A 72,089-nucleotide genomic window follows, 5' to 3' on the forward strand; every position below is an offset into this window, starting at 1 on the left:
TTCATGACCTTAGCTTTGTCAATATAGGGAAATAAACATTTTAATTGATACTAAAATGTGTGGTTATTCGTGGTTAAATTGGTCATGGTGCATTCTTTACTGACCCTTTGGTGATTGTTATTATTTAATGATGTTGTGTTATGTGACACCTAACAATATTAATTTAAACGAGTCAAAAGGTTCAAATGGTTCATTTACCTTATAGCTGCGTCTGCTTACTATTATCATGACAAATTAGATAAACCAAGGAAGTGTTCACAACAGTGCTTAATGCAACACACGTAGGCGGTCACTTCTGTAACTATATTGGGTTACTGTGTGCTGGAGTTGATGCCTTTAAATATGTCCTAAGTGTTTTTGATTAGAGATCAAAACACTGGTCTCCATTCATGTTTCTCTCATCACCAGTGTCGCAATGATCATCCTCAATCTGGTGTATGAGGATAATCCTTTCCTCAACCCCAGCAGGTACAAATACAAGAGGTGGACGTTTAATCCCAACTCTACTTTTCCTTCTTTATCACCGATAACCGGCCACTCAACTTACAAGATAACATTCTCCCACTTAGTATTACATCCCGAACATTCCAGTGTAGAACATGAGCATCAAATGTTCTATATTCCATTACCACAGTTGACGCTGGAAGCCAAGCAGAGCAAGACAGCAACTCGGGAGCTATACACAAGAGGCTCTGCATCACTGATAAACTGGGTCTGGTTATTAGGAAAGCTAATTGCTGAATGGGAATAGAGATATATACTCGGTAACCTGAAGCCCATCTCCCCATCTCAGTTAAGGGATAAAGAGCGGATAATTTCACGGCTCTGGAAGAAGTCAGAAGACTCCTTCCACAAGCACCTCAAGTGTCAATTTTGCTGACAGGTGGAAGGACCACAATATTACATAGATTTAAGACGCAGGACGCTGTGTTACACCTGGAGCACATTATATCTAAGTCAATTTGAGGAAGTGAAATTATTACTGCCTCATGCTAATTGCCCTACACGAAGAGCTGATGTATGACTCCAGATTGCAATTATGTCGGTGGTCAAATTGTAGTTGATAGCTGCTATGTACAGATGTGCAACTAGTCAGGTGCCGTGCAAAGGACAGCCATCTATCTTGTTTTACAGGCTGTCCCTATGCCCTAAGCACTAGTGTCCTGCTGGTCAGTAGCTATAAGCGAATGTGGACACTTTCCGCTTTGTGCATATTCAGATGAGGACACTAGCACAGACCAACAGGTAATATTATTTGTAAAAAAATCTGAAGGTGCATATGCAGGCTCAAATTTGTAATAATAGTCAACTGTATATATAACTCTGTGGCAGCATTATTTATGATTCAACACTGGTTTGTGGTGATCTGTCGTGAGCACTCATTCCACAGTAGGTATGACCTAGTAATTGCACATTTAAGGAATTTTACATATGCCTATCAATTATTTTTTTCTGCTGGTAACTTGCATAACATTCAGCTTTTTTTTTATTTGTTCATCTCTTGTTCTGTGGCCACGATTGCAGAAGTTCTACTAGAGGGCGCTGATAAAATCTTTATCATTTTAGCTTTCTCTACCTCGCTCTGCTCTCCAACGTTTCACTCGAACTAATGCATGAATCAGCAGGTGTGGGACCCTGGCTTAGCCGACAATTCAAAAGTTCATTCTTTGCTATGGATGACCCTTGACCCTTCTGGTCGTGTTACACTGAAGCTAGTAGAACGACAAAAGGACTTCCCCATACCAAAACGTATTTGAAAAAAAAACCTATACGTTTTGCTTCATCAGCAGAAAATACTCTTTGTTGAACTTGCATCCCCCTCCCTCAGAAGAGTATATAACGTCTGTTATCTGTCTGTCCTGAATCATACCGGCTGAACGAAAGCAGTCACCATGGGAAAGGTAGGACCACGGCTTCTGTAACATTCTCTGTGTAACCACTTCTGAGCTTTCATTTTCTATATCTCTAAATGCCCACATAAAGAACCGTTGGAAACTACAGATTGATCAGGTGTGCTCAGCTTATTACGCACAACATTTTGATATATTTAATTGGACCACATTAAAAAACACGGCATCCATGCTGGTCAGCTTCGGGCTCCACAAGTATCTTCTTTTGGTGAGAAAAATCAGCAAGTGGAATTTACAATGTGTGAAGTTAAGCACGAGACATAGATGATTTTATTTTTATTACTTTTGATACAGATTACGATAGAGTGCCTTTCTAAGTATTCAAAACTCACCTGAATGAAAACTGCATAGGTATATTGAATGAGTGGTTTAACTGTACAGAGGAAGGGTCATAACATTCTGGTGTAAATTTTGGTGGTAATTCAGATTGTGGGGTTAGTCAAAGGAGACAACTGTTGACAGAACAGAAGGCTGAACCCTAACCCTATGAACGAAGGCTGTCTGGGTAGTGCCAACCCAAGCGGCCAAATGCTATGCCTGGAATAGTGCTTTCAGTACCAGAGTACCTGCTTGCTACTAAGAAGTGCTGATGCTCTTTCGTTCGAAGTATTGCACGAGTACAGAGAAGTGCTGGTATACTCCCTTTCAAGCTAACAATGTTCAGGTACTCAGTACCAGACAGTACCTGCCAGTTTTAAGCACTGGCCTGGAATAGGAAGAACTACGACAACTGTCTCTAAAGATAAGACAATGACATGACTTGCGCCCAGTTTCAGTGCCGAGTTAAAATGGAGCAGGAGTGGGAGCGACCAAGAAGGGGGGGTCCGTAGGCAGCAGTAAAGGGAATGGGGATCAAGGGATGCTGAGTGAACGCAAATATCCAAATGAAAACAAAACAGAGGGGCAACTGGAGTGAAACAGAATAATACAGGACACCAGCTGAGTGAGGCTAAAGGATGGAGTGTGTATGAAGTGGGCCGGCTGCACGTCCTACCGAGACCCTCATGTGCCCTCGGCTACGGCAGACTTGGAAGCATTGTTGTATTACATGTCTTATCCTTATGAGTCTCAGAAAATGACGCATCTATAGCAATCCTCTCTAAATCAGACAGGCCGGTGCTGCATGTTGGGTTTTATTGCTGGTTTGGGTGACGTCAGGAGTTTCCACCCAAGTTATGAGATCCACAGTAATACTGGATGTGTTAATATGACTTGTGATATTACTGCATTGGTTTCCATGGGCTGTTTTATTACGAGTACCCGTAATTACCTCAAGATACATAATTGAGGTCACTGAAAGGATGAGAGAAAGAAATATTGTTGCTGTGGCCATACCTCAAGAGTGCAAAGGGCCAGGCTCTGATGACAGAAACCAAACATGGATTTAGGAATCGTTTTTTACAATCAATGCACTCCACATGTTGCTGTTAACTCCAATAAATAACCAACATATTATACGTTATATGCTACACTGTTAATTGCTTAAAAAGCCCACTCATTCCGTGGGAGATTGGAAGCAAAGCACCTCATAACCTGAGATACTTAGCATCCAAAGGCATTGCACAGGAGTGTAGCCTGCACCCAAAAATCCTTTTCGTCAGTTCTGGCTCAGGAGTGAAAGGGGGTTGTCAGTAGGCCTTGGTCGGAATAGTTGAACTGTCAGCCAGAGGGAGTAAGTAGAGAACTGCTCTCTCAGACAAAGAGGTTTGGAGTTAAAAAGCATGTGAACCAGAAAAGACATTTAATTTTAATAGGTTCTACTCACAGAGGTATTTTTGGCTGTAAACAGAGGCTTATGGCAAAAGGACCTTTTCTATTTAAGCCAGGAATTGGCAAAGGTAGTTTCCCTGGTGTAAATTCATTTACTAAAGCAGATTTCTCCACCACGAGTGCAGATAAATTCACAGTAGTAAATTGCACTGGAGGGTTGTGAAGTGGGTTCCAAAGCGTGCAACGCTCACAGTCCTGTATTCTCAAAACTCCTATTCTACCTCTTTCTACCTTGGAAATGGCCAGAGATTTACTCTGGCCAAAAGTAGGATGGGAAGGAGAACTGATCACCCCCATATTGCCTGGGGTGTAGGGAAGTAATTTTCCCCGAAGAGAAAAAAGTGCATTTGCACAGAAGGATCCGTTCCCCGTTTGTAGTCTTCTGTCTTTAGCAGAAATTTGCACCGCAGGACTAGAAGGCCACTGGAATAGAAACATGACATTTCCACTTGTAAGCCTGGATATCTGTATCTGACACAGCCTTGCATGGAATGTTACTGATGGGAATATTTGTGAATACCAAAAGAACAATGTAAAAGTAATTTGCATCCATACATTTACTTTTTTTATGAATAAGGCCCAACGTGTTTCTGTGGAGTGGTTACATTTTGAGAACCAGCAGCATTCTTGCCACAGAATTATGAAAACATCACAGGGGGCAGGGTGTAACTGGGTATGTCAAGATAAATGCACCGGCTTCCAAATCCAGATGGGAAGAAACACCTCCATTAACTGCTGTGAATTGAGTTGAAAGAAAGAGGCCTCGACCATAGCGCCAAACTGCGTACTGAGGGAGAGGGTGGTGTCCATCATTTTATTAGACAGTATTAACATTTTTTGCAAGCGTGATGTTGCTTTTAGCTGTTTCTGAATAACAAATGCAAGACTAGAGGACAAAAAAGATGGTGAAGAAAAGAGGTTGTTAGAGGGCAATGGTAGAATGTGAGATAAAAAAGTTAAAGTCCAGCATTGGAGCCTCAGGACTTTAATGCCTTTGGAAGCAGCCCTGGTTTCAAAGCTGTCTTAACAGCAGATGTGCACCCTCTTTTTCATCAGAAACAGGAAAGTTCAATGAAGGTGGCTCAAAACTGACAATTTATTGCCCAAAACCTGAGTATTGTAAAAGCTCATTTTTCTGATGGATACAACTACCTGTGGATTCCTCACCTCATGAATACTCCCATGGCGCCAGCATTTGACGGAAATCTTCTTACTAGTCTCTGCACGTCGACGAGGACGTCACTCTAGCCCACGCGACGCCGTCTGACGTCATACAGGCAATAAGAAGTCCTCGCCGACGTGCCGATGACAGTTCCCTTTTTTCCGTGCATTCGAAACGGTTATCTTCGAGGGAGTTACTGTTACCTTCGTGGTTACAGTGTATTGTCTGCTGCGTAGTCTTCTCTGCGGTAACAATGTCTCAGAGGAAGTCGGGTTTTAAGCCCTGTCGAGAGTGTGGGGGCAAGATGTCAGTTACAGATCCTCACTCCGACTGTCTATGGTGTTTGAGCTCCGACCACGACGTCTCGACTTGCGATTCATGTCAACACATGAATCCGAAGGCCCTCAAAGAGCGCGAGGCCAAGTTATTCATGGCAAAGTCAAAGAAGAAGGAGAAACATCATAAGAAGTCTTCTTCGCCAAGGTCTCACCGGCGTCATCGAGACTCCCGGCGCCGTAGAGACTCACGACGTCACTACAGCAAGGAGTCTCATTCGAGGTCACCTTCGGCTCGGCGTCGGAGGACTTGGGAGGTCAGCCCCACGGTCACGCCGCATCCATCGACGCCGTTGCCCTCTCCGGCGTCACCGACTTCACCTGGTCAGGCGTCAGTGATTGAGGTGGTGCAGCCTCTTGTGTTTTCTCCGGCGTCGCAGACGTCGAGGCCGGCGTCGGGGTCGCCTTCGATCCAGGCACCCCAGTATCCGGCTTTTCCCACTCCTGGAGCCGATAGTACCGCGTTTCTTAATGCGATGTATACCATCTTTCAGCAGATGGCTCCAGGAGCTGCTCCGGCTGGTCCTTCGGGGCCCTTGGCCTTTTCGTTGGGTGATCCTGCGCCTCTTCGGCCGGCACCCTTTATGCCCTTTCTCCCTTTTGGGAATGTGGGCTCGGCGCCGGTGCCGGCGTCGGTGGCCGCTCCGGTGGCTTCGGATGTTTCGGCCCCGGAGGTTGCCCCTCCGTCGAAGTCAGGATTTTGCCCTGTGACTCCGGTTGGTCCATCGGCTCCAAGACCTCGTCCTCCGGCTCCTGCCTCGGCGCCGAAGCTGCCTGTGGCGCCGGACGCGGCGTCAGATGCTTCTGGAGATCGGCGCCGTTCTTCGACGTCGGCGGAGGCCATGTCGACTCCGCGTATCGAGGAGAGACTTCATTCGAGGAGGCGTGCTCTCCGTCTTTTAGAAGAGCAAGAGTACCAGCGAGTCCTAGAGGAGGGAGAGATTGAGGACTCTGGAGACGGACTGCATGGTCTGGATACAGCCAGTGGGCTGGACACTTCCCCTGAGTGGGACCTTTCATCTCCAGGGGAATATACGGAGGAGGCTGCTTCCTTTCATGCTGTGGTGAGGAAGGCAGCGAGCTTTTTGGACCTGCCTTTGCCGGTGGCAGAGGCAAAGCAGAATTTGCTGACAGAGGTATTGCATCCGGCCTCTGCTGCAGCTGAGCCTCTCTTGCCATTTAATGAGGCTTTGCTGGATCCGGTGTTGGAGGTGTGGAAGAAGCCGGTGTCTTCCTCGGCCGTTCATAGGGCTGTGGCCAGGAGGTATCGAGCTGCACCATCTGACCCTGGCTTTCTCTCTAGACACCCTACGCCGGAGAGCTTGGTGGTGCAAGCCTCCTGTTCCTCAAAGTCAGCGCCTGGTTCCTTCCCGACGGTGCCTGGAGACAGAGACTCCAAGAAACTGGATGCGCAGTCCAAGAAAATATTTTCGGCATGCAGTTTGGCGTTGAAGGCCACCAACGCCACGTGCATTCTGGGGAGGTACATCCATGCGCTGATGGATGATATTTCGTCTTCATTCACGGAGCTTCCCCAGGGTCTTTTGGATGTGGTCTCGGACGCCCAGGCTGCCGCGACCCAGATTATCCAGTCTGGGCTGGACACGACCGACTCGGTGGCCAGGGCGATGGGCACGGCTGTGGTGGCAAGAAGACAGGCCTGGCTCCGAAACTCAGGGTTCTCTGCGGATGTGCAGTCGACCCTGCTGGACCTCCCGTTTGATGGGGACAGACTGTTTGGAGCCAAGGCAGATTCGGCCTTGGAACGATTTAAGGAGAGCAGAGCCACAGCCAAATCGTTAGGACTGCAAGCTCCTTCTTCCTCTGCCTCTTCTAGAATTTTCAGGAGGTTTCGGGGATTTGGGCGTGGCTCTTATTCCTCTTCCTTTCGGGGGAGGTTCCAGCAACCCGCCTCTTCCCTCCCCTATAGGTCATTTAGAGGGAGGGGGAGGGGTGGGGTCCGTACCAGAGGAGCCTCTCAACAGCACTCTGCCTCTTCCTCGTCCTCTGGAGGGGTGCAGCAGGGGAAGCAGCCTTAGGCTTCCACCGTTTCCCACTCACTCCTCTCCTGTAGGGGGAAGATTACAGCGTTTTCTCCACAAGTGGAGGTCTATCACAACGGACACTTGGGTTCTCGGCATTGTGGGAAAAGGCTACGCCCTTCCCTTTCGGGAGTTCCCGCCCCTCATCCCGCCCCGCCCATCTTATTGTTCAGAAGAACACCTCCTGTTGCTAGAACAGGAGGTTCAAGTCCTCCTTTCAAAGGGCGCGGTAGAGTTGGTCCCAGAGCAGGAAAAGGGTCGAGGTTGTTACTCAAGATACTTCCTGATTCCCAAAAAGGATGGTCAGTTGAGACCAATCCTGGATCTGAGGATCTTGAATTGGTTCCTCAAACAGGAAAAGTTCAAGATGCTGACCCTAGCACAGGTGCTTTTGGCGTTGAACAAGGAAGATTGGATGGTGTCTGTCGACTTGCAGGATGCTTACTTTCATATCCCGATACTCAAGTCGCACAGGAAGTATCTCCGGTTTGTGGTAGGGTCGCAGCACTATCAGTTTGCGGTCCTCCCGTTTGGTCTTACTTCAGCACCTCGAGTCTTCACAAAGGTGATGTCAGTGGTTGCGGCGGAGCTCAGAAGGAAGGGGATAGCAGTATTCCCTTACTTGGACGACTGGTTGATCAAAGCCAAGTCCCCGGAGCTTGTGTCGCATCATCTGCAGTCAACAACCCAGTTGTTGTTCGACCTGGGCTTTTCGGTGAACGTGCCCAAATCTCACCTGGAGCCCTCTCAGCGCCTCCTGTTCATAGGGGCAGTACTGGATACAACATTGAGTCGAGCCTTTCCTCCGCCTCAGCGGATTCAAGATATTCAGGAATTGGTTCCAATGTTTCGAAATGGAGCGGTAGTTCCAGTCCTCAAGGTCCTTCGTCTGCTCGGTCTGTTCGCCTCCTGCATTCTGTTGGTCACGCATGCTCGCTGGCACATGAGGGCTCTTCAGTGGTGCCTCCGAAGGCAGTGGTCTCAACACAAGGGAGATTTAGAAGGTACTGTCAAGATCTCCAGAGATGCTGCTGTGGAATTGAAGTGGTGGATTGCGGGCAACAATCTTTCACAGGGGAAGCCGTTCGCGCAGTCGCCACCAGTGGCCACGGTAATAACGGATGCCTCCACCCTAGGATGGGGAGCTCATCTGGGGGATCTGGAGATCAAAGGGCTTTGGTCTCCAGAGGAACAGGTGTTTCATATCAATCTGTTGGAGTTACGGGCTGTACGTTTGGCTCTCAAGGCCTTCCTCCCATCCCTTCGTGGTCAGTCGGTACAGGTCCTGACGGACAATACTACCACGATGTGGTACATAAACAAACAGGGAGGAGTAGGGTCGTACCTTCTCTGCAGAGAAGCTCTTCGGCTATGGTCCTGGGCAAAGGACCATCAGATTTGCTTGGTGGCAAATCATCTGGCCGGGGTCTTGAATGTACGTGCGGACAGTCTCAGTCGCCAATTCTCGGCAGACCACGAGTGGCGTCTCCATCCAGATCAAGTCTGTTTAATCTTCCAGATGTGGGGGTTTCCTCGGATAGATCTGTTTGCCACTCGGGAGAACGCGCATTGCCCGTTATTCTGCAGCCTCCAGTATCCGATGCAGGGAGCGTTGGGGGACGCGTTTCAGATAACCTGGTGCGACCAGTTGCTTTACGCGTTTCCCCCCATACCCTTGATTCCTCGAGTGTTGAGGAAAATTCGCCAAGACCGGGCCCAAGTCATCTTAATAGCTCCGGATTGGCCAAGGAGGGTATGGTACTCCGACCTTCTCCAACTCTCACTGTGCCCTCCGCTCCGTCTCCCTCTCAGGGCAGACCTCCTCTCGCAGTCGCAGGGGCAGGTTTTACACCCCAACCTCCAGAGTCTGCACCTACATGCTTGGAGATTGAACGGGGCAACCTGAGTTCCTTCTCTCTCCCGCCTGATGTAGTGGATGTTATCTTAGCGGCCAGGCGACACTCCACTAAATCTATCTACGCTAATAGGTGGTCTAAATTTGTTATGTGGTGTGGAGAGAGACAGATTGATCCCTTACATGCTCATCTGTCACATGTTTTGTCTTTTGCACTGTCTCTAGCGCAGAAAGGTTGTGCAGTAGCTACCATTAAGGGTTATTTGTCGGCCTTGTCAGCCTTCATTTGTCTTCCAGACCAACCATCGTTATTTAAATCCCCTATTGTTCTCAGATTCTTGAAAGGTCTTCTGAATCAATATCCTCCAAAACCATTCGTTATGCCTCAATGGGATTTGTCCTTGGTCCTGACTTTCCTTATGGGGTCCCCTTTTGAGCCTATGCATTCTTGCCCCTTAAGGTATTTGGTTATTAAAACAGTATTCCTGGTAGCTATAACATCTGCAAGGAGAGTGAGCGAGTTGCAGGCCTTATCGGTTAAACCCCCTTATATAACGTTTTATGGGGATAAGGTGGTGTTGAGGACCAAGGCTGCTTTCCTTCCGAAGGTTGTTTCACCCTTCCATTTGGCTCAGACAATCACTTTGTCCACGTTTTATCCTCCGCCTCATCCTTCAAAGGAGGAAGAAAGACTACATCGCCTGGACCCAAAAAGGGCGTTGAGCTTCTATATCGACAGAATGAAGGATATCAGGCTGGAGGATCAGCTGTTTGTCGGATACGTGGGCAAGAGGAGAGGAAAGGCAGTCCACAAGAGAACACTCTCCAGGTGGGTTGTTCTTTGCATTAAAATCTGTTACTCTTTGGCAAAGAAGGATCCGCCTGAGGGCATTAGAGCTCACTCCACCAGAGCTAAGTCGGCCTCTTCGGCCTTGGCCAGGGGTGTTCCTGTGGTTGACATCTGCAAGGCCGCAACTTGGTCGTCCCTTCACACTTTTGTGAAACATTACTGTTTGGACTCTGAGGTCAGAAGGGACGGTCATTTTGCACGGTCAGTGCTGCAGGATTTCTTGGTTTGACCATTTAGGCACCCACCGCCGGGCGTGGTACTGCTTTGGGACTCTATTCATGAGGTGAGGAATCCACAGGTAGTTGTATCCATCAGAAGAACGAGTTACTTACCTTCGGTAACGACTTTTCTGGTGGATACATTAGCTACCTGTGGATTCCTCACGGTCCCACCCGCCTCCCCGTTGCCTTTTTGGTCTCTCCAAGCAATCCTTGAGTGTGCTCCTTTTGGTCTTCAAAGTTGCAATACATTTTGCATGTATGATATTTGTATATATGTGTATATGTATATATAAATCTATATATATATTGGGTATATACATGATTCGTATGTATAAATATATTTATTTGTTTAAAAAAAAAAAAAAAAAAAAAAGGTTATATTAAATCTACAGCTATTTTATTGCAATGTTGTGTGATTTACAATATTAAGAGATGTTGCTTTGCTCTTTCATTGCATTGGGTTATTATTATTATTCTCATGCACGTAAAAAATGTTGGTACTGTCATCGGCACGTCGGCGAGGACTTCTTATTGCCTGTATGACGTCAGACGGCGTCGCGTGGGCTAGAGTGACGTCCTCGTCGACGTGCAGAGACTAGTAAGAAGATTTCCGTCAAATGCTGGCGCCATGGGAGTATTCATGAGGTGAGGAATCCACAGGTAGCTAATGTATCCACCAGAAAAGTCGTTACCGAAGGTAAGTAACTCGTTCGTTGGGCTTACATTTTCTGCAAAGTTAAAACCACCATGGGCAAGATTTACATTTAGTGTCCTTTTACAAAAAAGGCTCAAAGATTTATGGAAACAACATTTAAGAATTAAAGGTGAATACAAGTAACAATTGGTAGGTTGTTTGTAGCCTTATCTTTTATAGATAACATTAAGCATGCCGCTTGGTTTTGGTGGAGTTGGTCAGGTTTTGGAAGAGTGTTTCGAAGAATAATGTAAAAAACACGATGCTCATCTATTATGGAAATATTTATGTTATGATATATTATTATTGAGAACGTGTTTTACTCCTTCCCTTTGCTGGAAAATAATAATGGCCCTGTTGACATAGTTGGTGTTTTCATGATCTAGTGGCCCTGGGCATATGTGAACTCTTACTTTTCCAAAGGGGCATACATACTATTGGGTACTGGTCTTACAAGCCTATCTAGTGTGTGTCTCCAGTAGCAATAGGACACATTGCTTTTCTTAAAACAGGGGTATCCACCGTGCAGGCAGGAGGTATGGATCTGTGAAATACAGAATAGCCTCGTAAAATAACTGTTTACACAATTTATGTAAGTCAAACTCTTTTACATTATTAGTGATTATTCTAAATCGCTGGAAAGAATCTGGGTCTACATATGATACTCAAGGCTAAAAGGACATTGATTTTTACCCCATTTACAGTCAGCCAAGTTCCCCTTCATCCATCTCAGGATGTGCAGAAATCTAAGTTTAGTAACAGGAAATTAATACAGGAACCTTGCGGGCTCTTCCTGTATATAGTCCATATGCATCATTCAGCCAAGACCATGACAATGGATGATCTGACGTTTTTCATGCCTTTCTATGTTTTCCTAATTCCTTAATAAATTGATTGACAAGACCCTGAAAACTCAGCCCTGAATACAGTCTCAATCTGTGGCCAAGGAGGAGCCCCTGTAAAAATGATTTTGATTTCTTGCTATTAGCGTTCATTGGTGGAGAAGTGGCTCAGATAGATTATTATTATTCACTAGTCTGGTGGGATTACTCTTGTGGAGTAGCAACTTTACCTTTCCTTTTTAAAATTAAAAATCTTTTCTTCTGGGAGAGTTTTCAGTTAACTGTACAGTTGGACTTTGTTTGGTACATATGCAGCCAAGGCACATGCCTTTTAGGGCATCACTTGTTAGCAAGTATCCCGATAACATGTACATGATTATGCTGTTGAATCTTGCTCTGGTTGTATATGTGAAATAGTTGGTGGCGATAGGGTGGTGTTTACCGCCCTAAACATAAGACCATGGTATGTTGTTGTAATTTTATGAAACAACGTCCTCTGTATTGAAATTTACAGAAAAAATACAATATGTCCATCAGTGACATTATAAAGAGAAATCCTTTGACTTTTTAAGCTAGTTGTGGTAAGAATGATGACTCCATATGTGAATGGGTTTGCTTGTTTCTTAAAGCATTTTGCTCCACACATTCCCCTTCAGAAACAGAGTCACCCATATGCAGTCACTGGCATAGATCTATGACAATTACTGCATTCTGTGAAAGAGTAAACATGTAAAAAAGGAGACCACCACACCGTGCTGAAAAAGTATGCGTACTGTTGACATTTATGTTATTCTCAGTGTGGTTAGTAGTATACGCCATGGGCTGAATGTTATGTCTTCACTGCAGATCACCTTCTACGAGGACAAGAACTATGGGGGGCGCTCATACGAGTGCAACTCTGACTGTTCCGACCTGAACTCTTACTTCAGCCGCTGCAGTTCTCTCCGAGTCCACAGTGGTTGTTGGATGCTCTATGAGCACCCAAATTACTTGGGACGCCAGTACTACCTGAGAAGGGGGGAGTACCCCGAGTACCAACGATGGATGGGATACAATGACTCCATTAGGTCCTGTAGGATGATCCCAGAGGTAAGCCCTGTTATATATTTCCATTTTGAAAATCCCAATCATTTAAAATATGCTTGAGGAATACTTGTTTTGTATTTAAAAAGTATTTAACACACAGATATGAAAAGGATGCAAATAAAGCTAAGAAAATACGTTTCGTCTATGGTCTTTCAATGAATAGGATAGCCCATTTATTCCCTCCAGTTTTCATTCAAGCATCACGTTGTATTGTGAAGTACACTGCCATGAGAATGAGTGGCTGGCCAGCACTCTCCCTATTTGTGAGGGTGTCACTGACAGGGTAGCACGGTGTAGTAGTGTAAGATGAATGTACATTACCTGAGCTTCCACATTCAATTATTCCCACAGCTGAGTTGGGCTAAGACTACTGGTTCTCTCGGTATCGCTAATGTAAGTGATCTCACACTGGGCCTTTAGTCTGCTAGAGGTGTTTTAGGATTCAGTGGGATTAACACTAATAAAATACATTTAAGAGATGAATAGGGTCTCGGGAAAGGTTACACATCATTTTTCTAAACTAAGTTTCACTAGAAGAGCGGGGCAGGTATGAAGATATAATAAATCACAAGAAAAAATTTGTACATTTTTTATCATTAATGAAAGCAAATTTAAAGTATATAAAATAGCTGTATTGAGAAGTGAATATAAATTACTAATAACTGTGAAAAAAACAAAAGTTAAAACTGGAAAATATACCAGAAAGACTAGTTTATAAAATGTCCGGGCCAACATGATGGCCCAGTCAAAAGCTTCCTAAAGACTTGAGACAGGAAAATAGCTAATACCAGAGGTTTTGATTGCTAATGCCTGTCTTACAGAAAAGCAGAGCAGGGCTCCAATGATGAGCATAAGGTTAATCGCTAATTCTCAATGTCAGTGTACTGGCATAACACTCCTAGAAGCTTTTACTCGGGAGTATCAATAGCGAAGCAGATGCAGTGGAACTGGGACCTACGGGCCAGTAACTGTGGCTGTATTTTGCTACTCACCCAGTAGACAGGACATGAGGGGCTATCTACCATGCTTGCACCAGGGCCTACGTCGTTCTAGGTATGCTACTGCCAGTGGCAGCTGGTGATCACTGACAGTGGTGGAGTGTAACACCTGCCAGGAGTTCACCCTATTTGCTTTAAAATTTGCGCCACTGATACTCACTGACTCTCAAATGTAATCTCATTCCCCTCACTCTCACATTCTCTCATGTACTCATTCTCACTCATACTTACTCTCACTCACTGTTACTCACTTACAAACATACTAACAAATACTCATGCTTCACACTCATTGGCCCTATGCCTGGTGCAACTGCACCTGCTGCACCATGGATGTCTCCACCCTTGGCTCACTTCCACTCCCTGTCACAATCTCCAGTCACTCACTTCTTCGAGCACACTCACAATCCTTCACTCACTTCTTCATCCTAATTTTCACTTATTTGCACACTCAAACTCAGATTCTCACTCATTTTCACTCACATTGACACTTGCAAACATACTCACACTAACTTTCACTCATTCCCATCCAGTTTCAATCACTTACAAGCACCCCGTGAAACACATAGATACATTAACAGAGAAACATGTTTTATTTACCTCGCTTCCTTTGCTGCAGAGCAGGAATCTGGTGTTGGACACTGGAACCTTCAAGCCATGATTCCTAACGAGGAGCCAACCAGCTCTTCTTGGTAGAACTGGAAGCAAAGCCCTATCAGAAGCTGGAACAGAGTTGAAGATCCTGCTTTTACTGCTCTGTGTTGCTCCTCGTTGGCCTCAGAGATGCACTCATGTGAGCCCTGACCGCCACATATTAGCTGATATACTGTGCTCCCTGAGGCGTGTGCACTATGTCTGCTAAATAAAATGGATTGTGCCTGTGTGAGTGGACCATAATTGAACTTCAGCCCTCAGACATGCACAATCCAGACATCCACCTGCACAGTGTTGTGTTTTAACAGCACTCTGTGGCTGGATCATAGTTCGGCACTCTCAACACCTCTCAGCCCCTCTCAGCCTCAGAGGGCTGGCCATACAAAGTTGTGTATTCATGAACACTGCTAATTTAAATAATGCACAGTGTCGGGATTCGAAGAGGCAAAGTGCAGGATGTGGGGCCTCACTGGAGGTAGGGGAGCTGAGCCCTGGAGCCCCTGCCAAGGAGCCACCAGCGCATTTCTGAAGCATGGCAGTCTCTCCGGTAGGCATAGTTTTATGCCATCTAAAATGTGGTCGAGTTTGAACAACTTGGAACGTTATTGCAAAATCCGTCAGGTTTGAAAACCCTTAAAAAAAGCGAATCATGGATTGTCCTGTGTGTAACTACCTCCCATCTTTTCAAACTAGGCACCAGACGCTTTCATGATATTTGCTTACCTATATGCCTAATCTCACATGACACACCTTCTGACTCCTTCAAATGGCTTTCCTTGCCAAACTGCTTTCCTTCCACTTTATCCTCCCAGTTGATGACTTATGGAAACACACACTGGGGTCCTATGGTAGTGCACAGAGTCTTTCCACATCATTCCTCATCTCGAAGTTTATGTCTTATTATTCAGATAACAAATGTTAGCAAAGGCTTGTAAAGTGACAAAAGAACGGGTAAACGTAATTTTAATCTGCAAAGAAGAAATTACAATTTACATAACTTTTACATTGTAAAGGTATTATACGACTGCCAATGAATGGTTACTTATGACACACTGAGTATTTCACAAAAAGCTTGTAATTGTTACTAGTTAGGTCTTCAGTGTTAAAACTTGGTGCGTTTGGGATTTTCTGAAAATAAGACTGCAGCTACTTCCTGAAATTTGGGAAGGAACGGGCCAGTCTCAGGGCTACTTACACAGTCTGCCACCTGGATGCTTATTTGCAAGTTGAAATATGGCTAATTAATACTAAGACAGGCTAGAAAAATCTTAAGGTTTCCAGGAAAAGTTACACTCTCTCCCCATTAAAAATGTAAAATAGCGTTTTACAATTATATGGGCAGCAGGTGGAAGCTCTATCTACACACAGACTTTAGTCAGCATTGTGGCTGCACTTGCATTGAGAATTTGTTTAAAAAACTAAATCACAGGATGTAGGATAAATCTCATAATTGTAAATGTTCTGGAGGAACAGCACAGAACCAATAGATCTCCTTTACACTGATCGGAAGGTCCCTCCAGCATTGTTTGTACATAACAGATTGAGTATGTTGATCTGGAACACTTCACAATTCTAATTTAAATGAAGAAATAGGTGGGTCCAGGCGATTGGTCGACCTTTTGCCTTTCTGAGGGATTTCACCGAGGTCTGCTGGTGCATGAGCATTGAACCCCTTTTTTCTGTATGATAAAGTTGTATCTCAAGGTTTAGGAAAACACCATCAGTACATAGGACAAGAAGCAAGTAGTTCAGTCTAGGGCACATCAAAAAGATGAAGGCAAAGAATGACACAAAGCAAATATCCAACAAAAGCATTGACAAGACCACTCAATAACTTTATTGTGTTTCATTTTTTATTACTTTGCTAATACAGCACCGAGGATCTTTCAGAATCAGGCTGTATGAGAGAAGCAACTTCGGAGGCCAGATGATGGATTTTACAGATGACTGCCCAAATGTTTATGATCGGTTCAACTTCAATGACATCCACTCCTGCCAAGTAAATGATGGGCATTGGATCTTCTATGAAGAGCCCAACTACATGGGACGTCAGTACTATATGAGACCCGGAGACTACAGGCAATATAGTGACTGGGGTGCCGCCAGCCCCAGGGTTGGCTCCTTCAGACGAGTAAATTATATGTAATGTCCTTACAAAATAATCGCCTATTTCAATTTAATATTGAAAAACACTTAATAAAATTCATTCTTATTTAAAAAAAGTTTGTCTATTAAAAAATAACCAACATTGAAAATATATTCACTTCTATTTGAAACACAAGCAACATTTGGCACACGCAATTATGGTCTTACTCTTTTTACAGAAAGGTTTCTTGTATGGGTCTGTGATGGTATGAGATCAGTGTGTTTAGTCTGTAATTTTCATAGAATTATGGCTGTAAGTTACATTTTAACAACCACAAAGAATCTGGCATTTCATTTACATTTTTCTAAGCTAGAGAGTTGTACCTTAAAGGCTGCAGATACACTTGGCATACTTACTAAAATGTGTCCGGAGCTTCATTCATTATTGTGTACATATTTGATGCCTATTGCACTACCATGATTATTCACCTTCTCTAGGGGATATTTCCTTTATGAATGGAAAAGCCTCACCCACTTAATCATGGCATGCTCAATCATCGGTTAGTCCGACCCACCGGGTTCAGATGATACTGACCTGGTGGTCTCAACCATAACTCCAGGGAAGAACTAGCTCTTCCGGGGGTAGGGAGGTCTAGATAAATTGTCTACAGGTAAGTAGGGCACCTGTGTGGTAAAAAAGATTAAAGTTAAAACTATTTCAATATCTATCTAAAGATTATCTTGATTCAGGATGATATTGGGTAGGATTAAAACCAGTTAGCTCCCTTCTATACAATGGGGCATCTGGGTGTCTATTGGATCTATGATGGATCAGTACCCCCTTCTCAAAATGCCAACATGTTTCAGCCATCATAGAGGTACTTGCAAGGGAACTTAGTTTGCAAAGCATAAGTCCTCAAGCCTTCTTCAGGGCAAAACGTCTTCTATTCCATACTGTCTATTACATGCCTGTTATATCCAGCATGCATAAGGTAAGACTAAATCCTACCTGTGTCCTCAAAATTCATTACCAAAGAGAGGGCACATGGTAGGTTTCTATGTCATACGGTTCATTAGTGTTAATTCAGCACCCAATGTGAATCACACGTAGTGAATGGAAACACTGCACACACAGTACATTCTGGGTGCAAGGCTATCCCTTTGTACCCTTTGTCCACCCGTAACACATGTGTACTCAAAGATCCATATTTCTTCATGCAACTAATTCCTTTCACCTACCCTGCAACTGTCAGAGGAGGGCCTCATCAGTCTTTAGGCGGGGGGTTTCCCTTATTGTTACACACTGGAAAGTCAAAACATATCACTTAGTATCCAGATCATAGTTGCAAACTCGGACCAGTTTATAGGCATGATTTGGCATTTATTATCACATTCTCTTTCATTAGCTCATTTTCTGGACAACCTTCTGTATCTTATGTTTCCTCATATTCTTGCCTTGTATGTGATGACTTTCTGATACAGTATTCAAGTTTGCTGTATCTGACCTGTGCTGCAGGGTCCACGGTCCTCAAAGGCAGCGTGATGTCTGAGTAATTATTTATTTATTTGTTTTCCCCCATGTCAGGTTACGCATACATCTTCATACTAATAGAGGCTCAACATGTGGTTCTTATCAATCCTTCACAAACCACCACATGTGCTCTCTCTGGGACCCGCACATGTTTGTCCCCACATTCATTCTAATCTCTTATGTGCCTTGTATCATCATCTTATCCTACTGTATGTAAATCGCGTATATATTTAACTAGCACCTGGTGGGCTTGTTATATCATCCTTGTTCCGTCCGCCCGCCTCTACCATGTTCCCGCATTTTTTGACCCCCCCCAACCCACTTACTTTGTCAAAGGAATCCTCATTTTCAGCACCTATGACGGGCCGCTTCTTAGGACCGGCTCTGCTCGATATCCCCATTGTTAGCTGAGGCTTTTATTTCCAATCGTCCAAAGGCCGGCCCCATGTTGCTCTTTCCGTTGAGTCATTGGGCTGTGCCTGCCACTCGGAGTGATGGGAGCTGTTGTAGCTCCTGCTCGTGTGGAGCTGCTACCTCCCCCAGATGCGCATTCTCTTTTATTGAAGAATCTAACATTGCCATGGCTTATTACCAAATTTTAGAAGTGCTTCGTGACAAAAATGTGTAAATATGCTTATGTGTAATTGAGTAAAAACTCCAAAAACATTTTTAACCTATCACTGGTATATTATACCATTAATTAAGGATACCTGTGCCGTAGGCACCGTACACTGGGGACCTCAATTTTCTATGCCTATTCAGTACCTGTATTGATGTTTGTGATCATAGTTGAGCCCCCATTTTTCTTTCATTTCTACTACTATTCCTTTTGCATATCTGGTGGCCTGATATCAAAATCCTTTGATCAATAGAGCCACGTAACTCAACATGGTGTGCATACTTCAATGTTCACTCTGATTTCAGTCCACAAATGTTATCATCCCTATTTTTGAATCTGCACCATATACTTATCTGTTATTTAGTTGGGCCCAGGGTATTTCATTGTTCAGACTCTGTACATCTATATGGAGTCTGAACACCCATCTCTGTTCTCTCAGAAACAAAGTTCAGGCAGGGCCCATTGTTGCGGTTGAGGCCTCCTCAAGGACAGACCATGTGAAGTCATCGACCCCATGCCACCTCTCAAGAAAGTGGCGGATTAACTTTGTTGTTGTCTTTTTGCACCTGAAAGTGCTATGATGCTCATTAATGAGTGTCTTGATTGCCACTGTGGTATACCTATATATCTAAGCCCACATCGGCTTGTTATTATATACACCACATCCTTGGTATTACAGTTGGAAACGCTCCCTAACTCCCAGGGTTCTGAAGAATCTAACATTGCCATGGCTTATTACCAAATTTTAGAAGTGCTTCGTGACAAAAATGTGTAAATATACTTATGTGTAATTGAGTAAAAACTCCAAAAACATTTTTAACCTATCACTGGTATATTATACCATTAATTAAGGATACTTGTGCCGTAGGCACTGTACACTGGGGACCTCCATTTTCTATGCCTATTCAGTACCTGTATTGATGTTTGTGATCGTAGTTGAGCCCCCATTTTTCTTTCATTTCTACTACTATTCCTTTTGCATATCTGGTGGCCTGATATCAAAATCCTTTGATCAATAGAGCCACGTAACTCAACATGGTGTGCATACTTCAATGTTCACTCTGATTTCAGTCCACAAATGTTATCATCCCTATTTCTGGATCTGCACCATATACTTATCTGTTATTTAGTTGGGCCCAGGGTATTTCATTGTTCAGACTCTGTACATCTATATTGAGTCTGAACACCCATCTCTGTTCTCTCAGAAACAAAGTTCAGGCAGGGCCCATTGTTGCGGTTGTGGCCTCCTCAAGGACAGACCATGTGAAGTCATCGACCCCATGCCACCTCTCAAGAAAGTGGCGGATTTACTTTGTTGTTGTCTTTTTGCACCTGAAAGTGCTATGATGCTCATTAATGAGTGTCTTGATTGCCACTGTGGTATACCTATATATCTAAGCCCACATCGGCTTGTTATTATATACACCACATCCTTGGTATTACAGTTGGAAACGCTCCCTAACTCCCAGGGTGTATGTAGCCCCAGGTCCAGAACCTGTTGTTTTCTTGTTAAATGGCATACTTACAATTTCCACAGGGATGGTGGCCTACTACTGGGGGAAGATTCCACACTGTCCTTCGTCTGTAAGTTTGTTGCACCATCCTTGGTCTAGTATGAACAATCTGGTCCCGTATACTTCCTGAGTGTTGAAAAGCAGCAAAGGGGCTTCCAAATCCAACTCACCTGTGTGTAAGAATCTCCAATGCTTTTTAACAAACTTTCTAAATGTGTTGGATAAAGGAGTGTAGGTTGTTACACATATGACATTTTCCTTTGTTTTTTTAGGGCGGTCTTCCAGTGAAGAATCTCTATTACAGTTATATGCCCTTTTGTCTGCTTTGTCTATAATCCTGTGTGGGTATCCTCATTCTCTGAGTTTCCTGGTAAGGACCTCTGCATGTTTTATGTAGTCTTGTGTGCAGTGTCTTCTGAGATGAAGAAATTGCCCTAATTCTACTGGGAGGTTATCTTGTAAACTCTCGGGGTGAAAGCTATTGTAGCGGAGTAAGTTGTTCCTGTCTGTTGCTTTATAGAAGACCTGTGTTAGCAAAAGTCCTGTCTCTGCAAAGATCCTAAGATCAAGGAAATTCAGTTCTTTATTTCTTTATTACTCATATTGCTGGTGAATTTTAAGAAGGGATCAATACTATTGAGCCATGTGCAGAAATCCACTGCCTCCATTACCGTCCCCCTCCATATGAGTAGTACATCATCAATATATCTCTTCCATACTCCAATGTTTTGTTGATATGGGTTCTCCTCCTTCAGAATCATAGATCTCTCAAGGTGATAGACATATAGACAGGCCAGACTTGGGGCGAATATGCTCCCCATAGAAGACCCATGAATCTGGAGGAAGACTTCGCCCTCATACTCAAAATAATTGTGCGTGAGTGCCATGGGCGCAGTCCATTACGAAGTCTTTCAGTGTGATAGAAACCCAAGCTGACTCTTGTAAAATGGTATCTACTACTCTAAAAGTCTCTTCCTGGAGGATGCTTGTGTACAGGGCTTCAACATCTAGCCTGATCAGAAGTTCCGATTCTGGACTAAAAGGCATCTCATTGAGTAGGTTTAACACCTCCTTTGTATTTTTTAAGTTGGTAAAAGGTTTTTCTACTATGTGTCTCAGGAAGTTATCGTAAAATTTTGGTAAGGGTTCTAGTACAGATCCAATCCCTGAGACAATTGGGCGTCCCGGGGGTGCGATAGTCCTTTTGTGGAGTTTAGGTAGAATATAGAAATGCAATATCTTACGGTCTGGATGCTCAAGGAATTGTGCTTCCTTCTTCGTGATCCAACCACTCTCCAGGCATCACAGTATCAACAGTCAATATCTTCCACCATTTCTCTAGTGGGGTCTCTTTGGAGTCTGTCAAAATTTATTTTTTCGTTCAAAGGTTTAAGACACTCATCTCTGTATGTTGTCTCCAGTATGATCACGATGGGCCCTCCTTTATCTGCTGGCTTTATGACAATGTATTTCACCCCAGATAATTATGTAATTGCTTGTCTCTCCTCCCTTATGATGTTCTGATACAGGGGATGGGGTTCTTTTGCCAGGTCCTCTAGTTCTATATTGTCTGCCACTTCAAATGCTAGGACTTCAAATGGCATCAAATGAGATGGGGGAGTAAAAGTAGATTTCCTCTTTAATCGTGTGATTGTTACTTCCATATCTTGCTCTTCTGTCTTATCCTTGAAAAAAACTTTCAACCGGATGGTTCTGAAAAAGCTTGACATTTCCCCTTTCAGTATGAAAAAATCTGGTTTCAGTGTGGGTACAAATCCCAGGCCTTTATTGATTACTGAGTATTGTGTCTGTGTCAATTGTAGTTGCTCAAGTTCATTACAATATTGTTGCTTACTCCCTGCTGGTATTCGGGCCCTCCTCTGTGTTCCCCCGTGTCCCCTTGCTCTTTCCGTCTTCCCTTTCTTCTTCCTGGCCTTCATCCTAAAAAAGGTTGTCAGAAGGGTTTTTGCCAAAGGCCCCTGGGATGAAACATTGGTTGTGGGAAACCATGTGGAGGCTGCCACCCCATCCTTGTTCATATTGAGGTGTGGGGCCCATTGGGCCATAAGTTCCCCTGCCCTGCAGTCTGTTTTTTTCATTCTTGCCTCTGCCCGTAGAAGAACCAGATGCCACAGAGACGGAGGATGAATTGCTCCTTGATGATACATTAAAACTCTTGTCATCTTTCCTAATGTAATCCTCCCTCATGTAGGGGTAACATTTCTCTTGCGAGAAAGTCTTTAGCACTTTCTGAAAGTTTTGGATCTTTAATATCATTAAATATTCCTTATATTAATTCATCAGCTTTACTATTCTCCTCTAGTTTCTTTCTGAAGACACTCATTGATACTAGAGTCTTTAGATTGTTCTCACTCATCTTTATCTGAGCTAGAAGATTATCAGACAGACTTTTGGCCGTCTTTATTATTAGGACAATCCAATCTCTTGTGCACTTCCATGCTATTAGTGTCCTGTCTCTGCGGAACTCCTTATCCTCCAGGAAAATCTGTGGGGAATTGCCCACTATCAAACCCCCTGGCGCTGCGTTCGCCCTCAGATATTCGGTTAGTACTGCTCCTTGTAGCAGGGTCTTTACTTTGTTCCTCTTTAACTCTGTCAGGGTTTCCCAATCACCCGTTATTTGTATGTTCTAGCTTGTGGTATTGTCCCATAGTAGTGACGGTGCCACCAAGAGAGAGGCTACAACTTCCTCCTCGCAGGATAAGCCTTCCGCCATCTTGTGGTATCTCAGTCTAGTCTGTCCACACCATGCTTCTTTGTTAAGTCACAATCTGAGACTCCTTTATTTGCCTCTCTCACAGCTGGACCGCTATGATAACTAAAACCTTTCACTCTAGAGAGGTAGGATAATCAACTTGCCCCACTCACTCCTAATCCATAACACATACTCACAAAAAATGGGTCCGGAGCCTCATTCACTATGGTGTACATATTTGATGCCTACTGCGCTACCATGATTATTCACCTTCTTTAGGGGGTATTTCATTTGCATGCAGCACTACCCTGTGGATTACAACCTTGAAAAATCTGGCGGAGAACAGGTGCAGGGGGCCACAGGGGGCCCCCTGCACTGCCCTTGCACTTGCCATGGGCAGTGCAGTGGTCACCCTGCCCAGCACCGTCGCGATGTTCACTGATTGCTGTGCAGACAGTGAACATTGCAAGGGTGCTAGTGCACCCTGCGGGCTACAGCATTGCTGCCGGCTCAATTACGAGCCAGAAACAATGCTGTAGCCTGTTTCCCACTAGGCCAGTGGGTGGAAACTGAGGTTTCCTCTCACTGGCCTAGCAGGAACTCCTAATAGGTCCGGCTGGGTGCTCGTCACTACGGCGGCGGCCACCCTGTCGGGAGTTTGGAATGTTGAGCTTTCCAGTCCACCAAACTCAAAATGAGGGCCTCTGTGTTATGGCTTTACAAACATATTGAAATGAGAGAAGATAAATATATCAATAGGGAATTACAAGGTGATGAAGCAAATGAAGTGATCTGTCAGATCGAAATCCACTCTAGTGTGCCCTCATTCATGTTAAAATAAAGTTATTAAACTGCAGAGGAAGGAAGGAAAGATCTCGATTAAGAGGTGGACTTGAAAGGTTAGTTTCTTGTAATAAAGTGGGAAAGAGGAAAGAAGATGGCAGAGAAATGATGACTGATAGGGTGGCCAAGAATGGTGGGGTGAGCTGCACAAAATCATTTTACGCTTCTGCATCTCACCAGTCCTTCATCTTTCTCTTTCCTTGTGCCTGCAGAGTATATCCCAGAAACTTTTATATCTGCTGCAGAAATCTGGGTGCAGACATTAAGGCCCATATTTATGGAAGGTTAGCGTCGCTTAGCGCCATTTATTTTGGCGCTAAAGCGGCGCTAACCTAACTCCATATTTACATTTTTGCGCTACTCCTGTCTAATGTCAAAATATTGGAGTTAGCACCATTTATAGGAAGCGCCAACCCACCTTGCGTTAATGAGATGCAAGGTAGGCATTACCCTCCTAAAATGTATGCTAGCCACCCAGTGGCATATCTAACACCTGAAGCAGAAACAACGCGCAACAAGGAGGCATGCCTAAATAATGGTGCTAAGCCCTTCAATGCCATTATTTAATGTCTGGTCAGACCAGTCATTAAAGTGCAGGTAGGCCCATCTCCATGGTAGAACACCATGGAATAGGCACAAAGATGCCCACCCCTGTCCCCAGCAACACCACCAGCAACAACCACAGCACAGGGACACTACAGGAGGAGGGATCCCATCCCAGGTAAGTTGCAGGGAACTTTATGTGTATGTGTGTAGTGTGCCATTGGGTGCCCCCTACATGGGGCCTCCTGCCTGGCACTGGAAATGTAGGGCTTGCCTAGAAGGCACTGGTCCCCTGTAGTAGGTATTGAGCTAGGGTTGATGACTCCTATCTTTACTTAGACAGGAGTGATATTTTTTCTGCTTGTGCATCAAAAAATGATGGTAGGCTGACTAGCGGCAGATATTTTGCCGCAAACCAGCCTAACATCATTTCTGACCCACTAGCGCCATTTCCCCTAATGCCATCCTTCACCAGCTAGCGTCTTTTTTTGAGACGCTAGCCATTCGATAGCACCATTGTGCATCATGTTATAAATATGGTGCACAGATGGCATTAGGGAATGGCGTTAGCTGGCATTAAATAAATGACGCACAACTGCGTTAGAGCAGTTGTGCACCATTTTACATAAATATGGGCCCGACTTGCTTTCACCACCCAACCCCCAATCAAGTGTGTCTACAGTCACCTAGCCTACCTTTTAATCGCACAGGAGCTGCAGAGTATTGCCCACAGAAAGGAGGAAACATCTGCCAACACCTGCCCCTGATCTCATGGCAAGCTAACACTGCTGTAGAACTATTCACATGTTTATTTGACAGTTTGTCCTGATTCAATCCCAGGTCGCTGATGGATACCATTTGAGAAGTATTTTAACTCAGTGTGCTCTCCTCCGCTGTTTCAATTTTGTCTATCATTTTGAGGGATTGATGTACCATAGAAAGAACACTGACACAACATTGAGGTAAACAATATTCTTCGACACAAATATTGTGTCAAAAATATTGTTAACAAAATATTGTGTCCCTATACTTATAATGGTAAGTACAAAAGTTTTGGAATAAAATATTGATTCTCACTAATATTATCTAAAAACATATAAAGAAATTGTTTTTTAATATATATGTACACACACACATATCTTATAGTTAAAATAGTGAACCCTGAATATCTTAAAGCATAACTCTCATATAATGTAAAATAAATAAATTCCACTAATATTTAATACTATATATAAATACATACTTATATTAACACACATGTATGTGTGTGTTAATATATATAAAGTGTAACACAATTATTAAACTATATATTATATAGTTTAATAGAACTTCTAGTTAAATTATCAAATTTGCTACTATAAAAAGCATATTTACATATACATATATATATATATATATATATATATATATACATTATATAAATACCTGTACATCTATCTATCTATCTATCTATCTATCTATCTATCTATCTATCTATCTATCTATCTATTTATATATATATTTAAATGAAACATGACAAATATTAACAATTCAATTACAAAATATTAAATAAATTACCACATAAATATAATATAATAAACATTAAGCAACAAAAAAGTCATTTAGAAAAATATAAACAAACAATACAACATTTAAATAACTAAACAAAAGAAGAATACAAATATATTTAACCAAGGCTAGGAAAAGTATTGGAGCCTGGAAATATTGAATATAATATCCCTAGTCCAGTTTATGCAACAGTAGTGAAAGTGTAGGAATTTAGAGGGGTAACATATTATTCCAACTCTAAACATCATAACAGTAAGGAAAGTGTTGGACTTTGAAGGGGTTAAATGTACCATTCCCACTCCAAACAGCACAACAGTAGGGAATGCATTTGTCTTCAGAGGGGTCACATTTACTATTTCCACTCAAGTCTATGCAACAGCAGGGAAAGCATTGGACTTCGAAGAGGGAAAGATGTGCTAGTCCCATGCCAGTCTGTGCAACAGTGGGGAAAGCATTGGACTTCGGAGGGGTTAAATTGACTATTCCCACTCCAGTTTAAGCAACAGTAGGAAAAGTACTTCACTTCAAACGCATTACATAATAAAATAACCCTATCAATGTAGAAATAATAGTAAACCCTTAATATAAACATTACTAACACAAAATGTTTCTATATAATACAAAATATAAACAATTAAACAAATTACATAATTAATAAACAATTAAATAACTAATTACCATTCAAAGAATAGTTGTTCCTTAAGTAACTTCTCTTCTATAACCCTACAAATCTAGCAGCCCAAACTTAAAATATAAATTAAATAAATAGGTATAGCACAATTTACATATTTAATAAACAAATAATTCATGATTAATTCATTCTTGGGGGGCGTGGCCAACATGGCTACCGGAGCGGCAGGATAATACTGCAGCTCCGTGCCTGGCCCACATTAATATCCTGGAAACGGCGCCCACCTACCTCTCTGAGGCGGGCGCAGATTACTCGACTGTTCAGGACCACAGGCCGAGGCGGTGATCATCTTCGCGAGGCCGGCGTCCCATCGAGCGCCGAGGAGGAGCTGGCGGCCCGCGGTGACAGCACCAGCGACCACGGCTGGTGAGTCGGTTTCCTGGGGCCTCGGGCCGGCTCCTCCCCTGGGCTTTTAGCGCTCGGCGCTTAACTGGAAGGTCCCTCGGGAGACCGGAGGGAGCCGGAGAACGGGGAGACCCCCGTCCTGGAGGACGCGCCGCGGGGGCGGAAGTGGGTGCGGCCCGTCGTCCGGGCAGGAGCTGTTCCACCGGAGCCGGGCCTTCTGGGGTGCCAGGCGCGGCACTGCTCGGCGGACCGCGGTCGCACCGGTACCCCCGTGACCTACGTGGATTAATCTTCAATCTGTCGCCAGCATTACAAATAATCACAGGACGGCAATTGAGTCACTCGTTGTGGCCCCCATCGTGCTGGAACACTGCATATAACACGGGCGCGGCCCGTTTGTGCTGGGGCCCCTGGGACCACGCCTGATCCGGTTCGGTGGGCGACCCACAGTGGAGGGGCGGCCGCCGGACTTGCGCTACCCGGTGAGACTGATTGAGAGTCCCCCTGCTGGGTCCTGGGTGCCCAGGCTTATTGGAGCATCGCGGTGTGGCACCTCCCTCGGCGACACGATTCGAGTCGCGGTGCGTAGGGAGATTGTTCTCTCCCTCTAGGATCCTGCTCAAACGAAGTTGACATCGGTGGAGTGGGGGAATGGGAGATACCACCCCTGATATTACCGGCTGGGCGGACGCGCGGCGTTGTTCTGGACCCTCATTAACCCGTGTGTTCCCGGCCTGCTCCCTTACTGTTGGCCCACAGCAGTCATAATAAAATGGAAAGCTAAGTAGATACGCCAATTACCTCGCCCGCACAGTGAACTCCTCACATCCTGACCTGAATTGAGCACCCGGGCTCCGCTGTCGCGGGAGCTGGGGGTGGTATTGCGGCTCCCTGACAGAATTGGTGCTCGGGCCGGGCTGTGGCGTTCTTGACCAGTCCACTGGCATCACTAACGACATCATTGGTGCTTGCAACTTTGGAATCCCCGAGAGCATTGAATTCCGGGCTGTCTCCCCCTGACGAGGTGCACCACACACATCAGCGGACCCAACCGGGTCCTGCTGGTTGCCGCGCGGCGGGGATCGGCTGGGCACCGTACTGGGTCACAATTATAAAACGGAGTAAGAAAACGGAAAAACTAAAACAGACACTAAGAACAAAACAGATGCATGCAACCCCCCCTGCACTACAGACCAAAAGAACCGGTGGACGCACCGAGGGAGAACCGAAGACGTGAGCGATCACTCCTGGCAGGCGGCTACCCGATGATTCTGGAGTAACGAACTGGCACAGGTCAACAAGAAAATCATGGTCAAACCAAAACACCCCAAAACGGGGTTCACTGGAGAAGGAGACCCTCCCCAACCGCCTGGCCAAGCAGAAACGCAGTCGCTCACTCAGCTACAGCTGAATGAAACATTACGCACGCACTCCCTACAATTCGATAAAATTATGCAAGCTATAATGGACACTAAATCCTCGTTAGAAGGGAAAATTTACGCAGCAGTGCAGGAAGTCTCATTGCTGCGGGCCGACCACCGCAAATTAACTGGAAGGGTTCACGACACTGAAAAGACACTAGAAACTATCCAGCCAGAAGTAGTAGAAATGAGAAATAAAATGCAAAAAATGGAAATAGACATAACACTACTACAACGCAGGGCAGAGGAAGCTGAGGGTCGCTCCAGACGTAACAACATCAGATTCCTTGGAATCCCGGAAAGAATCGAGCAACCTAAGGCAGAGGATTTCTTAGAGACCTGGCTGAGGAACACACTTAAAGAGCAGCACCCCAACACAACATTGGTGATCGAAAGGGCGCACAGAATACCGGGCAGACTGCCTAGACTGGGAGCGCCACCTCGACCCCTAATAGCACGCTTCCTAAATTATAGAGACTTAGGGGGTGATTCTAACTTCGGCGGAGGCCGCCCGCCAAAGTTCCACCACCAAAATACCGATCCGCGGTCGAAAGACCGCTGAGGGTATTTTGGGATTTGCCCTGGGCTGGCGGGCGGCCGCCAAAAGGCCGCCCGCCAACCCAGGGCAAATCAACCTTCCCACGAGGACGCCGGCTCAGAATTGAGCCGGCGTAGTGGGAAGGTGCGACGGGTGCAGTGGCACCCGTCGCGTATTTCAGTGTCTGCATAGCAGACACTGAAATACTTTGTGGGGCCCTCTTACGGGGGCCCCTGCAGTGCCCATGCCATTGGCATGGGCACTGCAGGGGCCCCCAGGGGCCCCGCGGCACCCCCTACCGCCATCCTGTTCCTGGCGGGAGACCCGCCAGGAACAGGATGGCGGTAGGGGGTGTCAGAATCCCCATGGCGGCGGAGTGCGCTCCGCCGCCATGGAGGATTCTGCAGGGCAGCGGGAAACCGGCGGGAGACTGCCGGTTTCCCGCATCTGACCGCGGCCGAACCGCCGCAGTCAGAATGCCCTGCGGGGCACCGCCGGTCTGTCGGCGGTGCTCCCGCCGACCCTGGCCCCGGCGGTCTCTGACCGCCGGGGTCAGAATGACCCCCTTAGTCCTTCAGCACTTCAGAACGTCTGACCAGATCATGCTCGAAAACAATAGAATAACTGCCTACCCCGATTACACAATAGAGGTACAAAGCAGAAGAATCGCGTATAACAAGGTTAAGCAGTTGCTACGTGAAAAAGGCATCACTTACTCCCTCATGTTCCCAGCGCGACTACGCATCGTCATGGATGAGAAAACCCTAATGTTTTCCACCCCTGAAGATGCATGGACATGGATCCATGCTAAAGGATTAGCCGGTCCGACCAAGGAAGACACAGTATCCGAAGAATGGACTACCGCTAACTCCAGGAAGAAAAGGAAAAAAAACACCAAAACATCCTTCCGCCCCACAAAAACGCAAATGGTATTGGAGCGCGCGCAAACAATAAAGGACACGAACTCATTCGCCCGTGGGGCGCTGGATGCTAGGAGTGAAACGGACACTAATGACTCCACCTCACATGGGGGCGATATGAGTCCATCCCCCTCTCCGTTACTGGCTGGTCCTGACCTCACACCGCGATCGGCAGACTAACTTTGAACATGTAGATCCGGCGGCCATGGCTCCCCTTCGTTGACGGCAGTGATGGGGTGACCGCGGGCCGCCGACACCGGGCCGCTGCTCCCGAGCTCCACAGCGAGTGACTGCCATTAGCACGAGTACCTATGACTGACTCTCCGAAAGCTGCGCAAGGCGAATGGAACTGCAGAAATGTGAAATATCCTGCAAGTGGGCCACCTAAAGACCAGACATCAAGGAATCCACGACCCCCCTATACCTGAACGGTATCCGAATGGACCTGATCTCTCTGGAAGACTCTTTAGGCACCGGTTGTGCCTTTCTACTTAACGGACGCATTCAGGCCCGTATTTATACTTTTTGACGCTAAACTGCGCTAACGCAGTTTAGCGTCAAAAAGTTTAGCGCCGGCTAACGCCATTCTGAAGCGCCATGCGGGCGCCGTATTTATTGAATGGCGTTAGCCGGCGCTAGCAGACCGGCGCTGCCTGGTGTGCGTGGAAAAAAACCACGTACACCAGGCAGCGCCGGCGTTGGGGAAAATGGCGTTAGGGCGTCTTAACAATGGTGCAAGTCAGGTTGACCCTGAAAAATCGCCTCCACCCGATTTGCGCCATTTTTAACGACGCCCAGACGCCATTTACATGACTCCTGTCTTAGTAAAGACAGGAGTCATGCCCCCTTGCCCAATGGCCATGCCCAGGGGACTTATGTCCCCTGGGCATGGTCATTGGGCATTGAGGCATGTAGGGGGGCACAAATCAGGCCCCCCTATGCCAAAAAAAAATATAAAAAAAAAAAATAATTATACTTACCTGAACTTACCTGAATGTCCCTGGGATGGGTCCCTCCATCCTTGGGTGTCCTCCTGGGGTGGGCAAGGGGGGCAGGGGGGGTCCCTGGGGGCATGGGAGGGCAGCTGTGGGCTCATTTTGAGCCCACAGGTCCCTTAACGCCTGCCCTGACCCAGGCGTTAAAAAGAGGCGCAAATGCGGGGTTTTTTGCCCCGCCTACTCCCGGGCGTGATTTTTGCCCGGGAGTATAAATACGACGCATTTGTGTCGCAGTCATTTTTTGGACGGGAACGCCTACCTTGCATCTCATTAACGCAAGGAAGGCGTTCACGCAAAAAAACGACGCTCTTTCCTCATACTTTGGCGCTAGACGCGTCTAACGCCAAAGTTTAAATATGGCGTTAGCTTTGCGCCGAATTTGCGTCGAAAAAAACTACGCTAATTCGGCGCAAACGGAGTATAAATATGCCCCTCAGTTCGCAATATCCTTTTTGTTGTCATATCTATCTTTCTTTTTCTCTATCTTTAGTCCACTATGGGCTTACCCCTTCACTCATCGGGGCTTGGGGGTTGAGGGTGACGGGCTGGGGGCTGAGGGCGGGGCGGTGGGGGCGGTGCGGGGGGGGGGGACGCCGGGCGCGGCGCAGGTAGCTCCCTACACCTCAACACAACGCAATGAATAAGGAACCCAGTTATAATCTCATGACTTGGAACGTTAAGGGCATGGCCGGGATTAATAAACATCACAGAATACACGCGTTCCTAAAACGACATCACATAAATATAGCGATACTACAGGAAACGCACATTACGCCTGCATAGTGCTGGCGACTCTTCCTTCGCCAGAGGGGCACTGATCTGGATAGCACCGGCTGTCCCTTACACAGTACAACACAGTACGAGAGACAAGGAGGGCAGGTTTATACAACTGAGGGGGTTGCTGGATGGGGAGGAACTTACGATAAATGGACTATATGTCCCCAACATCAAACAAGGTGAATTTTTACAAACCAAAGCCTCACAATTAACCAGCGACCTAACTTCAACATGTATATGGGGGGGGGACATGAACTGCGTCCCACACATAGACAAAGACAGATCTCACCCTCCGCTCACGACCGCCCAAACAATGAAAAATGCCCAAATATTGGACACATGGATGGAAGAACGTCGACTGATCGACATATGGAGGCACTTGCAACCGCACGAAAAGGTATACTCCTACTACTTCCCAGTACACTTATTACACACCCGAATAGACCTCATCCTCACCTCACAGAACCTAACACATAAAATAACAAGAGCGGAGTACTCCGCTAGGGTAATATCAGATCATTGCCCACTCATAGTACAAATAAGATGGGGCAGACCTCGCTCATGTATCCCTACTTGGCGATTACAGACGCACCTACTACAAGACCCCCCTTTTAGTGAGGATATTGCTACACACATCTCAGCATACTTCACTTCGAACGTAGGGACGGCCAGCACAAGGGCCATCGAATGGGATGCACACAAGACAGTTATACAAGGGGTTTGCATAGCAACCACAGTAGGAGTGCGGCAAACACTGACGCGCAAACTCCGTGCATTAGAACAAGACATTCACTTAGCTGAAGGCGAATTCGCTAAAGGTTCCATAACATTGGAAACGCTCACTAACATGCGCTCCAAATGGACCGAGTCAGATAACCGCCTCAGACACTTCGATTATCGCCATCACATGGCCCGCACACACGCAGAGGGCGACAGATCCGGTAAATTATTAGCGTGGCTTATAAAGAATGAACGCCGTAACACTCCCATAGGCGCTATCCGACTGGATTCAGGCCAGATAGTTAATACACAGGCAGAGATAAACAACACTTTCAAAGAGTACTATAGCTCGTTGTATCAGGCACAGCTTCCGCTCACCAATGCCCATTTAAACAGCTTCTTCGACAGTGTCACCCTGAACCACCTGACCGTTGCTCAATCTACAGAACTAGATAGCACGACAGAGATAGCTGAAATCCAACGAGCATTGCAGCAGTTGGCATACGGCAAAGCACCCGGCAGCGATCGTATACCCATAGAATACTATAGTACGTTTCAGCCGCAGATTCTGGCACCATACTCGGCAATGCTAAAGGAAGCTTTGGAATTAGGAATACTTCCTGACTCGTGTCGTGAGGCGTTGATAGCAGTATTACCGAAGGCAGGCCGCGACCCTCTGGACGTCCGCTCATACAGACCATTATCATTACTAAACACAGATTGTAAATTACTAGACAAAATACTAGCCAATCGCCTGCTCCCATATATATCAGAGTTGGTACATCAAGATCAAGCAGGCTTCATAACCGGTCGCAGCACGTTCCACAACATCAGGAACTTGCTGCGGCTAATGAGAAAATCCCTGATAGAGGGTAATCAACAGGTTGCAGTCTCATTGGACATAGAAAAAACGTTTGATACATTAGGTTGGCCATTCTTAACAGAGACACTTAAACGGATGGGCTTCGGGCAAGTGTATATTAGCTGGGTGAAAATACTATACACTGAACCAACAGCCAGGGTTAAGACGGGCGACACGATCTCCGAAAAATTTAACATTAGTAGAGGCACAAGACAGGGATGCCCGCTGTCCCCACTGTTATTTGCATTAGCGATTGAACCGCTGGCAGCCCGCCTTCGCATAATGGCCCCCGCATGGGGCATATTGGACAGCCAGACACACCAGATAGTATCATTATATGCGGATGATGCGTTGATCTTCCTATGAGACCACACGGGAGCCCTGCCGGGCCTGTTGGAACTCCTGGAAAAATTTAGCTCGGTGGCAGGGTTAACAGTGAATTGGACAAAATCCTGCATATTCCCTATGCGCCCGGTCCCCGAGGCGTCGAGAACACTAACAAGCCCGAGCGGCCTGAAATGGTGTTATACAACATTTAAATATGTGGGTGTGAATATATACCACGACAATCAAGACCTCAGTGATGGTAACCTCGGCCAAGTGATCAGATCAACGAGGGGCTCCTTACCCTTCTGGTGCTCGCTTCCACTATCCCCAATGAGTTGAGTGGCTATAGCAAAGATGATAGCACTGCCCCGTCTACTTTATTATTTTATGGCATTGCCCTTGATACTCCCGAGCTCCTTTTTTAGACTACTGAATAGCCTACTAACGGATTTAATATGGGGCAATGGTCGTAGACGCGTTACACTAACAAAAGTGCTCCAGCCGCTCAGGCTGGGGGGACTGGGCACCCCCAAGTTTGAAGCATATTATGCAGCTGCCCAGATACAATGGATATCTACATGGGTCGGTAATCCAACTGGGGCTGAAACACAGAGAGTGTCACTAGAGCTCGGCGGCACAGAAGTAATGCAATACCTCATGAATCGAACTGATCCAGCACACACTAACAACGTGCTGCTGTACACCGCGCATTGGGCTTGGGGCTGATACGCCTTGCAAAACGCAAAAGATCCGCAATACTCACCGAGGATTCCACTACTAGCTCATCCGACATTAGCAAAAATAGCAGCAAAGGTGGGCCTGAATGTGTGGGGTAGCAAGGGCATACATACATTGGGAGATATTTATCAGGATGGACAACTTCAAACCTACGAGGCACTAACCGATAGACACGCGCTGGGCCGAGGAGGATTTATAGCTTACGGAGCAGTCAGGCAGGTAATGAGAGAACACTGGAGAAAGGGCAACTTAGAACCAGATGTTTCACCTCTGCTCCATGAGCTGCTGGGGATCACGAATATTCCATCAAATATATCGAACATATACAACATCCTCACAACCCAAGCGGAACACAAACAGGAACAAGCAAAAAATAAATGGGATCGAGTGCTACCGGAACCACTATCCCCCAATGCGTGGGATCAAGCAATGAAAATGACTCACGAGGTCTCACGTAATCCCCGCTTCTGATACACACACTTTAATTATGTGCATCAGACTTACCTATCACCACACCGCATAACACGCATGTTTCCCCGGTCACCGCAAACATGCCCTAGATGTGACACAGAGGAGGCCACCTTCTATCACATGACATGGGAATGCCCCCCCGATCCGGAAAACATGGATAGAGATAGTAACGTTACTAGCCGAATGGACAGACACCGCACTGTCTCCTACTCCTGACGTATGCCTGTTGGGCATAACACCCCACCCCAAGAAACGCAAACGCACATATAAATGCATTGTCCTGGCTTTGGTGCTGTATAGACGCCTCATTGCCATGAAATGGAAAGCCTCTGGAGCTCCTAGTATTGCCCTGTGGCGAGAAGCGGTAATACGATGGACCAAAGCAAAAACACAAACACTACAGAATTTACTGGATAAGGGTATATTAGTTAAAGGCCTAGAAGTATGGAACCTATTCTTGTCAGCCGCAGAAAACAAAGACGATGAGCGCCCCCCCTAAACAGATATGCAAGAGATAAAGGATATCACATCAATGATCACAGTAAAACAGTATCATACAGACCGACTGAGGAATACGGGGAGATGGGGGAAGAGCGAAGAGAAAAAAAAAAAAAAAAAAGGATGAACTAATACAAAACTGTTATGCCCCTCACAGGTGCCCCTAAGAGCATTACCGGAGTCCCGACGGGCCCCGGCGGATTCCAGGTTTGAGGGACTTCGTACACTGCTGATCCTTAATATTGTGACCCGCTGACCATGTACGTAGACCCACGGCTAACAGCGGGCTGGTCCCCTGTGGCTTGGGCGCGAATCGGCTGCGCGTGGGGAGGGCGTTGTCGCGGTGACAAACACATACTCGCTCCGCACAGGACGAGGGGTATGCCTCTTGTCCCTGCGGCGGCTGGCTCTCCCCCCTCTGCCTGGGCTCTGCCCTGCTGCTCCCCCTTCCCCCCCTCCCTTTCCCCCCTTCCCCTCGGCCCGGGCCCTCTGGGGCCGCCTTAGCTCCTATCTTACTCTCTCTTTCTATGTTATCCTGACTCTTGAATTATTACGCACATGTTGAATATAAGTTGTGTGGAGAAACACAATTCTTAGAACCCAATTCGGGTAATTGTGCACTCAAACTGGATTCACAGAATGTGCAGAAGTAATAATTACATGTATATTACATGTTGAACATAATGCAACCTCTTGTATTTCATTTAAATGTTGCCATTTGGCTGATAAAACAATAAAAATATATAAAAAAAAAAAAAAGATTAATTCATTCTTAATAATTATCACTTAATTATCTTCCCACCCTGTACCCCTACAAACTCAGCACCCCAAACCTAAAACATAGCAAAAATGTATAATTATCAGACAATTTACATAATTAAGCATCAACTCACTATTAATCTAACAATTGTTATTTGCTAAATATTAATTATTTAATTAAGGGCCAGATGTAGGTAGGTTAAATTTTGCGACTTGCAATTTGCGAGTCATACCGACTCGCAAATTGCAACTCGCAAAACCAAATGCAGAAAGGTGTCTCAGACACCTTCTGCGACTCGCTATGGGGTCGCAAAGACCCACCTCATGAATATTAATGAGGTGGGTCGCAGTTTGCAACCCCATAGCGAGTCCAAGCTTTCACAGGGATGTTGGCCTGCTGGAGACAGCAGACCTCCATGTCTGTGACTGCTTTTTTAATAAAGCAGTTTTTTTTTTCTTTTTGCAGCCCGTTTTCCTTAAAGGAAAACGAGCTGCAAAAAGAAAAACTTCCGAAACCATTTGGTTTCGTTTTTTTTCAGAGTAGGCAGTGGTCCACTGCCTGCTCTGAAATTATTTTTTTTTCGGCATTCACAAAAGGGAAGGGGTCCCATGGGGACCCCTTCCCTTTTGTGAATGAGTTACCACCCACTTCAAGTGGGTGGTAACTGCGAGTTGGTTTGCGACCGCATTCGTGGTCACAAAGCAACTCAGCATGGCGATGCGGTAGCAAATAGGAAGGGAACACCCCTTAAGTTTTTAATGGTCCTGGAACTTCAGAAACAGGAGGCAAGCCAGAAAGCACTTGGAGTCATCCTGGGTTCAGATGAGAGGTGTCCAGTCCTTTCCTCAGCAGAGCAACTGTTGGACCTGGCCCTTTCTGCAGGGTCATCCCCAATGTTTTTGCCTCCTTCATCCTCATTTTTTCTGACCAGTTGTTGTTGGCTTTAGAATTCTGAGCACTTTACCACTGCTAACCAGTGCTAAAATGCTAAAGTGCATATGCTCTCTGCGTAAATGGTATTGTTGATTGGATTTCCATGATTGGCATATTTGATTTGCTGGTAAGTCCCTAATACAGTGCACTAGAGGTGCCCAGGGCCTGTAAATCAAATGCTACTAGTGGGCCTGCAGCACTGGTTGTGCCACTCACATTAGTAGCCCTGTAAACATGGCTCAGACCTGCCACTGCAGTGTCTGTGTGTGTGCAATTTTAAACTGCCAATTAGACTTGGCAAGTGTACCCATGTGCCAGGTCTAAACCTTCCCTTTTCTTACATGTAAGATACCCCTAAGGTAGGCCCTAGGTAGCCCCATGGGTAGGGTCTAGTGTATGTTTAAGGTAGGACATATACTAATGTGTTTTATATGTCCTAACAGTGAAATACTGCCAAATTCGTTTTTCACTGTTGCAAGGCCTATCCCTCTCATAGGTTAACATGGAGGCTGCCTTTAAATGTGATTAAAGCATAGATTCCCTTTAGGAGCGGATAGAAATGTGGAGTTAGGGGTGTCTGAGCTCACAATTTAAAAATACATCTTTTAGTAAAGTTAATTTTGAGATTGTGTGTTTGAAAATGCCACTTTTAGAAAGTGGGCATTTTCTTGCTTAAACCATTCTGGCACTCTGCCTGTTTGTGGATTCCCTCTCTGGGTCAGTTTAACAGTTGGGCTGTTTGCACCTCTCTCTAGACAGTGACACAAAGGGAGCTGGGGTGTAGCCTGCATATCCTGATGAGCCATCTGTGCTAGGAGGGAGGGAAGCAGTGGTCACTCACACCTGAAGGGCTGTGCCTGCCCTCACACAATGCAGTCTCCAACCCTCTGGTGTGTGTCTGGGGCCTGGCCTGGGAAAGGCAGGATTTCACAAACAAGAGAGACTTTCCTTTGAAGTAAGCCTACATCAAAGGCCAAAATGGGTATAAGAAGGGCACCCAAAACCACAGACTTTAGATCACTTCTGGACATCAAGAGGAACTTCTGCCTGGAGAAGAGCTGAAGAGCTGAGGAGAAGTGCTGCCCTGCCTGTGACTGTGCTTTGTGGAGCTATCCTACAGTTGCTGCTTCTGCCTGGTGAACGGGGACAAAGACTGGATTTTGTTGTGCATTCCTACTTGCGAAGAAATCTCCAAGGGCTTGTCCAGAGTTTTCCTCCTGTTGTTGAAATCTCAGGGCCATCAAAGACTTCCCATGCAAGCACCTGGACTCTCTGCTGAGCCTTCTACCCTGCCAAGTGGTGCCCTATACAGTTCTTGAGGCTTGATACGTGACGCTGGCAGACCAAGATTGAAAATCCATGCACAGACCGCCGTGCAGGGAAATTTCCAACACCACCTCCGAGAGCGGCTGAAGAAATGACACGCCGCCAGCTCCACGGCTGAAATCGGCACACCGCCTGCAACGTGGCTGGAAGATCGATGCACGCTGCTGGAGAAACGAAGCACCACCCCGCTAACAGAGGCTGGTACCATCTCAACCCACACTGTGCGGTTTTCCTGATACCGTTCAGCAGGATTTTCGAGGCAAACCTTGCTGGGTGTGGAAAAACAACGCAACGCCTGCCTGGACCTGAGTGCTGTCCGAATCGACACATTGCTCTCTTGCAGAGAGAAAAAGCAACGCACGCTGACCTGACCGGAGAAGGAGAAACAATGCAGGATCTCGCTTGCGAGTGAGAAATTAATGCATCACTAACCATTTTCGATGCACACTCGCCTGTGTGTGTTATTTTGACATTACCAAGGTACTTTTCAACGCTAACAGTGTTTTTACTGTTTAGAACAGGATTTAAGACTCTTTTGGTTTAAAAATTATTGACTTGTGTGTGTTGGATTTTTGTCGTTTTGGTGGAAAGTACCATCTTGCCTGGCATGTTACCCACATTTTTACATGTATGTAAGTTTGTTTTTGCCTGTCTCATTGGGATCCTGCTAGCCAAGACCCCAGTGCTCATAGTTTGTGGCCTGAGTGTGTGTACCTGTGTAGTGACTAACTGTGTCACTAAGGATCTGCAAACCAGAACCTCAGTGCTTATGCTCTCTCTGCCTTTCAAATTGTCACTATAGGCTAGTGACCATTTTCACCAATTCTAATTGGCACACTGGAACACCCTTATAATTCTCTAGTATATGGTACCTAGGTACCCAGGGTATTGGGCTTCCAGGAGATCCCTATGGGCTGCAGCATTTCTTTTGCCACCCATAGGGAGCTCAGACAAATCTTACACAGGACTGCCACTGCAGCCTGAGTGAAATAACTCACACATTATTTTACAGCCATTTTACACTGCACTTATGTAACTTATAAGTCACCTATATGTCTAACCCTCACTTAGTGAAGGTTAGGTGCAAAGTTACTAAGTGTGAGGGCAACCGTGCACTAGCAAAGGTGCCCCCACATAGTTCAGGGCAATTTCCCCGGACTTTGTGAGTGCAGGGACACCATTACACGTGTGCACTACATATAGGTCAATACCTATATGTAGCTTCACAATGGTAGCTCCAAATATGGCCATGTAACATGTCTAAGATCATGGAATTGTCCCCCATGCTAAATCTGGTATTGGGGTACCAATCCCCTGCATCCCCGGGGCTCCACTATGGCCCCCCGGGTACTGCCAAACCAGCTCTCTTGGGTTTTCTCTGCAGCTACCGCTGCTGCCACCCTACAGACAAGGTTATGCCCTCCTGGTGTCTGGGCAGCCCAGTTCCAGGAAGGCAGAACAAAGGATTTCCTCTGAGAGAGGGTGTCACACCCTCTCCCTTTGGAAATAGGTGTTAAAGGATGGGGAGGGGTAGCCTTTCCCAGCCTCTGGAAATGCTTTGAAGGGCACAGATGGTGCCCTCCTTGCATAAGCCAGTCTACACCGATTTAGGGAACTCCCAGTCCCTGCTCTGGCGTGAAAACTGGACAAAGGAAAGGGGAGTGACCACTCCCCTGTCCATCACCACCCCAGGGGTGGTGCCCAGAGCTCCTTCAGTGTGTCCCAGACCTCTGCCATCTTGAATTCAGAAGTGTGAGGGCACTCGGGAGGCCTCTGAGTGGCCAGTGCCAGCAGGTGACGTCAGAGACCCCTCCTGACAGGTGCATACCTGACTAGGTAGCCAATCCTCCTCTGAGGGCTATTTAGGGTCTATCCAGTGGGCTTTTCCTCAGATAACGACTTGCAAGAATTCACCAGAGTTCCTCTGTACCCCTCTCTTTGACTTCTGCCAAGGAGCGACTGCTGACTGCTCCAGGACGCCTGCAAAACTGCAACAAAGTTGCAAGAAGAGTACCAGCGATATTGTAGCACCTAATCCTGCTGGCTTTCTCGCCAGTTTCCTGGTGGTGCATGCTCTGAGGGCTGTCTGCCTTCATCCTGCACTGGAAGCTACGAAGAAATCTCCTGTGGGTTGACGGAACCTTCGCCCTGCTCCAGCAGGCACCAAACACCAGCATCACCGGTACTCTGGGACCCGTCTCATCCTGACAAGTGTGGCCTCTGGAACACAGGTGGTAGATCCACATGACCCAGACTATCCAGTGGTTCAACTGTCTAAATTTGGAGGAGGTAAGCCCTTGCCTCCCCTCTCCAGACAGTAATCCTGTGTACTGGGTGAACTGCAGCTGCTAGGGCTTCTGTGCACTTTTGCAAGGAATCCTTCATGCACAGCCAAGTCTAGGTCCCCAGCACTCCATCCTGCATTGCTCAGCTTGCAGAGTTGTCCACGGGCTTCGTGGGACCCTCTTTGGTAGTGATGAGATGACCACCATGCTCAGTCATCTTGAACCCATGTTCAAGGACTTCTGTGGGTGCTGCCTTCTTGTGCATGGGCTCTCTGTATTGCTGACGGCCCCCTCAGTCTCCTCCCCCAAGTGGCGACATCCTGGTCCTTCCTGGGCCTGGGCAGCACCCTTTTTCTTTAACTGCAACCTTTGCAACTAGCAAGGCTTGTTTACAGTCTTTCTCCAAGGAAACAACTCTGCTTTCTCCAGCACCCCGTGGGACATCTTCTGCATGAAGGCGAAGTTCCTAGCACCTTTTGTTGTTGCAGAATCTTCAGCTTCTTCCACCCAGAGGCAGCCATTTTGCACCTTCATCAGGGGTTTAGTGGGCTCCTGCCCCCCCTGGACACTTTCACGACTCTTGGACTTGGTCCCCTTCCTTTGCATGTCCTCAGGTCCAGGAATCCATCTTCAGTGCTTTGCAGTCTGTTGTGGTCTTTGCAGAATCCTCTATCAGGTGTTTAGTGTGTTTCTGGGGAAGTAGTAGCACTTTACTCCTACTTTTCAGTGTCTTGGGGTGGGGTATCTTGAACACCCTTAGTGTTATCTTACACTCCCAGTGACCCTCTACACACTACACTAGCCTAGGGGTCCATTCGTGGTTCGCATTCCACTTTCTTAGTATATGGGTTGTGTTACCCCTAGGCCTCTTGCATCCTATTGTATTCTACAGTGTTTGCACTACTTTCTGACTGTTTTACTTCCCTGATTTTGGTTTGGTGTATATTTTGTGTATTTTACTTAACTCCTAAGGCAGTATATCCTCTGAGATATTTTTGGCACATTGCCACTAAAATAAAGTACCTTTATTTTTAGTAACCCTGAGTATTGTGTTTCTTATGATACAGTACCTATATGATATAAGTGGTATGGTAGGAGCTTGCATGTCTCCTACTTCAGCCTAAGCTGCTGTGCTATAGCTACCTCTATCAGCCTAAGCTGCTACAACACTACTAATCTACTAATAAGGGATAACTGGACCTGGCACAAGGTGTAAGTACCATCAGGTACCCACTATAAGCCAGGCCAGCCTCCTACATTGTTTAGATAAATATTTCCTATTTTTCCAAGCCTGTGTTGTAGCATTTGGTAGTGTTTTCACTGACTTACTGTGTGTGTTGGTACAAATACTTTACACCTAGACTCTGAAGTTAAGCCTGCCTGCTCGTGACAAGCTACCAAGGGAGTGAGCTAGAGTTTGCTGAGGGTGATTCTCCTTTACACTGAGTAGAGTGAGGGTCCTTGTCTGGACAGGGGGTAACCTGACTGCCAACCAAAGACCCCATTTCTAAGAGCAACGATCAGCAAGCAGCAGGGTAACTCATCAAAGTAGAGAGCAGTCCTTCTTGAAAAGCAATCCAGCAGAGTGGCACTCCTTGTAGCACAGGAGTCCTTACTCTTGGCAGAGTTCTTCACAGGTCCAGTATTGTCTGATTTGGTGGGGTAAGAAAAACAGTACTCGTGCCCAAATGTGCCTTTGCAGTAGGTGTGACTTCAAAGAAGGTCCTTTGAAATACACATAGGTCCTTCCTTCCCAGCCCTGGCTCCAGACTATCATTAGGGGGTAGTCATCCCTTTGTGTGGGGACAGGCACTCCCTATTAAGGTGTAGGTGTCAGCTCCCCTCCATCCTTCCTATCCAGCCATCAGAATGTAGATGAGTGTTCCGACTCACCTAGCCTTCCAGTGTTTGTGGCTGTCTATAGGGAATGCACAATGTGTAGCTGTCACCCACCCCAGATGTGTATTGCAGACAGGCTGCAGGCACACAGAGCTGTAGGAGCAGAGAAATGGCCACTTTCTAATAGTGGAATTTCTTAAATAGTGATATACAGGCCCTGGGTATATGGCATACCACTTTACAACTGACTTACACGTAAATTAAATATGACAATTGTAGATACACCAATATTACCATGTTTTGGGGAAAAGCACATGCATATTATCACTGGTCAGCAGTGGCAAAGTGCTTGGAGTCCTAAGGCCAAAAAAAGATACAGCAAAAATGTGAGGCAAAAGATTTGGGAGAAGGTCACCCTTAGGCTGACAGTTCTAACCAAGTTAGAGAGTGAGTGCATAGCATGTCTGGCATTTCATAATTACAAGAAGACCAATAGCAGTCCCTTCTTCCGCATGGTGCTACCAGTTTACATTTCAAGTTTAAAATATAGGCCTTTCCCTGGAACAGTATGTGGCAATGTGACAATGTGTGTTTTGCAAAACAAACAGGCATTTGCAAGGCCAGTCATTGTGACTTTTTGTTAGAGGACGTGTTTCGTAATAGTTGGGTGACTTTGTGTATGTTGCCACTAGCTGCGCTAGGAATATCATGGTCAGCAACAATATGAAAGTTGGGAGTATAGTCGTTTTCCTGAACAGACTGCATTAGCAGAGGTAAGCTGCGCTTTCAAAGAAGAGTGCTATCGAAAGCTTGCATTGTAAGTGATAACAACAGAAACACAACAACATATTGATTAGTAGATACTTTTGGCAAAGGGCCAGTATTTTGTTGCATCTTTAAGAAAACCTAGGTCTTCACATCTTTATTTACATCTTAACTTGACAGCAAAATAAAACAAATGAACGTGCAACATGCACCCACATAGCAAACACTTTCTAAACAGTAAAGCAACCGATTTAATTTAGTATGCGTCTTCTGACTATTACCAATAGTGGCATAGATTCTCTCTGTAAGCCAAGAATTGTCACTAACATTTCAGGGTCAGCATTTTGCTATGGGTGGTACCCGCATGCCAAAATGTACCAGAAATATGTCAGGACCAGAATTATATCACAATTGGAAAATATGATCCCATGGATTTCCCTTGTATGCCAAAAATGACAATTAATATGCTACGGTCAATATTATGCCAGGAGTGAGCAACACTATGTCACAGATACCCTCATATAATTAACATACGCCAAAGCTAGCATTTTACTTTTTATGGGGCCCATCATGTATAGCTACCCACCTTAGGTCAGCAACATGGCTTTCTCGAAGGTTCTGTAAGTTTAACTGGTATTTACCCGGCAATAGAACAACATTTCTCCAGCATCAAGTACCAACTTGGCATTGATTCCTCATCTGCCAAGAATCATCTCCAATATGCCAGAGCAACCATTTTGGCCACAGCGGAGTACTGTTAACTGATCTGACTCACTATACTATTTTACATGACTCTTTGTGCTGGAATAAGGCACTTTTGTTTGGGTACAGGTTGTGATATTGACACATTTGCCAAGGCTCCCCTCCGTTTTTGGTGTTCTTCTTGCTTTGAAACTGTTTATTAATCCTGATTTTCAGGTTTTCAGGTGCTGCATAAGGTGACGTGACGATAATCTGGCAGACTCCTCTACTTCCTCCTCATCAACTCTGAACAGTTTCCAATGTGTTTTTCCTGTGAGTGTAGTATATTATTTACTACAATGGACGCCCCCTCCCATCCTACGCCCCTCGCCATGTATTTTCCTATTCCTTGGGAATAAACTCTGGATCCATCAAAGTGTTCTCAACCTCAGGCTGGAAGCTCTTCATCAAAGGCTGTAAATTTGTCTTAGCAAAATATTTCTACCCTGCATTTGTAGTAGTAGATCTGCAATAAAGCACCCATTTAGCCTCCTATTGACTGCACTGTAGATGGGCATAAAAACAGGAGACTGCTTGCTTCTGCTCCTAAGGATGGCTGCTGCACGTACTGAGTAGGGAAGGGAAAGAACTGAAATTCTTATTATGGACGTGCAGCAGGAACATTTCCATGTTTCACTCGGGTCTCTCAAATATCTTGGGAAATATTTTATTCACAGTGTAGGGGGTTATGAAGTATAGTTAGAAAGGTCAGCAATCAAAATATGATGTATGTGTAATTAATGAACATTAAAAGATTTCTAAGAAACTTTGGAGGTAACACATCATTTTGGTTGCATCATTATGCGTTACAGAAGTGACATAATAATGTAATCGACAATAAATATACCGTGTGGCTTAAAAGTAGGCCTGGGTGGAGCTTGTGTAGCCGCGCCACGTGGAACTCCCTAAAGTCACAAAAAAACTCCATTGCACAACATGGAACTCTGTTAGTGGGAGTAGTTTCTTGTCGCACACGTTCACATGATGTTTAGCGTCACTGACAATGCAAAGTACGTCCTTGCATTGGAATTATTGCGCGAACGGCACCACGCAGGTAGCATGGATGTGACCATCTTGGTTTTATTTGCTTGTTTTGGTTCTGGGCCTACTTTTGTATCCCTCTGTATCTGTCCTATCCCACACTTTAAAAACCAAATTTTCCCTATTTTCTGTTACATTACCTTTGCTCTCTGTTTTTTTATATTTGTACTTTTCTTCTAATTTTAGTGTTTTTTTGTGACTTTTTAACTTTTTAATTTTTTTACTTCACTTCTTTTTTTCCCTTCCTCCTTCCATATCTCATCCCCCCCCCCCCCCAACTGCGCCGCTGAAGTCCGCAGGGCCATGGCAAAGCAGGGGAGTGGCAGCACCAGGCCCTCAACCACCACGGTCAACTGCCTTCCTTGTGGGTGGCAGCAACATGAAGGGGTGCAGCCCGCACCATTTTTTCTGAGGTGGAGTTGGCTGCCTAGGTGTTTTTTGTGCTGCACCACCTACACTCCACTGTGGCAGTAGGTGTAGGTCTCGTTACGTCCGGGAACGCCAGCAACACTCTGAGAGGGTGTGCCTGGCTATGCACCACAGCTCTGGGGTCTGGTGCACCCAGCAACAGTGTACGCAACGGTGGGTGGATATCCTGGACTGTGAAACGGACCGCTCGACCTGGTCAGCCTTGAAGGTTGTAGGGCTTGGTGAGTAATAATTATTAGTTGTGTTCTGTGCTAATTATTTCTTCCCAAATAGCAAGCATGCTGCTCACATGCAGGTAAGTTAACTTTATGTTATAAATATAAGATTGTGTGATCGTCATCTAGACAGGTGCTCGGTGCTACCTAATTGTACTTGTTTTTGGCGCTTCCTTCAGCTGATTAAGAAGTAATGCAGAGATCCTTTCTGTGCCCTGTCTAAGATAGTCATATTTAATATTAGTATTAGTGAGTAAGCATGTTTTCTCACTTCTCTGTGCCTTTATTTTTTGTAGCTCGTACAGTGCCAACTGCCAGGCAAATTCCCCAGTGATGTGTAATAGTTTTACATGCACGCAGCCAATCTATTCATTGAGAGATTGGGAATGAGATGAGAACTGTAGAAATCATTCTTTGCAATTAATCAGTAATTCCAAAATTTAGTTTAGGAAATTTGGAATAGGGTTAGGAAATTTGGAACAGGATGGTCCATGATTTCTATTATTATTATTATTATTATTATTATTATTATTATTATTATTATTATTATAATAATACAAGCGCTCTGAACCTCTGAGGTAAAAATGTTACTGCTTTTGCCTTTTCCTTTAAAAAAATTAATATTCGTGGAGAGTTTATTAACAGTACCACCAGTGTCTTTTCTAAATAATTTTCTTACATCATCCAACATCCAGGGGCAGGAAGAGGGCTGTTGAGGCGGGTGAGGTATGTGAAGGTCACCCCTCCACAAGCGCCAGGGCAGATGGCTCGGCTGTCCCCAATAAGTCCTCCAGTTGTTGTTAATATTAATATTTATTTCCCTAACTTTTACCTTTCCACATTTAAAACTATCTTCTACCTTTTTAATGTGCCTGTCTCCTATTTTTTTCCAACTCCACTTCAATTGATCTGTTTTATAAATTCTTCTTATCCCTGCATTATCCTTTTTAATTAGTTTCTATATTTCAAGTTTCTTTACTTCAGTCTGTCTGGCTGTACTAGTATGTCTGTAGCTTCCTTTCTTCTGCTTTGTCAATGAGATTTCCCTCTCTCCTTATATATCTTATCTTGTGGAGTGGTGGTAAGGCTCAGAGAAGCCATGTACTGAAGATTGCATGCCCATGTAAGGTGTTCTCCACATGTTTCCATAGATGGCTTTCTTTTTCTTGCTCCAGCTCAATCATTAAAAAAGCAAAAAAGGTGTTTTTGAACATGGTAATTGTTTGTACCCTCCAATGTTGTGTATGTAATAATATTATACTACCAGTTGATGACTGCACACCATGGTTGGAAGTATGAGGAGGATGGCCCCATTGCATTAGCCAACCAAGACCATATGTCCTTCATTGACCAATTCTTGCACACCTCCATTACCAAAAGTTTCTTTTTTTACTTGACTACCTGGCTTTTAAAAAATTGCCAACCAACAAAATGCCCTCCTGATAATGTGATAGAAGAGAAGTATGTAACCGAAATATATTGATGTACTGCGGTTGCATTTTGCTATTACAAAAAAACAATAGGGGGAGGCGTATCTGGTGTCTAAATTGTGTAATGTTTTTTTCTAGAATCATCGACCACCAGTGCTGGGGCCAGCAGCAACAGCGCCAGTGCAGACATGGATGCGGGAACGGATGAGCGGGAAGTCTCGGTGGTGGCAGTGGAGGGACGAGTTAAGTCCTATTGCTCGATTATTGACAATTAGTAATATAGTCACTACAAGGGTGTACTAGTGTTGTTGACTTACCGGTTAACACCTTCCCTTAGCAGATGCAGCAGAATTTAAGTATTAATGGCCTCTTCTATGTGCAACTCAGCAGACTGAGGGGTTGTGGAAAATTGAAAGAAGGATGGATGGGGAAAGGATGGGTGAAATCTAGTATAAGTGAAAGGATGTATGGATGAATTGGTACACAATAATCATATAGGTGGGTGATGAGGATGATAGGATGCATGGGTGGGTGAAGGATGGATGAAAGGGTATACGGGTGAAAGGATGCCAGCCCAGGTAGGTGAAATGGTGTGGGTGAAAGGATTCCATGCCTGGATGGGTGAACAGCCTCCTCGGATGGGTTAGATCACTTGGATGGGTTAATGGGTGAAAGGATGTAGGATGGTTATTGGGTAAATGGATGTTGGTGAAAGGTTATTAGACAGCCATGTTTGGAATGTGGATAGTTTTAAATGGACAAGGACTGGATTAGAGAATGTAGAGCTTAAAGGTATGTATCAAAGCCAAGGTTAAAAAATGAGAGTACTAGAAGAACACATTTGCAATGATGAATAGCTAAATGCTTGGAATGAAGAAATTAGGGAGCTCTTCTGAATAGGGGTGTCCTTCTCACCTTTACTTGCTTGGAATGATTTTTATCAAAGGTTTGATTCAAAGGGTTGGATGGTATTTCAGAATATTCCCTTGACTCATAGTATTTTTCAAGTGAGGCAGGTACTATGTATACCAACATCCATTAGCCATCACCTCTCTCCCTCACTATGGCCTTTCACCAGTGCCACCCATGATGACCTAACAGCTTCATGGTTCAATTCAACAGAATGGGCATTGCAATGTTGGCTGTGCAATGTGTATCTGTCTGCTTAAGTTAAGTTAATGTGTTTTCAATGCTTGGCAATGTAAAAAAAAAAGGTGTGTTTTCCTTTCCTCACAGTGCGCATTGTCAGTCGCTTCCTAGAACTCCAACTCCTTTAATCTTTCTTAAGTTCTGTCCCAGGCTTCTGAATAATTTAAAAAATCAAATCTTTGCTTGTGCCACATTTTTCTAGCCAAGTGATACAAACACAATTCATTATGGCTTCCATAATGGATTTACTAATGTTCTAATTTTTTCCTTTCAACAATTACCAAGCACAGTGAGTCACACTACTAGCCAAACCTTAAGCACATGATGATGATGAGGAATTGATTGATCAGTAAAGTGTGTACTCTACCTACCCATCCTAATCTCCTCTACCTTGCCCTGCAGTTGAGTAAGGTAAGAAGGTTCCTTTCCCTAGTGCAAAGCAAATGCATTTTATTGGATAAAAGTAATTATTACAGAGTGTGGTGGAGGAGAGTCATGAGGACAGTGAGTAAAGTGGTACTAAGTAAGTGCCTTGATTTGCCTGAATGGGATAGTTTGTGACAAATGCGCAAACTAATATATATATATATATTTCTTCCATTCTTTAATCCCTTCATCCCTTCCCTGTAATGCAGTGCATCACTTTTCCACGGCCTACTTATGGCCAGACAGGATGTCTGCATGATTGATTTTATTATACTACGTGGCATGTTTCATTCTTAGTATTCATCAGCCTTGTAGTCCGGGTACAAAGAAAAGCAGGGCCATTGCAATAAGATAATTTTCTAGTACAGTTGCCAAAGCTACATACAGTAACAAGTCCAACTAGAGTGCCAGCTGTGCTAGCTATGCCACCATTAAATTAGCACAACAGGAGAGAGGATAATACTTGTACTCCATAATGCATAATGGCTGTGACTCTAATCATCTTAAAATTGAATTGCCTGAGGTGACCACCAAATGTACTGCTATTGTGCCACTACACTACATGATTTTCAACAAATGCTTTTCTCAGAACATTATTTACAATTTCTCCTTTTTATTTCTTGATGTAGCTATTACTGCTGGTCCACCTCAACAACAGGAAATAGCAACCCGGCTATGGCAGCAGAAGCTGGAAGCCATACATTCCGAGTACCAGCAACTGGTGGTCCTCGAGGAGGAGAAGGAGGAGGAGGCGGCAGCAGCAGTCGCTGCCAGTATTCAGGGCCCCAGCCAGGCCCCAGCGCCTCCAGCCCAACAACATCAGCACCGCAGTTCGAGGGCAGGCGCCTACCACCATACAATCCATGCTGCCCCTCCGACACCATTTCCCATAACCACATCCTTCGGAGGCTGGTGCTGTTAGAGGCTCGGTAGGCACCCATGGGGGGCTCCTCAGACTTATCCTGGCACACCTTTAGTGCTCTCTTCTGCCCCTTTTTTAACCTTTTATTTTGGTGGGTGGGATTTGGTATGGGTGGAGAGGGTGGTAATGGGTTTTTGTGGGACTTTTCTACTTTGTTTTGTGTTATATCATGGACGCACCATGTTTTAAAATTTGCAGATAGTGTATAACTATTATTTATGCGGGTAGGTATAATGCTATATGCCTCAACATAATGCTAATACTCTCCTAGTTTCTGCAGTGCATTCTGCAGACTTTGCCCCATTGGACTGGGGTGGAAAGATTTGTCATTGCCAATTATATTGCCTAAGCTAAAAGTACAACAATTGCCATAATTCTCTAAACTGAATAGATGAAGCGAGGGCTGCATGCTTTATCAAGGTACCATGGTGGTAAAGTAGTAGCATGCTAGCACACTAACAGTGAAGGCATCAGAAGCAAGGTCCCACTCCACCTAGCTGAACTCAAATGTAGATCCTGCATACTGAGTTGACATTGCTTCTACCACATCTACCTTACTATGTGTGTGATTAATCAATGGTGTAAATTATTAAGTAACACCTCAATAAATCACACAAGGGGAAGAGGTTTAGGGATTTGACGAATGGATGGGAACGGGATTTAAGGAAAGGTGTGACAAAAAGACAAACACTACACAAACACAATATTCATCTGGGAATTGATCAGCAGCCTGTTGTGAGAGGAATAGAAAAAATGAATATGACAGAGATAACTTTACATTCTGTCAGCCCCAGTAAGACCCAAGCTGTTATAAAATATATCTAAAAATGTTCGTCCATCTACGTTTGCAAAATACTACATATAATTAATCTTCGGGTGAAGCTAACATACACAGTTCTAAAAAAAGATTGTGGAAAGAAAAATGATACTAGTCTGTATTGCCAAATTGGGTGGTGTTTCATTGCCCCGTGAATCCATTTGGGTGGCTACCTTAAGCTGTCTGATAATGAAAGCATGAGTGTCATGGTGTAGAAAAAGAAAAGGCCTGCGGATTGTAAATGAGAAATGATTATCATGATATTGTAAATTCAAGATGGATTGAATGAAAGGCCAGCTTCATGACGAGTATTGTACCAAGAAGACTCAGAAGTGACAGAGCAAGAGCAACAACCTTTGCAATCATTCATTTTATGACTGATGTGTGATCAATTAAGTGAGGGCAATTACATCAACCAACAATCACAGACAAGTGGCAGCATGTATCGGGATGATCAAGCTCGCAACTGTCATGATCATTATAACATTTAGTCTAGAGTATGTACATAATGTGACATCATCATCCATCACATGGCTGTCTCCTTCAGTTTCCTACAACAACAGTCCCCCACCCAACCACATAGTTTCAAGTTTGATCCAGCCAGCAGACACACACAGCATCATTGCTTTTCCCAAATCAAGTATTTGACGCACCTCTTACCATCAGTCCACAGATTGGAGTAAGCCTCTTAGACTCATCATCATCTATGTTGATTTCCATGAAGTTGATAACTTTCTTCTTCTGGCAGTTGTTTAAGTTGTCACACTCTGATTCCTTCCATCATCTTTCAGACTCTGATTAAAGATTATTATGTTCAACTCCATACGAACTGCTCTGGAGAGTCACAGTCTCCAGACTAATTGAGATAGAGCGACCTGTAGCAAATAGTTGTGTTTAACAGCAAGAGAAACATTGAGTAGGTTTTTTGTGTACTGGAATTTTGCTTTTAGCTAAATGGACTGGTTAGGTCTTCTTTGACAAATGCGAACCAGAAAACAGTGGCAAGGTGTCAAAGGGGAAGGAAAAAAATCACCTTCAGGAAAAAAATTATTACCCATTATTATTATGCCACCAACATTGTAAGTTAATCACAACCCAACCACAAGCAAGCATAATAATATAGTTAGACAATAAACACTCACTCTCACTATCTGCCCCCATTAGATATGAGTCACATGAACCATCTCAACATTGAAACAAGTATCCCTCATAGCACTCGTTGAGGCATATAGCATTGCTTACTTGTTCCAATCAAGCATAGTGGCACATAACTGATCCTCTTCAATTCAGGAAACGAAACACACATTGGCCAGTAAGTTGTAGATCTAGTATCTGGGGCAGTCCAACTAGGGGACAAAAAGGAAGAATAGGCACAGGATGGAGGTAGCTATTGTCTCTCAAATCTCCTTGAAGTGATTTTGGGGTGTTTAATGCACACTGGTCCAACTCCAATTCGGCCATACATGTACCTAAAACACTAGTCATTTAGACAGAAGCAAAAAATATAAAATAATAAGTTTCCCCTACCTAGTTATATATATTTTTTTCTCAAAGCAGTTAATCAATAGAAACAAATAGAAAGTTCTCTGGTGCCCCAAGTCTAGTCAGGGAGGTAGAGTTTGTCTTCAAACCCACGTGGTTCACCCAGAGGTTGGTCAGCTAACACACTACCATGATCTGAGTCTGACCAATCACCCTCATATACCACCTGTTTTACTTCAGGTAGACTTTAATTTGGTGGTGTAAAGTGCTGATTCATTTTGATCATGGTCAATCTCACGAATTTTTTTGGGGGGAGACTGTGACAACTGCACCAGCAGCACCGAACACACACTCAGCAGATAAACTGGCTACAGTGCAAGTCAGATACTTTATTTCCAGCCTGCTAAGCACTGGCCATTGGTGCCTCTTTCAATACCAAGACACCAACGGGTTTTGATTCAGACAGAACTCTGTTGGGTCATCCAGGTAGGTCTGGACCATCCTTTCAATAGTCATTGGTGCTCCACCGTGCTTGACCTCTTTTGCCTTTGCCTCTGCAGTGGACTTAAGCACTGCCTTTAGAAACCAATCAAATGCAGATTTTGGGGCTGCTGCTCCTGTTCCTGTTATTTTTGCTGGTGTCGTTTTGGCTGCTGTGCACCAACAGCACTCTCCCCAGGCTCCATGGAAGTTGTACACAAATATTCCAAGGCACTACGTGTGATTAGTGATAATGATGTCCATATCTCGAGAGTCCAAAAAGCAACCAGCAGCTTGAATCCAATTATTGGTTTATTCACAAAAAGTTCCAAATTAACAGGTCTTCAAAATACAGCCAAACATTTCTCTTGGCCGGAAACCAAAAGTACCAGTCTGGAGAATAGCGCCGCCAACACGTGTTTCGTCAAGCAAAAATGCTTGCAACGATTTCTTCAGGGCATATGATACAACTCATTGTAAGTCCCTATTAATAACAAATAAAATTAGAACAATAAGTAACAAACTTCCTGAACTAATAGCTAAATCCATCACCCAAAATGCCAATATATGATAAGGATGAACAATGAGTACAACCCCATGCTGAAATTGAAAAGTCAGTAATGAAATAGTTAGACATTGCTAAAAGACTGAGGTGCTGCCCTCTGACAGATCTCTAATTAGAACATGTAGAAATGAAAATCATATACGATCCGATAGATGAAGAGAAAAAGAATCCTAGAGCGACACCCGTAATCTAACATGTGTGTAGGAAAACTAATCACCACCCTAAGTTAAACAGCCAAGTGTAACCAGAGTAGCACGCAAACCTGAAATTCACCCAAACACTGGTGTCATAAATCACCTTACCCCTAAAAGATACACTCCAGTGCATCCTACCTTACAATCAAATTTGGGGTGACAATATCAAAAAGAAACCATCCAAATCGCTGCTCTGCGTTTCTGGTTTCAAAGCGCTCAAAGTACCGCTCCTCACTACTCTGAAACAAAAATAAATTGTCCGCCCGCTCGGTGGCAATAATCCCTAGCAAACATTTAAAACAAATATGTAACAACACTTACCTGCCAGCATATAACTCCGTCCAGTGTTCGGAATGAATACTCAATTGTTCGTGTCTGTGCTATAGCGTGAACGCTTACGTTAAACTAACCCTGTCCCCTATCGGAAACCTCCATTTACACACAAAGTATGGAAATAGAAAACGGACTACAAACTATTATTGCAGGCGCCATGTTGAGAATAGTGAAGTATCACTACTCTCCGTTATGTGTGTGTCTAGCTTAGAAAATAATAACCACCACTCGTTAAACCAATTTGAGAATCTAAATAGTCTAGAAAATATCGCTATTAACTATACATTGCACCTAACCCTATGATACATGTCATACAATCAAAAGGACAGAAAAATTCACCGCTCATGTTAGATTTTTTGGGAGGAGTTGGGAGGACCCTCCATCCAGGAGCCCCATGTTAACATTAGTTTCGATTTACTAATGGTGTAGTTACTGTGAGCACCATCCCTATATGTCTTTTTCTCTCCTCTTTTTAGGTAATCCATGGAAGTTGTAGGCTGCACCCCAGAACTTTTGCCCGTGAGTGAAATTCTAATTTCCAGACGTTCTTTTTCTACATCTCTGGCTTGCTCATCAATCCATGTCTTTTAGGTTGAAACATCCCTGCCTGAAAAAGGAATGAAAGTGGCCAGTAATTGTTTTTACCATGGGTCAAGAATTCTGGCACAGATGTAATGTTTGGATGACTCAGTGGTGGTCACACACAACTCTATGTGCCATTTGGGAATGGCTACAAAATAAAACACATACAACACATGGTGCATGTCTGTGAGCATCATGTGTGCAGCTGTACAACTAGCTGCAATCTCACCTTCCCACAACATAGAGGCCTTCATAATGACTTCAGCCATCTATTTCGTAGACCACCAAAGTCATGCCCACCACATGAACGCCAGTGTTGGCAGTCTTCAGACTGTCATTTTATGGCTGATGGCTGCTCTCCTTCACTATTTGGTGAGGAAGCCACCAACAGCCACACTGGCAGTCGGCGGTCTAGTGGCGCTTGCTCAGTTGCCACTGCCACGTCACCACAACACTGCCTGCCGTATTACAACATTGTAAATGGCGTGGCGGTGTTGTGTGGGCGGGGCACTGGCGGGGAAGCAATCGCCATGGACCCCGTTCCCTCCTAGATGACCATCAGGTAAGGTGATCGACTGACAGGGGAGGTGGGTGTTGAGTGCATGAATGGGTATGTGTGTGTGTGAGAATGGAGGGGGTTGGGGGAGTGTTGTGTGTGTTTGTTTGCATGTGTGTGCAAGTGTCTGTGTGCTTGTGTGAATGCATGTATGTGGGGTTGGGGGGAGCATGTGTGCGTGGTTGCGGGGGTGCCATGGCAGTGTGTGCGTGTGTGTGTGAATGAGTGAGCATGGATGTGTGCGTGTATGTATGTATGCAAGTGTGATGTGTGCATGCATGGATGGACGGGGATCGGGGGGGTTCAGTAGGGGGACCGGGGAGAAGGGAGTTCAGAACAGGGATGTGGGGAGTGGGTGTATCGCTGCTTGGTGGTTGGGGACTTATGGTGGGTTTAGGAGTGTGGGGGGCTCCTACAAGAGGGGGGTGGGGAGTCCTGTTGTGGCGACAGGAATGAGTATTCCTGTTGCCAGCATTCTTACCGCCAGGGATTTCGTGGCTGGGCTGCCACCATGGAATCCCTGGTGGCAAGGATACTCATAATACTGTGGGCAGTGTTAGGTGGACCGCCAGGTCGAAGGTGGTCAACCTTCAGCCAGGCGGTCCCACCCCCTTGGTGGTATAGGTGGTGAACTGGCTGAGATGCAGCCAGTTCACTAGCTATGTCATAATTTGGCAGTCCCGCATCCCCACGCTGTCATCAGTCTGACCGCGACAGCAGGCGTGGTGGGGCACGACTGCAATGGTCATAATGACCACCACAGTGTCTTGTGTGAAAGGTTGGTCTACTGCTTAGTGGTACATTCAACATGTGTGAGAACTGGCACAAGTGGTATCAATTTTGAACTACTTGCACAATGTCACTAGCCTGTAAGGCGACTGTATAATTACTCAAATAATAGCCCACGTGAAACCAAGTTGCACATTCCTCTAGTGCAACATCTACAAAGACATATGCATGCAGTGATCCACATTCAGTATCCTTACACCAACATATGCCTGTTGCTGAGATCTTGTGTGCAAGGAAATGTTCCAAAATTAGGACGGGACAATCTAATGGGACAGACAATCTTTAATGGTTGCACTGTCACCTCCAATTAGCACATTTGTGGGGCCTGCTACAGGCAATTGAGAATGTAACAAAAGCACTGTATGCAGTGGACCTACCTGTACTATGCTGCACAAGTCCCATCATTCATTAACGGTGCCAATGCATCATTGCACCAAAAGAGTGACAGCACACATTATACTACTGTGGTAATGTCCACCATGGTAAATAGGAAGGCTAATTACATGCCACCATTGTGTCAGTGGCAGGTACAAGGAGCCTTCAAGGAAGTAGGTGATGTGAAAATAAATCACAAAGGCCCCGATCTAAGAGGAAATGATGGTGTGCCACACTTCCCCAAACGTGGCAGCATTGTGCACATCATTTTCAAAATTCACTGATGGACAGAATTCACTAGAATATGGGGCACCCCTGTGTCACTCCCAGTGCCGGGACTAAATTAACCGACATGGGCCAACGTAGCAAGCCTTGCACCATAGTGCAAGGATGGCTGCGTTGAGAGGGGGATTGGTTTTGTCCACGAAGGAACACCTTTCTGCACACAAACATTTTTAAAAGGTCATTAGGGCTGTTAATGGGTGTTTCTCAATGCAGCACACATGGAACAAGTTCAAAATGAGGAGAAAATATGGCTTTTAACATCATTGCACTATGCCAATGCTACCCCTGTGGTGGTGTGATATTTTGGCAAGGACTCTGGTTTACAAAAACTCGTCAATCTTAGGCACTTTCAAAAAGCAATGTATGTTCCTGTGGCACACCCAGAGCAACACCCATTGCATGCCCCTACCACACAAAGTTCATGTGAAGAGACCCTTCTTACAAGATGACCTTAAGCCACAATAAGTCACTTAGTGCCATATTGTAAAACTGTCAGAGGGCATTGCGTCATCCGAGCCTCTCGAAAAGAAATGCCCAGCTGGCGATAGAGGCACCTGAATATGCCCAAAAATACCTTGTGAGCTTGACCCATGTGTGATGCACAATGCTACCCATAAAATACAACTACAACCTTGGGTCAGTAACATGTCACTGAGCCTCCAGTAGCAAGTAAATGATGTGCCATGTCAACAGCCACAACAATCTAAGATTGACTTTTCACTACTTCATTGTAGAGGATGATGGCTTACCTCCTGCCGACCTGCCTGTCCTTGATTTTACAGATGACATGGGTGACCAATTGCCGATCATCACTGTAGAGACTCTCCTGGATGTCCTAGGATCCCTCCGGACATCACCTCTAGTCGTAGAGAGGACACACAGGCCCTCATTACAACTGTGGCCGTATATGCATCTACCACCGTGCTGAAGGCTGCCAACATCCCGTGGCCGTATTCCGCTACAGGTATTATGACCCACGCTGAGAAATCCGCCACTACACAGACACCCACATAAGTCCACCAGACCAAAGGTCAGATATAAACTGATAGTAGCAAAACTCACACTGTTGGGCCCAGGCCCAGGGAACCCACTCTCCACAAGGCACTCTCCAACATCCTGGGAGCATACCACCATTCCCAGGAGACCATGGGCCAGATACTGGCCAAGCTGCAGGAGACCCAGCGGCTGCAGGAGGGACAGCACCTGGGGATCAGGGCTGACCTAACAAAGATCTGCACCATCCTGGTCACCATTGCAGGGGTGCTGGCTGACATGGCCAAGATCATGAGGGAGGCAACAACAGGCCCCTGACCGATGAACAGCCTTCCACCTCCGTTGCCACTAGTGGACAAGAGGCCACCAGCACCCCACCCCCTGCAGAAGGAGAACCACCCGCAAATGGTCCCTGCAATCCAGGCAGAAGCCAGAGAACATTGCCAAGACACCCTTCAGGAAATAGGACTTTCCTGATTGGCACCCTTCTGTCCCACTCTGTCACCCTGTCCACCTTCAACTGACATTGCTCCACTTCCCATGCCCCCTTGAACAATGCACCTGTGATACCAAGAGACTGGACTTTACCCTAGACTTTCCTCAACCATCACCCCAGTCCATTGCACATCCCCGACTTAGGAGCACTAAAATAAACACCCTTCGAACAAATACAAACCTGGATTCTATCAAATGATTCACAAATGTATTAGTAAAACATTGCAACTCAAATGTAAAGTGAAATATACTTTGGAATGACCTTTGGATGGGCAGCAGTACACATAGCAGGAGCCAGAGTGGGGCACAGGGATCTGAAAATAGAGATTCCAAAGGGTACAGTCAGTGGCCATAGACATAGGGTAAGAGGCTGCCTTGTACAATGTCCAACAGATAACAGAAATGTAAAGTGAACGTACAATGTCTTACCTGTGTGTCACTGGGAGTACTGCTGAATTATGTTGCTTCTGTTGTCAACATCTTCTTCCTCTGCTTCCTCTTCCTCACTGTCCACAGGCTCCACCGCTGCCACAAGACCATCTCCAGGCAAATCCTCCTACAGAAAAGACACCTGGCGTCTCAAGGCCAGGTTGTGCAACATGCAACATGCAACGATGATCTGGCACACCTTCTTGGGTGAGTAGTACAGGGAGACACCTGTCAGATGGAGGCACCGGAACCTGGCCTTCAGGAGGCCGAAGGTCCTTTATATAATCTTCCTTGTACGCCCATGTGCCTAATTGTAACATTCCTCTGCCCTTGTCCTGGCATTCCTCACTGGGGTTAGTAGCCCTGAGAGGGTGGGGTAACCATTCACCTGCAAATATCGAGGGACCACTGTTAGACACACACTAACCCTTAGGGACAACCCCATACCCACTCACCAACATATACTGGGTGGGGACCTTGGGCTCACCTATTAGCCACATCCGGTGCCTCTGGAGTTGGCACATCACATATGGGATGCTGCTATTCCTCAAGATCAAGGGGTTCATGCACAGAGCCAGGGTATTTGGCATTCACATGGGAGATGTACTGGTCCACCAAACACACCATCTGCACATTCATAGAGTGATAGCTTTTTCTATTCCTGAAAACTTGCTCATTTCTCCTGGGGGGGGGGGACAAATGCCACATGTGTACCATCAATTGCACCAATGATGTTGGGGATATGACCCAGAGCATAAAAGGCAGCTTTCACAGTGGCCAAATCCTCCACCTGGGGGAACACAATGTAGCTGCTCATGTGTTTTAGCAGGGCTAACAACACTCTTGTCAACACGTTAGAGAACATTGGCTGAGACATCCCTGATGCTATGGCCACTGTTGTTTGGAAGGAACCACTTGCCAGGAAATGGAGCACTGACAGGACCTGCACTAGAGGGGGGATACCTGTGGGCTGGTGGATAGCTGACATCAGGTCTGGCTCCAATTGGACACACAGTTCCTGGATTGTGGCATGATCAAGTCTGTAGGTAAAGATAATTTGTCTGTCCTCCATTGTCGTAAGGTCCACCAGGGGCCTGTACACCGGAGGATGCCGCCATCTCATATTCAGCCTTAGCGGTTGAAGCCTGTGGAAGAGAACGGTGAGCAGAGGGTCACACTCCCACATCTATTGTACTAATGTTGATTTCTTTACTTTACAGAAACAAAATGTGAATCTGAGAATCAGTTGCTGTGCCAATGTCTGCTGTGACGCAGTTAGGTGCCATGCCCTGTACCCCCCTGAAATGGCAATACCTGACCTGTTTGGATAGACAAGTGGAATGCAGGTAATTGCGCTGGCGTTGTGCACCATCACTGTAGGCAGACGATGACAGCCGCGCAACTTCACATTGGTTATCATTGGGCCCTATCGGTTCGAGGCGCCAATGGCGATATATGCCGGCGGTGACAGTACACACCGCCGTGGACGTCACTGAATTTTTTGATTTATCCACTCACTTGCTACCTGACCTTCAACAGGAGAGGACCTACACTGCAAGTGCTGCTGTGACCTGTGTCTAGAAGCGACAATGGCTCATGTGTCTGGGGAAAGGGCCCCTGCCTTCACTGCGGAGGAGTTGGAGAAACTGGTGGATGGGGTCCTACCCCAGTACATGTTACTCTACGGTCCTCCAGACAAACAGGTGAGTACACTGTGAGCACGATGCGTGGGCCATGAATGTAGGGAGTGCTGTGTAGATAAGCCACATGTAGGGGGGGGCAGAGGCGTCCGGGCCAAAGTGCAGCATGTAAGGTGGTCAATACATGTGCCTCATGGGAAGGGAGGGATCTGATGGGCCATTAGTGTGACGGTCCGGACAGTATGACTAATCCCTTTTCTGCTGTATTTTTCCAGCAGGTCAGTGCCCACCAGAAAAAGGGAATTTGGCGTGCCATCACCAAGGAGGTGCGGACCCTGGGGGTCTTTGACAGGCAGAGCACCCATTGCCACAAGAGGTGGGAGGACGTGCGCCGCTGGGCAAAGAAGACGTCGGAGGCTCAGCTGGGGCTGGCCTCCCAACGAGGAAGGGGTGCCCATCGTACCTTGACCCCCTGATGTTCTGCATCCTGGCCTATCCGGAGTTGGATGGGCGCTTGAAGGCATCACAGCAGCCACAAGCGAGTGAGTAAAGAATCTGACTCCTGACTTTGCACGCATTAAGAGTTACCTGGGTGGGGGGTGCGGGCTATAGGTGCCCCTAGGCCAGGGCAAAGATGGCAGGGTAGGTCCCTTGTTGGGCAGGCCCTGAAGCATACCTACCACAATAGTGTTAGTGGGCATCTACTACTGGGCAGGGTCCTGTGGGTTTCTGGGGTGCAGCTGATGGTGTTAGGCATTGTACCCCATGGGCTGGTGACTATCTTAGGAACTGGTTCGGCATGGCCTTGTGCATAGAGCTGCTCCCTGTGTGCTGTGTACGCCAACGGTAGTGGTGTTGCTGGCATTGACCAAGTGTATCCTCTTTCTCTCCCCCCCTGTTTGTTTTGTCACCCTGTGCTTATGTGCATTAGCATCATCTGGCAGAGGAGCAGAGGCACCGGTGACGGAGTGAGCTGCATCCCACATGGGCCTGGAGGCCGAATTCACCAAAGGTGAGGGTACCAGTGGGACGGAGGGCAAGGGGAGCACCACGACGGGGACAATAGAGGAGACCACAGACAGTGACTTTTCCTCCAATGGAAGCTCCCTGGTGGTGGCATACACCTCTGTGCCCACCCCATCAACAGTTACAGCCGCCACCCCCCCTACCAGCACGGCCCTCCCAACAGCCCCTCAGCGTGTTTCCCGTGCCCACTCACCCAGGAGGGTGGGCATCTTCTTGGCCCCAGGTACCTCAGGCCCTGTCCCAGTCAGCCCTGCTGCCCTCAGTGAGGAGGCTATTGACCTCCTGGGAACCCTCACTGTTGGGCAGTCAACCATTCTGAATGCCATCCAGGGTGTAGAGAGGCATTTGCAACAAACACATGCATACCTGGAGGGCATTCACTCTGGCATAGCAACCCAACAGAGAGCATTTCAGGCTCTGGCCTCAGCACTGATGACAGCCCTTCTCCCTGTGCCTAGCCTCCCCCCTCCAACTTCCTCTACCCAGTTTCAATCCCTCAACCCCAGCCTATCCCAAGCACACCTTCAAACCAGCATTTACCCAAATCAACACACAGAAGTGGCTCAGGCAAACACAAGCACCACACATCATCCCACAGGCACTCACACAAGCACCATACCCATGCAGACACACCAACATTCACTGTCTCCACTGTGTCACCCTCCTCCTCGTCGTCCACCTCCCTCCCAGTATCATCTCCACTCACACCTGCATGCACTACATCCTCATCCACTACCTCCATCACCAGCACGCCCATCACTACTCACCCCTCACTGGCAGTCACCACCACCACATCCATGCACGCATCCCCTGTGTCCTCTCCCACTGTGTCTGTGACCCCTCCTCCCAAAGTACACAAATGCAAGCACCCACCCACCCAACAGCTATCCACCTCACAGCAGCATCCAGCCCATGCACCTTCACCCAAACTTAGCAGACAGACACCTCCTACAACCACTCCCTCTTCCTCCACTCCCAAACCCTCTCCCTCTTCCCGCCCCAGTGTGTCTAAGAAGCTTTTCCTGGCAAACATAGACCTGTTCCCTACCCCTACCCCCTCACTCCCTTCAGGCCATGGTGTGTAGAACCCAGGCCAGCACCTCAGCCATCAGTTTGCCATCTGCTGTGGTACCTGCAACTGCTAGAGGCTCAAAGGGGGCACCCGTCAGAACAGCCAGTGTGCCACCAACCCCTGCAAAGGACCAAAATATTCCGCCACCTGCCAAGGTGAAGAAAGGAACAGCATACAGCAAGGGCAAGGAGCACGACCCACCCAGCAAGGCCTCTTCCAAAACTCCAGCTGACAGAGCCAAGGCCACAACAGCATCTGCCAAGGTGAAGAAGGGGCAGAAAAACTTAGACAAAGCACTTCAGCTGACAGAGGCTGCAGGTGAAGGCCTGGTGCCCACTAGCCGAACTGCCAGCCCCGCCACCTGCACCATGTGCAGCACTGCCAGCATCCCCCCCACAGGCACCACTGCAAGCACCGCCACTTCCACCGCCACTTGCACCACCACCTGCACCACCGCTGTCACCACTACTGTCAGCAGCATCTCCAGTAGGCAGCCGTCCGAGGCTGTAGGAGAAGGGCTGAGGCCTCCCTCCACCACTGGCAGCACCGGCACCCGTCTTCACAGCCAGCAGCGCCAGCAGCCAAGCCGCAAGCACCGCCACCTGCACTGCTGCCAGTAGGACCACTACCAGCACCAGCATCCCCAGTGGGCAGCCATCTGAGGCAGCAGGAGAAGGGCTGGAGCCTCCCTTCACCACTGGCAGCATCCCTACCAGTACCAGCACTACCACCACTTAGCAGCCTTAGGCACCGCAGGATGGAGTCTGGCCCTGTCTCCATGAACTATCATGCTTCCTGTTCCCTGCAATTCTCGTGCCTCAGACACCCAGGTGAGGGAATGTGAACTGGCACATCCCAGGTGCTGCATCACTGGGCACAAAGCCCCCTCCAGAACCAGTGGAGATATGCATCCACTCACCCTATCCTTGGCAGGATGAAGCACTCTGGGCACAAAGCCCCCTCCACAACCAGTGGAGAAATGTATTCACTCACCCTATCCTTGGCAGGATGAAGCACTCTGGGCACAATGCCCCCTCCAGAACCAGTGGAGCTATGCATTCACTCACCCTATCCGTGGCAGGATGAAGCACTGTGGGCACAAAGCCTCCTCCAGTACTGGTGAAAGAAGGCATCCACTTGAGCACTTGAGCTTTGCACTCCCCAGGACCACGCAGTGGGTTAACCACCCACTTGAAAGACTGGCTTTGCACTCCCCAGGACCAAGCAGTGGGCATACAACCCACTTGAGAGACTGGCTTTGCACTCACCAGGAGCAAGCAGTGGGCATATCACCTACTTGAGAGACTGTGGCTTTGCACTCCCCAGGACATCGCTGTGGGCATGGAGCTCCCTCCAGGAGCAGTGGCGTAGTACCATCTTCCGGCTGAGGTGCCCCCCCTTCCCTGTGTGTTTTTGACCTGATGCCCCTGCAGTATTCTCTCCGTGTTGAGGCAGGAGTCAAGTGTGGTCTTGGCCCATGATTTTTGGCCCAGTGGCCCACAAACATTTGTGAAGGACAACATACGGCCTTCTGTACATATGGCATATTTTTGTAAATACTGTTTTTCGATTTATTACGTATATCTGCCTATTTCTAATATATCAATGATTTGATTATATTCCTTTTGTCCTTGCGTTCTTCAAGGGGGTTACAAGGTATAAATGTAATGTTGCTGCATGTGCTTGTGTGTATGGTGATGTGGGTGAGGGTGGGGGTGTTGCGTGTTGCATGTGTGTCACTCTCTTTTTCCTCCCCCCCCCCTGTGTACTAAGTGCAGTACTCATCGTGGTCATCGCTGCCGTTTTTGGTGTTCCTGGCAGATGAGGAGGTAGACCAGCATGGGCAGGATCTGTAACTCGGGTTCCATGGTGTCCTGGTTCTTCGTTGAGTGTCGAGAGGTGAGTGGTTTCCCTTCCAAACACTGTTTCGGCCGTGCTTTTGATGGCATTGGTACCGACCCGGAAAAGGTGGCAGATAGTAATACAGTGGGCAGAACCTTGTCTTCCGCCTGACTGTTGGCGGTTACCCCCACGGTGTTTGTTGTTACTGCCGTGGCGGTCGGAGTGTTAAAGTGGCTGTCTGTGTTGGCGAATCTGCCGTGGTCGTGATTCCATTTTTTTTACCACCGGCCTGTTGGCGGTCTTATCGCCACTTTAACACCGACCACCACGGTTGTAATGAGGGCCACAGTGTTGCAGGGTCTCCACATGAACCACCTAGCTACCAACACACACCACCAGCCAGTACTAACACCAGCGTGGACTCCAAGGACCCAGAGATCACCTTTCAGAGAACAGCGGGAGCGGGCCAAGCAGGTGTGGGTGGGGATGGAGACCATGCCAGGCAGCCTAGAGGGAGTGCAGAGATGCCTCAGTCCAATTAAGGAGAACTCAGCTGCCATCAGAGGCATCCACTCCCCGCTATGTGGACTCAAGCAGTCCCTGGCCGACATAGCTGCTTTCATGAGGCAGAGGCTTCAACAATTGCCCTCTGAAAGTGGCAGCAGCATGATAGACATCAGGCTGAGGGCTATAGATAATACCCTGGAGTCTATATAACGTGGCCTTTCTTAGGGAAAACATGGCTGCCTATCACTGTGATGTTGCTCCGGTGTTGAAAAATCAGCAGTTCCTCCTTGCTGCAGTGATGCCTTATTTGTCTCAAAAATGGCAGCTGCTGGGACCTGTGTCTCCACATCTCTATCCCCTGATATGTTTGTGGCACCCTCAACCTCAACAATAGCATCACCCAAGGCACAGGAGGCACCACACACATCAGAGGATGAAGATGTGGAAGGGACAACATTCACAAGGAAAACCACATGGTAGCACCAGTCTGTGCCACATGGACAGTATCCCCTTAGTTCTGGGCTTCAGATCATGCCAGTGTTGTGACAGCAGGAAATGTGCTCTCTTCACTAAACCACTGTTGACTTGCCTGCGATGTACTGTCATTGTCTCCATTCTTACCTATTAAGAATTTTAGACCTCACTAGTGCACACTTCTCATAACCATGTCTCATGACATGCCCCTCACCCCTGGACTCTGATAGAACTACAAATGGCTAAGGTTCTCCCATTGGGTCTGTTAACTGGACATTGTATAGCATTTGAAATTACAAAGCACCTTGTTTAAATGTAACATTTTTACATATAATGTTATCCATCTACTCAGCTAAATGATTGCATCGTGTGAACCCATGTCAATGAGTACAGAATACCATTACATGAGTAATGTACTGTCAGACACAAAGCCACACACTAGGATCCTAACATGAGAAAGGTGAATGATGGTGTTGTCTGCTACAACCAACTTACAGAGTAATCTATACATATATTGAACAGAAATCCTTGGAATTTGACATACGGCAAGGAAGGCTTATAACCAAGTCAATGGCAAGTCACCCAGATAGGAGTACCAGTACAATTAATATGTGTGGTACAGAAGAGGCTAACCTTACCAGGAATAGGCACCTGTCAGTGTTGCAGAATGCAGTTCAAAATTTGACTGTTGCCATATGTGCCACACTTGCCAACAATGAAACTGCAAGACTCCACCAATGACAGTTGAAGTTCCATACTTACCTGTCCAAGATAATGTATACATATACAATGTGAATGGCTGGAACAGTGGATGGCAAATGTATGAACTAGTTGATGTTATTTAGCCACCATTCCGACAGCTTCTTGGTCCTAGGGGATGCACATGGTAATCCATGGAAATCAAGACAGCAAGCATACCCTAGGCCATTCCTCCAACTTGGCCAGTGTTCACATGAGAACACTCAGACACTCAATAAACATGGCAATAAAATAGTCTTATAAAAACATGATTTATTTAAAAAAAATTTTTTAACTACATACCCTAAACCTATCCTAAAAACGACCCCACACTAAACTAACTTAAACTAACTTAACTTAAAACTACACCTATCTAACCTATTCTAAACTAATCTTAAACTTGTAACGCCAGACTCTAAACATTGTCCCCCCATCCCACTTAAGGGATAAGATACAAGTAGGACAACATTAACTATGACTACACATGCACTTACTTAACCTATGGCCTAAACAAATATATACTTTTTTGGTATTTTTAATTTTGTAATTTTTGTAAAAATTATTTTTTACACATATAGTCCAACATAACCCTCCACTCAACCCCCCAATTAAAAAGAATTACTATAACCTGCCCCCAACTACACTTACGCTAACCTATGCCTACCCTACACTATTTCACTATCCTAACACTACCCATCTAAAACTTAATCTAAAAATATTTAACAATAGTAAAAAGCAGAGGGAAGGAACTGAGAGGTTGTGGCACTGACACATCACAATGTCTTCAATTTTCTTTTGCAGTAGTTAAGTAACTTGCGATTTTTGGCACTTTCCTGCACCAACCTGTCCAATCTGGTCATCATGGTGGCCATGTCCCGTCTCATGTCACTTTCAAAGTTTGGGCTGAAGACTGCAGCAGGTGGCCCCCTGGCCCCCGATGTTTTCCCTTGTGTGCCCTGCTTTTTGTGGCTGCTGATGAGGTCCCCCATGTGGGAAAGTACGCCATGCCCCTGTGACCCTTTCCTTCTGGAACCTTCTCGCCATCCTCTGGTACCCGGCATTCACATCCAAAATGTGACGGTATCTGTCTGCCCTTTTGTGGAATGCAATGCCTCAGGTGTCATATTGGCACCTGAAAAATGAGAATAAAGCATTAAATATAGGTGGAGGTAGAACAGACATATAGGGCCTCATTATGACCTTGGCAGTAAATCCCACGTACCGCCATGCTGACTGCCACCAACATACCGCCGCAGCAGTGGATTACTGCCACCCATATTATGACCCACATATAGCAATCCGTCACTGTACAGCCACACACACAAGTCCGCCAGCCCAAAGGTCAGTGATAAACTGGTGGTACCAAAACCCACACTGCTACGGCAACAGAACTACGCCCACAGCATTATGACCCACGAATCACCTTGGCTGACATTCAATGGCGCTAAACCATTGGCGATACATACTGCTGTGCTCAAAATACACACACACTAACAAAACAACAACACATTGGACAATTTGAATAACACACACCTGACACTCAAACACACACCACTATAAAACACACACCCACATTACCAACAACCCTTTACCATAACAAACAAGTGCTACAAGAGAGATTGCAAGACCACAGACACACACCACCATCACCTATACACCATCCATGCACCCCACATCACACACACCAACACAGCACCTCACACACCCTCACCCACACCACTCACACTACACCCATGGCACCGCAACAATACCCCCGGTTCTCTGAGTAGGAGCTGAGGGTCATGGTGGAGGAAATCATCTGGGTAGAGCCACAGCTATTCGGATCACAGATGCAGCAGACGTCCATTGCAAGGAAGATGGAGCTATGGCGGAGAATCGTAAACAGGGTAAACGCTGTGGGACAGCACCCAAGAACAAGGGATGACATCAGGAAGAGGTGGAACGACCTAAGGGGGAAGGTGCGTTCCACAGCAGCAAGACACCAAATAGCTGTACCGAGGACTGGCTGTGGACCACCTGCCTCCTCCCCACAACTAACAACATGGGAGTAGCAAGTCTTGGCGATCACGCATCCTGAGGGCCTCGCAGGAGTAGGAGGGGGACTGGACTCTGATAAGTCAACTTGATACTACTATCACCCCCTCTATTTGCATGCCATCACAAATCCCCACCCCGACCCTCACTCCCATCACTTCACCACCTCCCACATACCCCACCATCACAACACACTCATCTCAATACCAAGGCCTGCATTCAACACCAATGCATGGACAGCCATCACAGACCCACAAATCACTACTCACACAAGGCAAAGCTGCCAGGGCAATAACAACCATACAGGGCAACACACCCATGCACAGGATGACACACACAGAAACAATAACACTGCATTTACATCCCCACAGGTCCCCCACCCACTGTCACTGGAGAGAAGGTGCCAGCAACATCCAGTCACACCCCAGAAGAGGCCCACAGTGATGACAGCAGCTCTGGACGCATGGATCTGGATGACCAACCTGGCCCATCAGGGATCTCCGGACAGTCGGTTACCCAGGTACAGTCCCATACCACCACAGAGCCTCCCCCCTCAGGAAACACCACCACAGTACCCACCCAGTGGGCCCTTACCTCTGTCCCCAGGACACATCAATCAGCAGTGTGCCCACCACTACAGGGACCCCAGGCCACCCCACAAACACAGGACAATCAGGGACCTGGGGTCAGTGGCAGTGGGCACACGGTTCAGGGGACAGAGGCACAGGACAACAGGGAAGCTGGGAGGACTGCTGTGCGACAGGGGGAGGACAGGCCCAGGGAACCGACTCTCCAGGAGGCACTTACCAACATCCTGGGAGCATACCGCCATTCCCAGGAGACGATGGGCCAAATACTAGACAAGTTGCAGGAGACCCGGCGGCTGCAGGAGGGACAGTACCTGGGGATCAGGCAGGACTTGAAGGACATAAATGCCACCCTGGCCACCATTGCAGGGTTGCTGGCGACATGCCCAATACCATGAGGGAGGCAGTGGCACACCACCAGGCCCCTGACACTAGCCAAACCGATGAACAGCCATACACCTCCGCAGCCACTAGCGGACAGGAGGACCCGCCACAGGACCAACAGGACACCAGCACCCTATCCCCTGCAGAAGGAGAACCACCCCACAAACGGTCCCTGCGATCCAGGCAGAAGCCAGAGAACATTGCCAAGATCCCACCAGGAAATAAGACTCTCCTGAATGTCACCCTTGTGTCCCACTCTGTCACCCTGTCCACCTTAAACTATCATTGCTGCCCTTCCTATGCCCCCCTGGATAATGCACCTGTGATACAAATAGAGCGGACTACAACCTGGACTTTCCTCCATCATCAGCCCAGCCCATTGCACATCTCCCTCTAATCATTAGCACTGAAATAAACACCATTTGAAAAAATACATGTATGGAGTCTGTCAAATCATGTAACCATGTATTAGTTTAACAAGCTTTAAACACTGCAATATAATTGTACAGTATTGTATACATAGGAATGACCCCTATTTGGCTGCAGTCAACACACCAGGAGCGATAGTTGGACACAAATATCTGAAAATAGAGTTGCCAAAGGGTACAGTAAGTGGGCATAGAATTTTGAAAATTAGCCTGCCAGTGACAATGTCAAATACAAAACTATCAATGTAAAGTGTAATTACAGTGTCTTACCTGTGTGTCATTGGAAGTACTGTCTTATAATAGCACTTCTGTTGTCCTCACCCTCATCCTCTGCCTCCTCATCTTCACTGTCCACAGGGTCCTTTGCTGCCACACGCCCTTCCCCAGCCTCATCCTACTGCAGAAAAGGCACCTAGCGAAGTAAGGCATGGTTGTGCAACATACAGCATGCCACGATGATCTGGCGCACCTTCTTGGGTGAGTAGCACAGGGAACCACCTGTGAGATGGAGGCAACGAAACCTAGCCTTCAGGAGGCCGAATGACCTTCTTCTTCTTCGCCCATGGGCCTCATTTTAACGTTCCTCTGCTCTTGTCCTGGGATTCCTCACAGGGGTCAGTAGCCGTGAGAGGTTGGGGTAGCCAGTAGTGTCTACACACACACGTGCATGCACTACATCCTCATCCACTACCTCCATCACCAGCACAACTATCACTATACACCCCTCACTCGCAGTCACCACCCCCACATCCATGCGCACGTCCCCTGAGTCCTCTCCCACTGTGTCTGTACCAAATCCTCCCAAAGTACATAGACGCAAGCACTCAGAGTCACCTGTAAATATCGAGGAACAACTGTTAGACACACACTAACCCTTAGGGCCCACACCATACCCATACACCAACATCCACTGTGTGGGAACCAGGGCTCACCTACAAGCCACCCCCTGAGCCTCTGGAATTGAGCCATCAGATATTGGATGCTGCCATTCCTCAGGATAAAGGCATCATGTACAGACCCAGGATAATTTGCATTGACATGGGAGATGTACTGGTCCGCCAGGCACACTGGCTGCACATTCAAAGAGTGAAAGCTCTTTTGATTTCTGAACACCTGTTCATTTCTCCGGGGGGAGGGACAAATGCAATATGTGTACCATCAATAGCCCCAAAAATGTTGGGGATATGTCCCATTGCCTAGAATTCTGCTTTCACTGTGGCCAAATTCTCCACCTGGGGGAAAACGATGTAGCTGCATATGTGTTTAATCAGGGCAGCCAACACTCTGGTCAGCACTATTGAGAACATTGGCTGAGACATTCCTGCTGCCAAGCCCATTATCAATTGAAAGGAGCCACTTGCCATGAAATGGAGCACAGATAGGACTTGCACAAGAAGTGGGCTGACGGATAGCAGATATCAGGTCAGGTTCCAATTGGACACACAGCTGATTGTGGGCCTGTCCAGTCTATAGGTGAGGATAATGTGCCTGTCTGTCATTGTTGCCAAGTCCACCAGGGGCCTGAACACGGGGGATGTCTCTATCTCCGATTCATCTGCAGCGGTTGCAATCTAGGGGGCAACCGGTGAGTAGCGGGACAGTATCCCATATTTCAAAACACTGCACTGCATTGCATATTGTGACTGTAACACAAGATTGTGGTATAGGCCCAAATGATGCATATGTGGACTGTGACCCAATTAGGTGACATGGCCTGCCCACCACTGAAATGGCGTTTGCCTGTCCTGTATTGAGTGACATGTGGAAATTAGGTAATTCCGCTGACGTTGTGCACCGTTGCGGGAGGCGGTCGAAAACTGCTGTGAAACTCCTCATTGGATCCCATTGGGCCCTATGGGTTACAGTGGCCAATTTTGATGTACCCCAGCGGTGACGGTACGCACCGCCGGGGACGTGACCGCCATTTTCTATCTGTTCACCCACCTGCTACCTGACCTTCAACAGGAGAGGGCCTACACTGCAAGCACTGCGGTGACCTGTGTCTGGAACTGACCATGGCTCATGTCACTGGGGAAAGGGCCCCTGCCTTCACCGCTGCAGAGTTGGAGAGACTGGTGGATGGGGTCCTACTCCAGTACTTAATGCTGTATGGGCCTCCAGACCACCAGGTGAGTACACTGTGAGCCCGATGCATGGGGCATGAATGCATAGAGTGCTGTGTGTGAGGGCCTCGTGTAAGGGGGGGTTGGTGGAAGGGTCCTGGGCATGTATGGTGGGCAATGTCTGTGCATAAAGGGGTGGTAGGACGATGGTGGGTCATGAGTGTCACAGACCAGATGGTCTGGCTGATACCTTTTAGCTATGTGTATTTTTCTGCAGGTCAGCGCCCATCAGAAAAAGGGTATATGGCGTGCCATCGCCAAGGATGTGCGGACCCTGGGGGTCTATGGCAGACTGAGAACCCACTGTCGGAAACGGTGGGAGGACCTGAGACGCTGGGCAAATAAGACGGCGGAGACCCAGCTGGGGATGGCCTACAAATGAGGAAGGGATGCCCGTCGATCCCTGAACCCCCCAGTGGCCCGCATATTGGCGGTGGCCTATCCGGAGGTGGATGGGTGCTTGAGGGCATCACAGCAGCCACAAGGGGTGAATACAGTTTCCAAATATACTACTTGCACATGGTGGGGTGGTCTCCTGGTGGGGGATGTGGGCCTGTGGGTTTCTGGTAAGCTATTAGTGGCGTTAGGTATTGCTGTCCATGGGCTGGTGACTAGGATTGTGACTGGTAGTGCATTGCCTAATGCGTAGGGCTGTTCCCTGTATGTGTATGTGTGTGTGTGTTGTGTACGTCAACGGTGGTGTTGGAGCAGCCATTGACCTAGTGTATCCTTTGTCTCTTCCCTCCTCTTTTTTGTTTTGTCACCCTGTCCTTCTATGCTTTAGCATCATCTGGCAGAGGGGCTGAGGCACCGGCGACGGAAGGAGCTGCATCCCACAGGGCCCAGAAGGACGAATCCACCGATGGTGAGGGCACCAGTGGGACGGAGGGCAAGCGGAGTACCACGGCTGAGACAGAAGTGGACAGTTTGGACAGTGATACCTTCTTGAATGGAAGCTCCCTGGTGGTGGCGGACACCTCTGTGGCCACCCCAACTACAGGTACAACTGCCACCCTGTACCAGCACGGCCCTCCCAGCAGCCCCTCAGCGAGTTTCTCCTGCCCGCTCACCCAGGAGGGTGGGCATCTCCTTCGCCCCTGGCACCTAAGGCCCTGCCCCAGTTAGCCCTGCTGCCCTGAGTGAGGAGGCTATTGACCTCCTGCGATCCATCTCTGTTGGGCAGTCAACTATTGTGAATGCCATCCAGGGGCTGGCAGCCCATTTGTAACAAACATCACTGGAGGGCATTCACTATGGCATGGCGGCCCAACAGAGATCAATCCAGGCTCTGTCCTCATCTCTGAAGTGACCATTGTCCCTGTTTCCAGCCTCCCCCTTCCAACTTCCTCTACCCAGTCCCATTCCCCTCAACCCCAACCTAACCCAAGCACAAAGGCAGACCAGCATGCACCCAGGACAACTTACAGGAGTGGTTCAGGCAAACACAAGCACCACACATCATCCCAGAGGCAAGGAG

The 72,089-nt window shown here is 46.6% G+C and overlaps 1 protein-coding gene across 2 annotated transcripts; it reads left to right on the top strand.

Moving 5' to 3' along the window:
- Window positions 1–1,869: 1,869 nt before the first annotated feature.
- On the top strand, window positions 1,870–16,671 carry LOC138283430 (gamma-crystallin M2-like). 2 transcript variants are annotated; one of them, XM_069221381.1, is made up of 3 exons: window positions 1,870–1,901; window positions 12,528–12,770; window positions 16,290–16,671. In XM_069221381.1, the coding sequence occupies exons 1-3, from the start codon at window positions 1,893–1,895 to the stop codon at window positions 16,560–16,562; spliced, it is 525 nt and encodes a 174-aa protein (XP_069077482.1). In that variant the 5' UTR covers window positions 1,870–1,892; the 3' UTR covers window positions 16,563–16,671. The 2 variants fall into 2 exon arrangements, with proteins under 2 accessions (XP_069077482.1, XP_069077481.1); XM_069221380.1 differs by lacking the exon at window positions 1,870–1,901 and having other exon boundaries at window positions 12,513–12,770.
- The last annotated feature ends 55,418 nt before the right edge of the window (window positions 16,672–72,089 follow it).

This window comes from Pleurodeles waltl, chromosome 3_1 (genome assembly GCF_031143425.1).
Source record: "Pleurodeles waltl isolate 20211129_DDA chromosome 3_1, aPleWal1.hap1.20221129, whole genome shotgun sequence".
Lineage (NCBI taxonomy): Eukaryota > Metazoa > Chordata > Amphibia > Caudata > Salamandridae > Pleurodeles > Pleurodeles waltl.

What these genes read in the sequence shown, in the direction of transcription:
- LOC138283430 (XM_069221380.1), top strand. Translation starts at nt 12,513, where the DNA reads ATGTCTTCACTGCAGATCACCTTCTACGAGGACAAGAACTATGGGGGG. An exon ending in CCTGTAGGATGATCCCAGAG is followed by an intron (nt 12,771 to 16,289) that starts GTAAGCCCTGTT and finishes TTGCTAATACAG; the next exon opens with CACCGAGGATCTTTCAGAAT.